Source organism: Solea senegalensis, linkage group LG1 (genome assembly GCF_019176455.1).
Source record: "Solea senegalensis isolate Sse05_10M linkage group LG1, IFAPA_SoseM_1, whole genome shotgun sequence".
Taxonomy (NCBI): domain Eukaryota; kingdom Metazoa; phylum Chordata; class Actinopteri; order Pleuronectiformes; family Soleidae; genus Solea; species Solea senegalensis.
The window spans coordinates 30,330,164-30,386,657 of record NC_058021.1 but is presented as its reverse complement, the minus strand read 5'-3'; the positions used below and the strand labels follow the sequence as shown (position 1 = coordinate 30,386,657).

The following is a 56,494-nucleotide window of genomic DNA, read 5'->3' as shown; positions in this document are numbered from 1 at the left end:
AAGTGTTGCACGTTTGACTCCTTTTGGGGAAAAAGATAGGCTGGCATATGTGGACGCTCGTGTGAAAGGAAGTTAAATATAGCTCCTCGGTGGCATCCACAGTTCTGTGTGCATGTGTGAACACAAATACTTCTCACACCCTTCTTCTACCTTCCTACCATAATCACAGATACTCTCGCTGTAAGTTGGCCTATATTTGGAGGTGCTGGGATGGAGGTGCTATTTGCATGCAAGTGTTCTGCAGTGTTTCGTCATTGTGTGCACACAGGAGCCAGGGAATAATCCCGGAGAAGTGCCCGCCTGTGTCAGACCACTAATAAACAGACCATAATTGCAGTGAAAGAGCTCTGCCCACACTGAGGAAACCTGAACTTGTTAGAAAAGATGCTTTTATCTCCTCATTAACAGCTGCTGCTTCCTATTCTTCACTTGCTTCTTCTGTATGTTCATTGATCGTTCCTCTTTAATTATCCATTTCATTTGTATGTCCCCTTTTAGAATATGATGCAGTATTTACAGATTGAATATTGTGCGACCTTAAAAACAAACAGTGTATTCATGTCTTTCATATCTGTTTGAAAGACACAAACTTCCAAAGCTTCCAAACCTCACTTTCCACATGGAGAATGTTGCTGGTGAGATAAAGTGGCAAACTTTATGTGGCAAGACATTGCAGAATTAGCTGTAAATCAATTTCAGTAAGTGGCAAATATTGTAAGTCCAATCGTGTACCCCAACTGCTGCGTTTGTGCCACTTAAAATGGAACTAAACTAGTGATGTAATCCAGGTGCAAATCTTCACATTTTAGTGTTAAAGTATTGAAATTATATACTCTATGTTGTGATAAAAAACGGCGTATCTACTGTCTCTTTGGTTAAGACACCTGATACTGTACCGCACCTCACACAGCTGCAACTAGGTGTCAGATTTCACTACTGATGTGTTTCCACCGAGTGGAATGATTCAGTCCAGTACATATTTTTTTGCATTTCTATTAGCAATAGTACCAAAATGACCGGCCCAAGCTGTTCCATTTTTCTGTCCCCTTCCAGAGTAATGGTACGGTGCAGTACAGGTGGAGCTAGACCCACGACAGTCAGCTGATTGGGTGACAGGAAACGTCCCTCCCCTGCCACTGCTGTTACTTCAATGCCCGAGGACAAACAGCCACAAACCGAGCAGGAAACCATGAGCTTCTGTCCGTTGTGATGCAACCGGTACAACGTAATGCTATCTCACTGTCACGGACGTCGGGCAGGAAGAGATATGTTTGCACTGTGCAAACCTATCTCCTCCTCTTCCTCACTCAGCCCACAGACCACTTCTTCTTGGGCGTCGTTAGCTTTAGTTACTGTTTGTTTGAGTGTTAGCAGATCCAAGTATATGTCCAACATTCATGAAGAGTTAAAGCACTGAACTATGTTGATGCTAACTTTTAATAGGAACACTTGAGCTGGTTTGCATCATGCTTATGTGTTCAAGTTTGGTTGCTAGGCTGATGATTCACCGTCTTAGTTGTACTCATTAGCATGCTAACCTTTCTACAACTGGAAAGCAAAAGTTTTGTAGATGTAACTTCTGACATGGTTGACAACACAATACCATAGTGAGCGAAACAAAATTGTCCAAAGTAAGCTGCACTGCAATCCTTTTGATGCATGATACGTTCTCCATGTAGGCTAGGTGTTGTGATGGTTCACTGCAGGAAATGTGACAGGATTAGTTCTTAGGTTTTATTGGGTGCCATAAAATTGTTTTAATGTCGCGGCTATAGTCTGGAAAGTGGATGCCTGATCTGCCCACCCTGCTTTACAAAAGCCATGTTGCTGTTATTATCCGTAAAATGCGACTTTATTACCCTCCTTTATCTGGGACCTTAGTCACCTCTCACTCTCTAAAAACTCTCCAAATGAGCCGCAAAACTGCTGAAAACAGAGCAGGAGATGAGGTGGTGAATCCGATGCAGAGGTTAAATGCCCAGTGGCCCCGCTTTATTTCCAATTCTAATTGGCACTCGGCAGGGGTGAGGAGCTCGCCTCACAAGACGGCACACACTCGACTCCCGCAGGGTCATCTTGACACTGTGGGACAATTTGTCCACTCCTCTTTGCTCCTCCTCTCTCTTAACAGATTACTTCAATAATATATATCGACATTATGGATTCACTGATGAGGCATATGCTGTTTTTTACTTTGCTCAGTCATCTGACGAGACAGTAAATCTCGTTGTACAACTTGTATAATGACAATAAAGCCATTCTATTCTATTCTATTCTATTCTGATAGCAAGTTTTCTGCTTCTTTTTGTGGCATCGTTTTGTCAGGTGATCCAGCTTTATAAAGTCTGACATGTTTTTACCTCTGGTTTTCTTACATTTGACTGTGTCTGGCTGGTGAGGACGCCTCATTTGTTGTGGTGAGAAGCAGCCGATGAGACAGGGGGATAAAGGTTTGGCTTAGTCTCTGAGGATGGATACGACTGGATTGAGAAACATGACTCAACACTGATCCTTGATGTTTTCCTGCATATGTGACATATCTGCTGTGATATAAGGCTGGGTTTTGACTGGACGGGGAGTTAACGTGCACTAAATAACCCCAGAAATCATGAGATGCATGAACTTTTTGCAGTCACTGTCAGCCGTCTGCAGTTTAATAATCGCAGCTGCAGTGCAGATTATTTTACCATCTTTTCTAATTTGCACTTAATCTTATTTTTAAAGCCAACTGCTTCACATTCAAATGCCCGAATCATGAAATATAAATATTGGCTGAATACAAATGTTTTGGGTTTTTTTTGCAGGAAAATCCTCCTTCACTTGATTCATCATTAGCTTAACCAGCTACACTTATTTCCAATTGTAGCATCTTCAATCAGCTTTAGCTCAGCTGTGCTTGTGTTGTACTGCATGTGTGTGTGTCTCTTTTAGCTCCTCTCCATTTTGATCCACCCTGGAGCTGAAGACGTGTGTTTCTGCAGGGGTGGCACCGCCAGTATGGCGGAGGGGAGTGAGCCTGTGATAGCTTATCAGAGCAAAATGGAGGAGGCACCGTCTTATGGCACCACAGAGACACAGAGAGGGGATTAGAGGAAGCAGTGACGCAGGGTAGACAAATGTAAAATGTGGCAAAATGAGCCCGTCGAGCTGCTGGAGGTGAGCTGATGTGAGAAACAGGAGGTAGAGCTGAAATAAACACACTTTAAATCACCTGATTTATAATGCAAGTAAACATTTTCTTGAGGAGTTAATGTTCTCAGTCACTAGTTTCAGGTCTTGTGTGAACACCAGTGTGATTGTTAGCTGGTTTAGGCCGATTTGGCCATTGCAAAATGATTTTGGGGGCTTCAAACTGTAGTTTATTTGTCAGGAATCAGGTAATTTGTCATGTTTTAGGCACTTTATAGTAGATTTTTTGTTTCCAGACGTCCAACAGTTCAGCCAAGACAAAATCACATTTACTACAGATGCAAAAAATATGGTGTCAAGGAGAAAAAGTAAAAGTTACTGCCTTCAACTTTTCAAAACTTTTCTAGTTTCAGCTATTGTCTTTCTCCCTCTCACACTGTCTCTGATGTACAACGTTGAGTATTGGCGCCTAACTGAACATACAGAAAAAAAAAATTTAATCTCTCGAGAATAAAGTCTAATATCACGAGAATAAATATATTATTATTATTATTCTTGTTATTAAGTAGTAATCTGTGTGATTCTGTCTTCCAAAAAGGCTCAGTTTCTAGCACAATCTTTTCAGTCTTTTTAAGTCCTGATGCTAAAGGTAAACAAATCAAAATGTAACTTCACGACATGCTCCAAGTTTCTCAGCTGAGATTTTTTTTGAATAATAATTACCACTTTATTCTCAAAAGATTAAAAACTAAAATTCTTAAATTTGGCCCTAACACTCCGTCGTAGGATTTACAAAAAAAAAAATCCAAGCTCTTTCATGAATGTCGATCATAATCAGAGGAACTGCGACTGGATGTGATTGATGGCCAGAGCGCACGGCTGTGAATTCGCCGTCTCAGCTACTCACATTTATAAAAGCAGAGTACATCGCGCAGCTCATTTCGGAGCCACACATGAGTAATGATGCGATGTGGGTGAGCGATGCCAGCGTGAACGTAATCTGAGGGCTGACATGGTTAGGCTTTTTGCTGCTGTGCCCCCCTTATTTTGACAAAAACCTGAGGCCTCAGACGCAGTAATAATATTCAGTCAGAGTTGGTGAGGGGGCAGAATAAGGGCATGGAGAATGATGTGTGTGTGTGGGCTGAGTGTTGAGTGCTGCATGTGTGTGCGAAAGTGAAAATGTGCTGTTATCAGGTTAGTCCAGATCCACATTCCCCAATAACAGCTGAGCCGCACAAACACAGAGCCTCCCCTCGAGATTCCATTTTTTGCGGGGCTTTGCAGGAGTGGGGGCATTTATGTGTGTGTGTGTGTGTTCTTGTTTGGGCATCTTTACAGCGGAGGTGGAAAGAAACAGTACTGAAATATTCTACTCAAGTTAAAGTACTGCTGTTTTGATAACATTTAAAGAGGACATAGCCCGGAAGTGCCAATGAACGCTGCGTTTTTGTGTGTACCTACGTCATGACCTCGTTTATAAAGCCCTAAAAGTCCATAACAATCAGCCACTGCTGAGGGTTTGATTGTTTTCCAGAGCTCTACGAAGCGGAATGGCACTTCCGTTGACTAGTTATGTCACTGGCGAATTTCACCACTCCTCTAAACAGCAGCACCTCCTAGTCCGCGCACATCCGGTACTTTCTACCGTACTTTCTAACCCTTCTACGGTTGAAAGTAGCAATATAAAGCAGGACACAGCACCAAACTTCACCTAAATGAAGGAGCAGTGCCAACAATTCGTATATTACAATTTTTAAAACTGTCTTTGTGTGCTTGTTTTGTCGTTTAGCATTAGCGATAGCCGGCTACAGGCTAAGCTACACGCTACGCTCGTGTTTCATTTGCATGTGTGTTTATCATCTTGGTAACCACAATGTTATCCAAGCTACAGGCGTCCTGCAGCAGTCTTTCACTTGTCACAGTGTCTTCTAACAGGGATTACGGCATTACTCAATGTTTTGATAATTGCTAGCGGTGCATCTGCCTTCCCAGAGGGGGAGCTGCGGGTCTGAGAGCTGACGTGTCAATTACGTCACTTCCAGGTAACTGGCCAATCACAAGACAGTCCGTGTTCTGGGGGTGTGGTTTTGGTCTTAAACAGACGGACAAAATGATGAGACATTTACATCGGCTCGTTTTTTACTATAAAAACGACTTCATGTTTGTAAGTACACCTCCATATCTCACATATGAGTGAGATAGGACCATGCTATGTCCTCTTTAAAGTAAAAGTACTAAAGTAAATGTCTAAAAAGGTACTCAAGTTAAAGTAAAAAAGTAGACACACAATGGATCAGTCAACGTGGGTCAAAGGTCACAGATGCTTCAACTGTCTCACTCACTCACTCAGGGAACTTGATTAACGCCAATTCACAAAACAACATTAATTGCTGCTCATTCATTGAGCTGATGTAAAGCACTCTCTCTCGATGGCGTTTGTCATCCATCATAATTGCAGTGATCGTATGAATGGGCAGACTTTGCACCAGGAGGCAGGAACACCATGTCCACGGGTGGGTGGTGGGTGTGGGGTGGCGGGAGAGGAAGGAACAGAGCTAACACATGAAATGAAGACTTTATTTACCTTGAGTGAGAGGCAAACAGAGACAGGCAGGTGGTGGTGGGGCCCAGTCCACTGCTTCCTCCACCTGTGACGGCGGTGTTTGTGATAAATGGGGGGGGATCAGAACGCTCAGGTGACTCAGAGAGAGGCTTGGCCGATCACTTATCAGGGCCCGGGTGAGTCATCGGTGCTTCTGTCAACACAATTCCATCAAATGCAGGAGTCGGAGGCAGCGGTGCGTATGCGCGCACGCATCTGGACGTGTGTGTGTGTGATGGGTGAGGGGCCTCGACCACGTGTGTGTGGGAGGGTATTGCGGTGCTGATGGCAAGTTTCCACCCTCATCGTCCTCTGACCATGTGCTTCTTCGGTTTTCGCAGCTCTGCCTGCAGACACACACGTGTTACACAACGACGTTGATGAAGCTCGGGACTGACAGACTGAGATCTTAATTTGCCCCTCTGTACACTGCGTTCCCTGCATGTACTTTGTCCACCTCCGTCACATATTGAGGGCTTTACAGCCGGTTAATTTGCATCTTTGCATCTGTATTAGTCGTCACTGTGTCTTGTCATACAGTTTCAGGCAGGAACTCAAACGGTTGCTTCTGTAAAACTTAAAGGAATACGTCACCGATTTGCATTTATCTTTGTGTTACTAGAATAGGGCTAGCATTTTTGAAAAGTTGTGCTTCCCAACCTCAGTTTTCCCTGAGTTGAGAAATATCTTCATTCTTTTCTTTGTTACGTGCTCACCAGTGACACTTGGTCCTAATACAAAGCTAAATGCTAATCAGTATCACCCATATTTTTCCCATTTGGTCAAATGAAGAAAATCATGATGATTCTTCTGTTTTTGTTTAATTCACTTTCTGTCACAGAGTCAGATTGAATTTGACCAGTTTTTATTTATTCATTCATTAGATCTTTTTTCAGATCTTTTCACACGTAAAACATGACAGAAACACAGTAAAGAGCAGTGTAGTGTAGGGCTTTTATTTTTTTAAAGGAGGTGACTTTGATGTCAATTGTATTCATTTACTCTTTAAATCCCAACGTCCTCCTGTTGTTGTGGGAATGAGACAATGATACAGATTGAATAACGCACTCATCTCTAGAAATCAGTAAAAAAAAAACTGTATTTTTGTGTTACATATAAGTGCAGGGCTGAACACGTCATCATTTCCATATCTAAATGGCTATTTGAACTGAACGTTGACTTAAGAAATTGCATCGCAACTCAAATTGAAATATTAATATTAATTGTTCAGCCAAAGTGCAAACAAACATGATAATACTCTGGTTTTTGTCACATTTTCGACCTCAATTCTGTGAACATTTTAATGCAGACCAAGACAGTGTCGCCCTAATTGATTTTATTGTCTCTGTTGCTATGGCAACCGCAAATCACGGTGAAGGAGATAATTACTGGGCACAGCACGTGCTTCAAAAAAATAATGGAATTGCCACTTTTATGTGCCTCTTTTCTTTTTTTGTTTTTTGTCCGTGTAACACTTTGTTACATTGACTTGATCGGTTGATATTTGAGCAGCCGGTTAAAGCAGCTCTAAGTGCACACAGCATTTCGTAAATACCAGCCCTGTCACGGGGGTCAGGAGCTGGATGTGTGTGTTCCTGCAGTGCAGAGACATTTGATTAAACCTTCTGTCTTTCTATTCCCCCCCCCCTGTAACACCATATTACTACTCTGCATGTAGGCATGACTACAGCAGCGTACCCTCAAGTTCTCCAGGCTGTAGCAGCAGCAGCAGATTCTTCTTCTCTTCTCTTTCTCGCTGTCATTTCCTCGAGCCTACATGACATTAGGGGCTGCGTGCCGATCTCGGTGAAGAGATGTGGAAATGAAATCCACAGCTGTGGTTAATACAATCGTGTGTAGCAGTTATCGCACTTTGATCGTGTGTTCTATTTAAATTCTTTTGATGATCCAGCGGTGTGGAACACACTGGCCACAAATCAGATTTTTACATTACATGTCATTTTCCTTCAGATTTCCTTCTATGAGTTGATTAAATAAAATCCATTTCCTCCAAAATCACGGCGCCCTCTCTGTGCCCTCCTGCAAATGTGGGAATCAAATGAAAGACGGTATCCCCTCAAAATACGGTGAAGCGCGCATATATTGCATATGTTATCCAATCCATAACCACGTTTTGTTATCGAACCACTGTCACAGCTCCTCCCCCTCTCCTCTGAGCACGGCCTGCTTTCGGAAGCAATCAATTGATGAAAATAAGGGTTAAGTGAGATTGATTTGCAAGTGATGGCTTCTGGGAAATTGGACTTGTTTTTTTTTACAAATATTTCATCTTTGCATGCAGCCGACGTCTTAAGATCTCTGATCTCTATAAATGAGGTGGTCGCCGCTGTTAATTGTGCCGTGATTGGATCGATCGTCCTCCCGTTAAGTTGCTCTCAGACTGATGCGTTTTATTGAACATAAAATGTAAAGATTTCATATCTTAACCAAATCAAATACATAGAAACCTCATAGATTCTTTTTATATCTCATTTGATTACATTTCACACGTACTCTTCCCCACTTCTCAGCCTCCTTTGCACCAGGTTTTCTTATCTGATGCATGGAAACATGCGCAATAGGAACACGGAAGAGCTGCACGGAGAAGATAACACATTTAACCATAATCTCCAGACTCAGCATTATTAATCATCCACCTCTTATTATCAGTAGCAAAATCATCATCCATATTATTATTATTATTACATTTTATTGTAATTCTTCTCTCAGTGTAGGAGGTCAAAATATTAACATCCAGACGGAGACGTTAATGTGAGTCCATTTTGGAAAATTAAGGATTCTGATTCATCAGTCTTCACAGGGAATTCAATCAATAACTACTTCAGGAACAAGGGGGTTATTACGCTATTTAAGCCTGTGAGTCAGTACATTAAACCTGGGGCATGAGTCAGCTGCAATCAAAGACTTATTTTTACCCATTTCCACTGATTCTACTACCTCTTCACTTTTTCCACGTAATCCTTTTTGTTTTTTGTTTATGGAAAATGAGAAAATGGTTGCAAAAAGATACAGATACAGATGGTTGTTGTGCACTTTATTCCACCACAGGGTTTAGTATCCCGCTCCAACAGCTTCCAATTCAGAATTTTCTCTAGGGATGTCCCGATACCACTTTTTTGTGTCATATCAAAAACTCGAGTATATACCGATATTATTCCGATTATTTATGAGCTTTGAAGCTGTTAACAACACATTTGTGCCAAGTCTGTTCAAAGATATAATTCTCCAATATTGTTCTCCCCAAAAGAAGAAATAAACAGACTCGGCTAAAACGCTTTTGCTGATATTTATTTACGTTTTTACAGTCTGTGCATAGTGAAGCATGCGATATATAGGATTTTTGGACGGTATCGGATTCGACATTTTTATCGGTCCGACATCCGATCCAGTGATTTTGACCAGTATCGGACCAATACCGATACTGACCGATAGTGATTCCCATCCCTAATTTTCTGTCTACTTCGCTGTAAAATGCTCAATTACATTTATAAAAATCATCAACCCCTCTGCTGGTCACATTTCCAACATGACTCACGCCTCGTTCTGTCGTCACCGTCGAGTCCTCCCTCTCTCTCCATCTTTCCCCCCTCTTCTCTCTCGCTGTGTCGCCGTCTCTCTCTCATGAACGCACTTGTAAACACAGTACAGCACACGTCGACACACTCTTCCTCCTCCTCCTCCTCCTATTTATCTTTTTTTTACTGTGTGCATTTGATTGAAGCCGAGCAGAAAAAGAGGAAAATGGTAGAAAATGGATGTCTGTAATGAAAGTATGATCATGGTAATGTTTTTAAGGAGGTAAAAATGGGGCTTGTTTGTGAATGCAACACAGCAGCGTGACCTGATTACAACGTGTTCTCTCCCGAGTTTCATTGCTTTGTGGTATTTTATATTCTACATCCTAGAAATAGCTTTTTTTTTCACGTTTCAGGCTCCTCTGCAGTCTGTCAGCCCCGTCCTGTTGACAGCTGCCTGCTTGCATAAATATAGGCTCTGCCAGGCCAAGCCCGCCGAGAGGGTAAAAGAGACAGGGGAGGATGATAACAGTTGGTAGGGGCGGCGATCTGTCTCAATTCACCATGTTCTCAGGTCAACTCCTCGATACCGAGAGGAGGTGTGACAGGAACGAGGGCAGGCGGTGAATCACACATCTCATCTCTTCAGTAAAAAAAAAAGCTGGTGTGAGGAGAAAAATGTCTCTGCCATGGAGGAATCATCTCTAATGAGGCCATTTTAAATGCAGCGTTGTATAAATCAGCAGATCAGCTCACAGGCAGCAGACAGACACTGGATATAACAATAACTTCAGAGGCGGTGTTTCTGTCTGTGTGAAAGTCCTGAAGCGTCTTGTTTTCTCTGCATCCTCGCATAATTTGAAAAAAAACGGACCCAATGATAACAGTGTCAGACTGTGGGAATCTGTGGGAATAAACGAATCTGTAGGAGAAATATAGGCTATCCTGCTTCACAGCAGATGAGGATGACGTTAAAATGAATCATTTAAGGTTTCAGCGGCAGGAAAGGATGGCTTTCCATCTGTGGCCATCTTCACAAAACATCCCTAAAGCTCCAAGACGTTCCATTCAAGAGAAAAAAAAAAGTCAGAAATCACTGTTTTATAGGTGCATCTATAAGGTTTATGTTGCATTTACACATCAGTAACCACACAAAAGTATTGTTTCTATTGAACACCGTTGTGCGATGTCAGACAACTAATTGGATCTTTTCCTGCCCTTTTACACTTTCAACCATCTCCAACCCTGAGTAGCACACAGCTGTAGTTATAGGACAGTCTCAAGATTGAATGTTGGAATTCTGTTGATATTTCTCTGTTTTTATTTCATAGAACGTTTGTCATATAACTGCAATGGTTTGCGTGACAGGCTTCATAATTGACAGGCGTGTGCCGTGCCGACTATAAGAAATGTGAGCAGTGTCAAAATGTGCACCAGATATAAATCGCTGCTCCCGTCCTGTCTGAGTGAGTGAGACAGACAGACAGACAGACGCACGGCGGCCCTCACCTTCCTTTGATCCTGTATGAGGGTTGCTGCGGCAACCGTGATAGTAAAATGATACACTTGAACGTTCTCTGTGGAACGGACACACCAGTGTGTGCGATGACGGCTTTGGCTTTGTCTGCACGAGAGATGCAAGAGATTGTTTGTCTGTTATTACAGAAAAGGTATTGGAAAAGGTTGTTTTATTTATATATGTATATATATATATATACATAAATAAAACACACTGTATATATTATAACAATAATAATAATAAACAACTTTATTTGTATTGCACCTTTCATACAAGGATTGCAGCTCAAAGGGCTTCACAATAAAAGGAAAATAGAATTTAAAAAGCAAATAAAACACAACACAGGGTGGAATGAAAAGGAAAAGGCTAAAGTCAAAGAGTAAAAACCCTGTTTTAGCTTTGAAATGAAACAAAAGATGCAAATAAAACGGTAAAATACAACACAGGGTGAAATAAAATAGGAAAAGGCTACAGAGTCGAGAATAAAAACGGGACTTATTTGACAAAATACCATTTTTACTTCTCTGAATTTATACTTCCAAGTCCAAATGGTTTGGCACAGGAAGTTAAGTCAGCAAACTGCACAGGGTTTAATATACTTTTCAGGAAAACGTCAACGCTGCGTCAACTCCTTTACTGCAGCACAAGCAAGTCGACGCTCGGTCAAAGCAACAAGATGACGTCGACTCGCCAAATCCTTTTGAACGGTGTGATGTGTGTAGCACCACAGCAGGAGTCGGAAATATTTATTTCTCTTATCTCGTGTCGTGACTCGTGCCTCGTTGTGCGCGCGGTCAGCAAGCCCCGCCCCCTGCAGTACCACCCATCTCCTCACGGTCCATCTGCTTGTGAGCCAGGTCCCACCGGCTGGTAACAATGCAGTAAAGATAATAGCCATGGAGAGAGACAGAGCGAGAGGGAGTGAGGGTCAATAATAGCCATGGCTTGTTCAGTGGGTCGATGAGGGTTTTTTTTCTCTCTCTGCTGCCTCTGAAGCAGAGGTGTGACAGAATACAGTGTGCTGCCGCCGTCACCCCTCAGTGACTCGTATAAGACTGTAGGGAGAAAAGGCATTACTACAGGACTCCTGCGTCAGTTCATTTCACACTGCAAGTTTCAAATTGACTCAGCTAATCCCCGCCCCCCCAGACAATCAGGAAAATAACTTATTAAACTTTCTCAAACATCTCGTGCATGAAACCATCTCCTTACATTTACTTTATATCATTGATATCCTTCCTCACGTGACGTATACGTGGACTGAAGCGCATCGGTGCCCGTGACATGTAGCCTCAATATCACCCCCCCCAGCCCCAGATGTTGCGTGCTTCTGGTCTGGCTCCTGTTATCTCACATCTGTTGCCGTCCTCCATCCTCGTTCTCGTTATCTGATTCTTGTCAACCTTTTCAGCACAAATACATAATTGGCTTAGCAACGGAGTTGAATGTCATGGCAACTGTGTTTGCGGAGGTGAATGTAACGGGTGACCTGACTGACTTGCTCACTGGGTGTGGGTTATCTAGCAACAACAGTGAGTGTTTGAAAAGGCGCTCTTATTGATGGCGTTACAAAGCGACAGAGCGCGTCCATCACCTTGTGCTTGAGGGTAAATGAAAGACTATATTGGATAATGAAGAAATGTCATGCGATACTGTCTTCTTTTGATTGTGTCCTGAAAGACTAGTTGTCTTCAGAATTGGAACTAATAGAGGCATGAGACGAGTTTTCATTGGCATGGATTTATCTGCAACTCTGTCCTTCTGTTGGCAACTTCCTGTCTGCAGTCTCTGACACATCAATCTAACGTTTTAATGATGGGTCGGTGATTCTCCGAGGATGTTCCCATTCAATTTGAGTGAGAATCTAAATTTAAAACAATCCTATCTCTGTCGAGACTCATTGAGATTGGAACATAACGTGGTAGCGGTGTGTGTTTATCTTGGCGACACCTTAACAGATCAGGGTGGATCAAAATGTAAATGTATGCATCGTCTAGACTCATTTATCTGCCATTTCTGAAACTTCTGAAATTTTGAACAGGAAAACCAGATATCTCCAAGAGAGACGTGTGATAAATGAATCAAATGATGAAGCCAACATTTTTAATTGCTTTTTTTTTTCTTTCTTTTTTTCTAGCGACCATGAATATCTGCAGCAAATGTTTGTCTCTTACTGAGGTGTTCAGGGAGTTTTCATAGACACAAGGAGATAAAGGAAAAATCTAATCCTGCATCCAAGGCTTCTTTCCAGAAAGGTTTCACATTCAGACAAAACACATATCTAGTGTTAGGATGTGGCCCTGCTTTCTAATTTAAGACATGTTAGTGGCAGGGATTCTGGGATTATCCAGACTGAAACATCTCACGAGGGACTGTGTTACTTTAGCTGAAATCACCAGATTTATTGTTGTCCGACTTAAATGTTTGGGCCGCAGCGAAACTCAGATGAGTTCATTATTGCCTTTGATTTATTGCTACATCAACATATTGTTTTCATTTTATGGGTGTGCACATAAAGGAATACACAAGCCTCTGTTTCACGCGGGTGAATCTATAATCCTCCCAATAAATCAGCGTGCGCTCTGACCGCCCTCACTCACCGCTCTGCCGTTCGGCAGCGCCGCTACAAGGCAGACGAAGATGAATTCTCCGGGAGATAATGGATCGTGCACATCTGATCATCTGGCCCCTGAATTACACTGTAATTACTGGTGTGCATCGCAGGGCTGTCACTGCAGTGATGAGCCAGTTTGAGGGGAAGAGTCGTCACATGTCATAACATCCATTCTTCATCTTTTATCAATCTCTCTCTCTCTCTCCTCTGCTGTGCAAGTATCGGATACCTGGGCAGCTTGTTTTGCGACTCCACGGAGAACTTTCAAGGACGCGGGTGATCTGAATAACATTCGCTGTGTTGTTTTGAGATTGATTTTATTCAGGGGCTCAGTGGTGAAGCCGCACAGCTCAATGGGCTTCCTGTGAGAACGCCGAGGTGTAAAACAGAAGTCCATTTTCCACTATCATGGCTTTGTGTATTTTGAAGGTTGTCCAGGTGCTCCAGTTTTCCTCCTACAGTCCAAAAATAGCAGATTTGGGAATTGTCCAGGGTGTACCTCACCTTTCGCCCTATGTCGCCTGAGATTGGCACCTGCGACCCTCATGTAGAGGACAAAGCGGTAGAAGATGGATGGATGGCTTTTTACAAGCACCATAAGCCCCTTTTCCACTAGCGCTACTCGACTTGACTCGACTCGGCACGGTTACTTTGCTTTTCCATTAGTGATAGTACCTGATACTTTTTTTAGTACCTGCTCTGGCGTGGTTCCAATCGAGCTGAGCTGATGCTATATTGTACGTGACGTCGTCAGACCGCTGTCCACCGATCAGAGAGCGACGTCTCAGGAAGAGGCACGAGCGCGACGTCCGACGCGAGAATCAAAGTGAAAAATGGCGCACTGTAGAAAAATCCTGAAAAGGTGCGTCAATCTCCAACATTTAGCAAAGTAAATCTGAAGTCTAAAATCTCAATATTTAACAGAGGAGTCTATTTAGCGTGTATTCAGCGTCAGCACTGCCGAAAGCCGGCGATCTGTGCTCCTGTCATGCACGAAATACTGAACGATTCTTTTTTTAATCAACGGATTCTAATGATTCAGTACATCAAAAATAGTAGTTTGTGTGTGTCGAGTGCAAAACAAAGTTTGCGGCAGTTTCAAGCAGCCGTGCTGTGGTGACTCCGTCCACGTTGAAGGAGGTGCTATGTTGTAATGGAGAAAACCAACCCAACCGCGTAGAGGCGAGGCGAGCTGGGACCATGTAGTGGAAACACGACAGTGGTGGCACAGCACACTTACTCCATACTCACTTTCTCGGTCTTCGCGAAAGCTTCTTCCATAGATGTTGCCCACAGTCAGAAAATCATGCCTCATCATGCGTCTTTATGCAAAGTGGCACAAAAGCACCCAGAATAGTAAAAAACCAGCTCCCCAGCCATTGCTCCAGCATTTCTCCTCATTAGGCGTTCTCTCGCTCAGGTCTCTGTGACCTTTGTGAGTGACTCGTGACACTGGAACAAAAGGTTTCATAGCGGTGACAAACGCCAGCAATGTATTAAATGTCAGGACCGGGTCGACATGATTTCGACTGGCGCCTGACGCTGAAATAATTACAGCGTTTAAAGAATCATCTCACGGCACTTTCTCACCAGTATGTCTTCACTGTATCTGTCAAATGTGCGTCTTCCTTCCTTTTGACAACAAAATGGACTAATGGAGTATTAATCATATTTAAAAAGATCTGATATGCTAAAGGGAGTAATCAATTTGCAATTTTTATATCACGGGAGACAAACAATAGCAAATTAAGTCTTTATGGCTTCCCATAAACCTTGTTGTTTTTCATAGTACACGTGTTTCATTTACTGCGTAAAGATGCCCTTTTTTTCTTGAGCCAGGACTGATGTAGCAGGTGTGTGTGTGTGTGTGTGTGTGTGTGTGCGTGGCTGATTTACACCATCACATGACAACAACGTCAGCAGCATCATAAAACACCGCTCATCAGCGCTGTCATTGCTCCCCGTGCTTCTGCAGAGACTCCCAGAGTGTGATTTATGTATCCAGGCAGCGTTTGGCTCATTTTGCACCTCGTAATTTCACTGAAGCATCCTTTGTGCACTCCGTAACAGTGTGATGAATGCACCTCCACTTTCACAAAAGATGCTTTTAGAGCTGCTCCAGTGTTGTTGGCAAGAGCATCTATTAGCTTAAGAAACCGTGCCAGACAACGGGCAGAACTTTCAGTACAACGCCATAATGATCCATTAAGACATTTCCGTCACGGTGAATCCGATAAACGGAGCAGGACGCTTAGTCGTGATTAGGCGTCGGTAGGGGGATGGCGTTTTAATGTGCCAAAATAAGGGGCGTTCTCGCGAGAGGAGACACAGTCACGGGCGTCAGATGCGTTATGGATCAGCACACGCACACACACACACACACACACACACACACAAGCTGCTGGATCAGGCCTCACGGGCTGCTCTGTGACACACAAGCTAATGAAAACCAGAAATGGCCGTGTCTTAATCACAGACTGACGTAAGGTTAAAACCACCCTGGGGCATAATAGCTGTTTCTCTTCCAGGTGATTATTTTAAGATAGGGAGGTTCATTCTTGTATTCCTTGTCTCATTCAGCCCCACGGTTCTCAAACTGTGGTATGCTTCCTCTGGTGGTACTTTGTGGAGCACAATCAGAAATGCTGTTCTACTGTAGATAGCAGCGTATGTGATCGTAGTGGAGTGGAAGGCGTGTCAAATGAAACTCTCTCGCTCCGTTTTATTCTAATTTTGCTGTGTGAAGTATATATGTGCGGAAGAGGAGGATGATGATGAGAGAGTAAAATTATCTTATTGGGAATAAATCTGTCTCCTGTGAAGAGTCCGTAGCTGATTTCGCTCGACCGATTGGCACCACTGTATTTTAACGTTGGCGATAATCGGTGTTACTTTGAAAGCTCAATATTTTCTCAGGTGTTAAGACTTGGTATAGAAACGTTTGAGAACCACTGATGTAGCCTAATTCTCCGTCGATCGTAAGATGTAGCCTTGACAACGGTAAATTTCAACTCTAAACTTTAATAAATTTTACTACATCTAGACGTCTGGATTTCTGGTGTACATTGTAATTATGTCATTAAAAGGCTGTCGGCAGATGACTACGCGAACCAGTAGATCTCAACAGACTAGATGCAAAAATTCAGAGGTAAGAACTCACCCCGCGCAGAGATTGAGCGTCCTCAGTCACATGCTTGACTCGGCTAAAGTGTGTCTGTCCGTGGTGAAGATTGAGAACCCTCGTCCACTCCACCTCAGCGATGCACTCCAAGTTGTAGTGTCGTATTTGTGAGGGCTCGTCTCGCCTTAAGACGCCACTGAACCAGACATATCAGCGGACACCTTTCAACCTAAACCTCTTCAAATAATAAAAAGGTATTACATGCTGCGCGTCTGCTACACAGCAACAAATAACCCACACGTCCACGTATGCCCTCTCACCCGCTTCTCCCCCGAGTACAATGATCCAATCCGTACTATATTTAGCTTGAACGAATGATGCAAACCCACTTGCAGGTATACAACCAATTCCCAGTGCGCCAATAAAAGTAATCCCTGACGCTCTCCAGGGGATGACACTTTACTGGGAAAAAGGACGACAGTTAAAAGCGCTGTATTGGCGGCATGAAACCTGTCAATTAGTATCAGTTTAGTGCACTAAATCCTTTCATTTTAATGTTTTCATGCATTTTCCTTTGGGTAAAAGATGCAAATATTCAACATGTGTATTAGACGGGTCCTTTAAGACTGTATGTACGCCTGTAAATAATGACTGTGAGCTTGCTGGTGGTATAAGTTATTATTTTGAGGTCAGTAGACTATGTTTACAGGCTGTAATGTACAAAATATGCATATTTTCACGTCATTTATTGTTGCATTGCATGGTTTTCACCATAAATGTGCCGCTGGACCACTATTTTATAACCATGTAGAGCTGTGTTTTCTGTGGAAGAGCTCTTATTGCTGTGGATATTGGGTCTTTGCAGCTAAGCAGAGCTTTTACATACAACTATTCCTCACCTAACCCTAACACTTAGCACTAATCCAGAGTCTTAACCATAATTATTAATATTTTACTCAGTAATTTGATCGCATGAAACGGATCCTTACAAAATAAGACAACTCAACAACCTTTGACCTTTCAGGCTCTAAATGACACAACTATCCTCAGGCCAGAAAATGAAAGGAGCACATTAAAAGAGAACCCATCTGCTGCTCTCCCTCAGTCACGCTAATCAAATGTTCTAGGTGCAGCCTGAAGTGTGCGACATAAAAGCAACGACAACCCTGCAAATTCCTCCCCAGTGGTGCGGCAACTCTCATTTCCCTCAGAAACGGTAAGCTGAGTGACTGTTGAGTCACAAAGAGCGCACACATTACTCTCACCACAGCTTTAAAACAAAGAATGAGAGAAATTGCAGCTGCTGGGAGCTTCAGGATGAGATTATGTTCACCCTTAAATGATAATATAGGGGGAAAAAAAGGTGTTAAAATGTTTTATGTGCCGCTTCAATGGGCATGAAAAGTTTGATGCGCTGCTTTCTCACTCTTTCCATTTCATGTCATTTTATGACCAGTTTCTGTGTAATTTTAGTCCAAAAAAACCCCTCAAATTGAGTTTTTACTAAATGAAGGGACACAAATTAAATATTGACGTTATTTTATTAACAATTTATGTATAATTTTAGTCCTGAAACTCACACTGAGTCCATTTATTTTATAGAAAAAGAGTAATTCAGCAATTTTTCAACATAAATGTTATTTTATGAACAGATTATCTTCATTGAGTCAATTAGTCATATGATGTAAATAGAATTTGACCATTTTTCAACAGAGAATGTTATTTAATGAACAATTTCTGTAACTGTTTGGTCCAGTAACTCACATTAACTCCATTTATTATATAAAAACACATTTTTAATATAAATGTTATTTTATGACCAATGTCTATATAATTTTAAGTCCAAAAATTCCATTTATACATCCATTTATTGTATAAAGTCATAACAAATCCAACCACTTCAATATAAATGTTAATTGTGAACTATTTATATATAATTTTAGTCCAGAAACTCACATTGAGTCAATTCTTCAAGTAAAATTTGACCAATTTTCCACAGATAATGTTATTTAAATAACAATTTCTGTATATGTTTGCTCCAGAAACTCAACAAAATGCGAATAAGCATAGCTGTAAAAGTGAGTATTGTATCTGTTTTTGTTGTAAATCAAGTATTCATTAAGGAAACGGCATTGACAAATGTTTTCCAGTCACCGTGTCGAGAGGCAACGGCCGGTATTTGTGCAAGTCAAAATAGTTTTAAAATAAATAACCTGTGTCTTTTGTATCTTAATCTGCAGCGTTTTTGTTGCACACTTGTGCAAGTTATGATAGTCATTAGCAGTGCATTGATATTAATGATCATTTGAAATTTTAGCAGCTGTGTTTAGTAATCAAGCGGTAATGATGCACGAACGGAGCGGAAACACGAGGTAAATAGTGGCTCAGATAAGAAAACGATAATTACATTTAATTATTGTTATCTCTCATTTGATTTTGGTGCACTTTTAAACATCACACACCCAAACACATTCACATGTCTAATGTGATTTCCTCGTAAAACAAAGGTTAGACACCTGCTTGCACTTTGATCACACAGAGGCGTATTGATTTGGCACAAATCCATTCATCCATTGTTTATCGCTTCCTCCTTTCCTCCTTTCCTACATTAGGGTCGCGGGGGGTCGCTGGTGCCAATCCAAGCTGACGTAAGAGTAAAAGGCAGGGTACTGTACACTGTGGACTGGTCACTAGTCCATGACACTCACAGAGTGAACACATAATGACAAAAAAACATTTAATCTTAAATTTACACCTACAGGCAATTTAGGGTGTTCGTTTTACCTCTGCAGAAGGGACCGACTTTGTTTTATTACGCCTCAAAATGTCCGTCTGGACTATTTTTGCTTATTTTAACCATAAAAGAGCCAGAAAATGTCCTGTGATTAAGTGCTTTTGCCCATTTTTCCAGAATAACTTTAAATATCTGGCAGTTATTTGCAATTTACTGCAGGTTAAAGTAGTGTTTTAACAATTTTAAATGCCAAACACCAGATTTTGTGAGTTAAATTTGAAATTTGAACAATATAAAACATATTTAAAGTCACATTTGTTTGAGTCTTTGTCTCAATATGTAAAAACAGGCCCAAAAATGCTAACCAGGCGTTTTTCCAACTCTCGAGAAAGACGCTGTTTCGCCGGCTTCCTGCAACAGTGCAAGTGAAATTACTGTAATAACCACACATGCAACCTCTCAGCTTTCAGAAACCGCTGGAATCTTTCCGACAGCACAAACCGTTGAGTAATTGCAGTAACGCAAATTGCGCTTGTGCGAATGTGTTGTCTGCGATACGCTCGGTGTTAAAGGGTTAAAATCAGTGTCTATGTAGAAGATTCAAGATTCAAGAAGTTTTTATTGTCTTATTAAAATAACGAAGGACTTAACACATAAATAAGACATGACGAAAGGCTTAAACCTTAAATAAGACTCTTAACCCTTAAATAAGACGAAGGAAAACAAAAGTAAAAACCATATTATTTGAGTTCTACACACAGGTTGTTGCACAACTATCGTGTGAGACCAGATACATTCTCACTTGAGAGAGAGGGGGGGGAAACAATTAGGTATCCTCCTGTTTACTTTTTGGGTCAGTGCGGAAGAGGAGGCACCCTCTCCAGTTTATTCATAATTAAAAAGTCTTGACAAAGAGCAAACTTCAACTGAGTCGGCTCATTCATGATTCATGGACATATGCAGCGCTATTTGATTTTGGCTTCAGCAAAAAACCCAGAAAAAAACGAGAGCTGATACTTGCCAGTGGGCAATCTCAGACCTGCCTTAAGCAACGAGCCTCGATTCATCCTGCACGATGTAAAGCATATGTTAATGCTTATACTGTACTTGCAGTGTTATATGTTAAATCATGCATGGCTGCGTAATAATGTCAGAACCTGTTCACTGTGGTGGCTTTTTTCAGTCCCATGGCGATCAAGAATAAAACTTCCATCTTTTTTCTCTACACCTACGAGCAAATAGACCATTAATAAAAGCCACCATTCTCCAATTTATTCCACTTTATTTGCTCTTTGTCAGTGACGAGCCAGGCCTCACCTTCTCTTCTCTCCAAACCCGTAAATTGCTTGTGAGTCCTGCCTGGCAGGCAATTTATCAGCAGAAAGAAGGTGGTAGTTTGTCTGAGATGTCCAATACTAAATGCAGGTGGTGCATATTATTTAAATCCTTTCAGATGTATCTGTGTAATCAATCCCAACCCGATGAGCGGGAGATAAACGAACCATGTGTCCGGTTTCTATGGGGACCGGACAAAAAAACACAGCCGATCAATACAAAATTCCCCTCCAGGCTTTGACGTGATATTACATATTTTTCAGGTGTGAATTGAGTAAAGAAAATGGAGAATGCGGGTAGACACGTACAGTATGAGATAATGACTGGAGTTCAGCTTGTTCTCCTTTAAGTAACTTTAGTCATACTGAAATTTGTGAAATGAAGAAAGCTGAAATGAAAGACATTCTGTCCCTAACATTAAATGTGTTCTCTGTCCGCTGCATCCTCAAATGATCAGGACGGTGTTGTTATTATGTCTTAAATAAAGAGATAATACAGTAAAACTTGCTCCACTGTGGAGCAAAATGACCATTTACATCTGTTTTATATTGACCTTGCATACACATCAAGCTGCTTTTTACAGAACCATAGAGATCAGACAAAAAAAAGAGTTAAGATCTGATCGTGTACAACATATAATGAATCAAGTCAGGGTTACTGTATGGAAACGTACTGTTTTGCCATAATCCTGGACATATTTATGGAGCAGATTCATTCCCTGCTTCCTTTTGAAGCTCCTCTCTGACAGTTTCTCCTTCAGTCGTGAAAACACTCCATAAATTTCTTGTCGTGCGATTATATGGCAAAAATAAGAGGACAAAGGGGCTACTACTCCACACTGGCTGTGTTTATGGTGTTTAATTTTTATATGATAATCCCTTATTTTATTCATTCGCCTCAGACGGTGGATGCGCACATCGCAGCTTCCCCTTGTTCCTGAGTTAAAAATAACTCACAATCCTCTGAATCTACTGAAACCGGCTCTCAAGATTAATGTGGTTACAGGTGAAAGGTTTAAAGAAAAACGCAAATACATACTATAGTATGGGTAAGTAATGTAAGCCTCAAAGATGCCGATATACAGTTCTTGTCAAATAAATGGTTTAATCCTGCTTTTATTTGTAATGCTAAGCTAAAACTTAAGCACAGATACTGTTTTAAAACCTCATTTGAAAACAAGGTTACAGTGAAGGCATTTAGCTTAGCAAAGCTTAGCTTGGCACAAAAAAACAATCAACTTCTTATAGACAAGGGGTAAAATAAGTATATCTATATTAAATAAGTATAATATTGAGTGTCATAAGCCTTAAATGTGCCAGTATGTATGTTTTTTACACATGTTCTTTGCTTTCATGCATTACGCTAACCTAAGACTAACTGTGTCCGGGTTGTGGCTTAATGTGAAATGTGGTTACAGATGAAATGTTTGAAGAAAACTGCATATATTAACGTGTATAATATGGATAAGTAATGAGCCTCAAAGATGCTGATATGCAGTTCTTGTCAAGTAAATTGTTATAATCCTGCTTTTATTCTTAATGCTAAACTAAAACTTAGCACAGATACCATTTTAAAAACTCATTTGAAAACGAGGTTACAGTGAAGACACTTAGCTTAGCTTAGTTTGGCACATAAAACAACTTCTTATAGACAAAAGGTAAAATAAATATATCTATATTAAATAAGTATAATATTGAGTGTCATAAGCCTTAAATGTGCCATATATGTTTTTTTTATACATGAGCTTTGCTTTCATTCTTTTTGCTAAGCTAAGGCTAACTGTGTCCCGGTTGTGGCTTCAAATTTAAAGGAAGCTGTCAACAATCAGGTTAATAAAAGTCTTTCCCCAAGCAACTGTTTTGTAAAGCAGGATATTTGGACAACTACAAGGTATGTCAGCTTTTTTGTATTTCCCTCTAATTCACATATTTCATTCTTTCGTGCCGTATTCAAAAGTTGTTTGTGTTCTCAGCTCTGTATTATATTTGTTCTGCCAAAATAAAAAAGCTTAAAGGTGAGAAACTATGTCGCCTTCAGTTGGCGTCTTTTGTGGGTTGTTGTGAAAAACACGGTTTTCCAAACTGGCTCAGATATAGATATAAAAGGCTCATTCTGGAGTCATGGAACACAACATTGATACAGTCTGGTGATTGTGTGCTGAAATAATTATTCTATCTTCAACTACTGCCAGATTTTACATTATCTCTTTGTCCTATTTAAAGGTGAGTTGCTCACTTTTTATCTGTCCATATAGTGACAATACAGTACAGCCATGATTGTTGCACCAATAATTGGTCGATCGCGGCTCTTTAAAGTTCATTCCTGCCGTCAGAAACGCTGTTGGCTTTAAATGGCTGCGTGTTAATGTTGACACTGGGTTAATTGCCAGCGCATCGCAAATCACCGTCAGTGGTGCTGTTTACCAATTAAGATCGCAGTCACGTTAACACAGGCAGTGGCTGTGAGTGGCAGTGTGATCTATATAACCAGTGGAGGCCTTAGTTGCATGGCCTTAGGGGTAAAGTCAACTCCCCTCCTATCTTGAAGGAGAAGGCTGTAGATTAATTCAATTTATGTCTGCCGTTCATCAACTTGCAGTCACTGCCCCGCCTTCCTTTCTGTTTGGTTCACGTCAATATTGTTGTTGATGCATTTGCTTTCCTTTATGCACAATAAAGATAATTGTGTCTGGGGTATAAACGTGATTTAAAGGAGGAGGGACATTCATTTATGTATTGCTCTTTGGAAAACAAACGGTCAGGGACCATAAGGTATTGAGCAGAGGTTTCAAAGTGGTGGCCCACGGGCCATATCTGGATTGATTACATGTGGCACCGTATATAATACTAAATATGTCTTGTAATAGTAATAAGACATTTGGTTGTAATTATCACATGATCAAATGTATGACATGAGCTTGTTTGGTGTTTCGATAACAGTTGTCCACATTATTATTATTATTATTATTATTATTATTATTAATACATCATTTTTGGTTTATTTTTCAGTTTTTTATTTCACTCTCACTTTGTCACCAGAGAGGAGAGAGTTGTTCATGTTTTCCATTTTTTTGGCTCGTGTTTGCACATTGAGACCTTCAGTTATTGTGAATATGTTTTATACTGTTCATGATTCTGATTTATTCTGTTGTTCCTTCTGGAAAAATGACAATCAATGAAAATCACTTATTTGGAGGACATTTACGGTTACTTTTATGGTTAAAATAAGCAGGACATTTTGAGCCTTAGGTGTTAAAGGGTTAATAGATTGATTTTTGCCTCATAAATATATGATTATTGTCAAGTATACGTCATTCCGTATCAGAACACTCCGCACTTTTATTTTGAAATTCTTTCATGTAATTCATGAAAATCTTGAAAGTGATATCATGATGGAATATTGTGCCGCCACCCCCCACACACACTTTTTTTCTCCAGACCGGCCCCCTCGATCTTGACCAGACTACATGCCCATTGGCCACCAGATCATTTGATTTGACACCCCTGCTCTTGAGGGTCAAATTGGACGATTTCAGAGAGAATTTTAAAACGTGACATAAAACCATAGGTTAAATGTATGGTTCCTTCAAATCAGCATAATTAATTCAAGTAGGAAAATCAAATCTTCCTCTTACAGTGGATGGGTTGTAATCCAATGAACACCATGATGATGATGATGATGATGGTGATGAAGATGATGATGATGATGACTGGCAAATCCATTTTCCCTCCTGAGAGATGACGACGTATGAGGGGGTCTAGGTGGGAAACAGGAGGAGGAGGAGGAGGAGGAGAAACCACTGGCTGTGAAAGTGACAGTTGTTTCTCTCCCTGGCTTCTTCATCATCATCATCATCCTCCTCTTCTTCATCATCTTCACCAGCAGCAGCAGCTTCAGCTTCATGAAGCAGAGGCAGCGTCCATCAACAGCCTGGAGAACAACACAAGCGGCTCACATCTCCAGGAGTCGCTCTGCTCGCGGAGGAGGAGGAGGACGGAGAAGGAGATGATGGGCAAATGGCAGCTGCAGCAGCTGATGATTAGCGAATGTGAGGATCGAGAAATCGAGCATTTATGACACGAACCCGAGTTCATGTGCGTCAATAATAGTAAGGAAATAGTTAAGAAACAAAAAAAGGTAAGACATTTGAACGATTCATCTCGCAAACGCCTCTTTTTTCTTTCTTGTTTTTTTATACCAGATTTACCTCCAGACTGATTTTGAATTCCTTTTTTATGATTGTATAAATTATATTATTGTGAATTATCGCTCTCAAAAAACCCTCTTGCGTGCCTAAAAAAAACCCTGTCATTTCATCTGCTTTTATTTGTTATAAATGTTAAGTGTTAATTCGCAATTATCATTCTCAACGTCTTTCTTTCTTTGACAACAGCGGGATTATTGTTGTTGTTGTTTATGATGAGGGCTCGAGTTATATTAAATATCAAAAAAATGAGGAACAAACGCATGAAAGAGGACATGGAGGCAAGTGAGAGAGTGTCTCTCTGCCCCCTTGTGGTTTTAATACATTCATGTTGTAACTGACTAAACGAACGTGGCAGAGATCATCTTAAAAAATAGAAGAATGCAAGAAGAATAGAAATGTTTATTTCAGAACATGAATCTCTTATTTTAAAATCCCCATTAAAAATGAATGCAACAGAAATCACTCATGACTGAAGGAACCGTTGGAACTTTTCCGTAGGCCTGCAATTATTTTGTTTTTTGCAGGGTGTGATAATTTATGCCATACATTTGCATTTGTTCCTTACATGGCCCACATTCATGTATCACTGTATCATCCCCTTTGTGGGTTTCCGTGGTTGTGTGTTATGTAATTTCATCCCCATCACAATGCATCAGGCTCACAGCGTGTGCTGCTTGGCTTATATGAGCTTGAAGGAGTATATACTGTATATATGTATATAGGCTAAGAGATAGGCATTTGCTTTATCTCTGTGTGTTGGCAGCATGTGTGTACTATATATGTATGGATATTTAGGAAATGTGTGATCACAAAAAGACAAACACTGTAATGATTTTCACTTCCTTTCCCCAGAGTAGACCTTCTGACGCCTAAGGAAACATGGATGTTTCTTCATCCTCGCTCCAGTACGGATCCAAAAAGAGGGTTAAGATTCACCCAAACACAGTGACAGTGAAATATGCTACCCACTTTCCCCAGCCCGGCGATGAAGGCTATGATGACGCGCCCTCCTTCGAGGAGTTTGGCGCCTTTGCGGAGGCCAATGTGGAGAAGAGACTAGTGTCAGACAGCAAAGGTGGCAGGACTTTCTTTGGCACCATGGAGACGCAGCCTAAACAGCCAAGTGTGCAAAGAGACAAGGGGGTCGGGGGCCAGCTGGCTAGCTTCGGTGAGGCCAATGTGTTGGCCTCCAGGGTAACCTGGATGGCCTTGTTTGGGGCAGCGGTGGCTCATGGCTGTGTGGCACTGATTACTCGTTTAGCAGCCGACCGCTCAAAAGTCCCCTCCCTGGAGCTGCTCTTCATCCGCTCCGTGATCCAAGTGCTGTCCATCCTGGTTGTCTTCTACTACCACGAGGCCCCCTTTGGCCCTAAGGGCTACCGCCTTCGTCTCTTCTTCTACGGCATCTGCAACGTAATCTCCATCACCTGCGCCTACACCTCCTTTGCGATAGTACCCCCCAGTAACGGCACCATCATGTGGCGAGCCTCCACCACGGTCTTCAGCGCGATACTGGCCTTCCTGCTCCTGGATGAGAGGCTGGGCTACACAGACGTGGTCACAGTGGTGGGCAGCGTGTTTGGCCTGTGCCTGGTTATGGTGCCAAACGTCGCCGATGAGGAGAAGTCCAGACTGGGCTTCTGGAAGGAGGCGTTTGGCTACACAATGACAGTGATGGCCGGTTTGACAGCTGCCCTCTCCATGATCGTCTACAGAGCCATCAAGGAGCGTGTCAGCATGTGGACCGCGCTCTTTACATTTGGCTGGACGGGCACAGTGTGGGGTGCCTCCACCATGTTCATCATGCAGGAGCCCATCATTCCTCTAGATGGCGAGACCTGGGGCTATTTAATTGGGATCTGTATCTGCTCCACCGTGGCTTTCTTAGGAGTGTACTACGCCCTCAACAAGTTTCATCCAGCCTTAGTTAGCACCGTGCAGCACCTAGAGATCGTAGTGGCCATGTTCCTTCAGCTCATTGTTCTGAGGATGATCCCATCCGTCTATGACGTTATCGGAGGCCTGGTCATCATGATCAGTGTATTCACCCTGACAGGGGTCAAGCTGTACCGGGTGAGCAGGGCCATTCGGCAGGATTATCAGGAGATCCTAGACTCGCCCATCAAATGAGTTTCGACATGTCGGTCTGTTTGTTTACAGTGTCATTTGGTTGTGCAATTTAGAGAATGTCTGATGAAATTTGTATCGTTGTGTTGTTGAAAGAGTGCCAGTATGTTGTGTAAACTAACGTCTTGATATTCGTGTGTGAAATAAAAAGACAAGTGTAATATGGTGACCATTTGCCCCCATAATAATACTGATTTTGATGTCAAATTGTGTCATGGACCAAAAATGTCAGCAACAACAAAAAATCATTTTCATAATTTTTGTGCTTTGTTGAACATTGTTATATCATATAAAGATATGGTCTTGTGAGTGGCAATGTAAGACATAATTTTCATGATTATTCCATCAACAGGGTGCACTGTATGCCAGTGTTGTCACACTGACACGCGTGTAAATGTCAGCCCAGAACTCATACATATGCCATACGAGGTGTGAATGAATAAACATAAATACCACCCATCTTTCATTAAATATCTGGTATTCACTTTGTTATCTGTTATCTATTGTTTGCCTCTTTATCATCTGTGTGCTGAGATCGAGGCTTGAGATTGAGATTAAGAAAAACAATCTGTACTATTTCCTCATTTTATTGTTTCTGGACCCAGTAGCTGGTTGATACTTAACACCCCGAAACCCTGCTTCTGTTTGCTTTCAGGCTGCATTTCAAAGTAATTCCCTGTGGCAGGTGCACTGTATTGAATTAAAGTCTCTTTTAACATCATGAGACCATCTGCCTTCTCTGCAGTGGATGACTCCGTGGCTCTCTGGCAATATTTCCTTTCGCCGTGGCCAATCCTCAGTCCTCGTCTGAAACCGTCCTGCGATGGAATGAAACAAGGACATCATAATAAAGCCGAGTGAATGAAATGGGACATTAAACACAACGTATATGTTGCACTGAGAGCCCAGCAGGTGGCATTCACAAGCCACTTTAATAGAAAACCCACTGGCGTTGGAAGAAGTTAATGCTTTAATACAGTAAATGATATTCAGAATTGTATTGTTCACAAGGAGATTACCTTTTATTTGGTGAGCACGAGCAGATTGTTCTCACACTTAAACAGAAAGAGGAGGTGATTAGGTTTACAGTTATAAACAAACACACATAACAAGAGCCGAAACTGAGTAATCGTGTCTAATGACAGTCTATTATCACTGATGTCACTGTAAATCAACTGGTGAGTAAACTATAAACTCCATTTATTTATATTGAAAAGCTACAACAAAATAGTCCAGTGTGTCAGTAGGCAAAGCTTATGTTTTCAGTGTATAAAGGTGAACACACAGAGATAAAGTGATGCGTTGCATTGTTTTGTTTTGAAATTGGGGGGTTTTAGGTGCAGAAAGCGGCGATGTAATGCTGAGGCCCATCTGTTTGAGCAGGAAACAGACAGCATCCTGCAGAGAGCTGCACAGCCGTCCAAATTACTCTGCAACTCTCCTCACCACAGACACGTTTATTGGCCATATCATCATTTCCCAGGAATGAAATGTGACAATTGGTTGTTGTGTGTGTGCGTGTGACAGGGCATTTTTACGAAATACTCATGAACACCACAAGACTCTCCATTTGTTGTGCATATTTAACCTATTCAGGATTATTCATTTAAGCAAAGACACAGAAAGGTGTCAGACTGCAGACAACATTCATCATGAAGTGACTAAGTGGTGCTTTTTTTTTATACATTGTTGTACATGTTAGTCCACACCTGTCTTCAATCTAATAAGTTTGTTGTTGAGGCATTGGGGATTGTTTCATTTTTTGTTATTTATGTATTAAAATGTACACTCGCCTGCCATTTTATTTTTAGGAACTCACATTTAAGCAAGACTTTTCATGTATTTTACCAATTTACGTCTTCACTAACAATGATTTCTTCTTCTTCTTCAAATAATTTCCAGCAGGTTGGCCCTAAGAGGTGTAATGCTGCCCTCCACAGTCCAAAGTTGTGAATCACAGTTCCTCTCATCTCCTCAGTCTCACCATCTTCTCATTCTTCTTCATCGCAGTACAAATTTCTTAAACACAGCTCAAAGTTCTCCACCCCAGCTACTTTCTCATCTCCTCGGTCTCTTCATCACAGGTCGAGGTTCTCTTTCATACTCATCCTTATTATTTAATCCTTTGGGATTTTTCCTCTCTCTCTCTGGAAAGTATTTTTCTTCTGCCATTATATAAGGGTTGCAACTAATCTCGTTGATTATTTTCTTGATTAATCAAGCACGCGTTTGGGCTGTAAAATGTCAGAAAATGTTGATCGATGTTTAGCAAACCTGGATATGAAGAAGTTCTCAAATGTCTTGTTTTGTCCGCAAACCAAAATGATTCAGTTTGAATATATTCACATTTACGTAGCTGAAAATTCAGAAAACTTGTTTTAATTATTGAAAAAACACTTAAAACAAATGGATGTATCGATTATCAAAATAGTTGACGATTAATTTAGTAATCAATTAGTCCAGGGGTCTAATTTGGTCAGTAGGTCAAAACGAAATGAAACGTAATTTCATTTCATAATGTTCTTTTGATAAAGAACAATAAATAGTTAACCATATAAATCTATTATGATGCAAAATGGATCTATTGATTAAAAAAACATACAGAAACAACTCATTATAACTGTATTAAGTGGGGCCACATGAAATTGACTGGGGGGCCGCATATGGCCCATGGGCTGCAAATTTGAGGCCTCTAGATTAATTGAATAATTGTTGCAGCTCTACATTATGTATGATAATATATGATTATTATGTGTTCCGATTAATTTTTTTTTGCAAAACTGTGGCCTACAGCACGGGCTTTGAAAACAACTTTTACTTTGAACAACTGTCTCTCAAACAAATATAGTAATATACTGTAATACAATAAAAATAAATAAAACATAATTATAAAATAGGAAGTGAATAACAACATAAATGTCCCAGTCTTTCTCCACATACACACGTTTCTATCCTGGTGGTCAGTGAGTTGATTCTCAATCTCCAGCCTCTCATCTAATTTCATCACATCACAACATGAAACATCAGCAGCTGCAGTGTGATTGACTGACAGCACCGTTGGCCAATGGGAAGAGAGACATTTCCTGCGCAGCCAATAGAATGCAGTGGGGGCGGGGCATTGAGTCGGAACAGCTTGTGTAGCTGGTGCTAGCCTAGCCTAGCCGTGCTGCTGAGCAATGACATGCTTTGGCGTAGAAATGCTATTCCACCGGGGCACAGCGTCTCATCGGCTAGGCTAGCTTGTGGGAATGGAAAAAATAACTGGCCACTAGCCACACTGGAGTCTAGATACCACTCGCGTGCTTTAACTCTCACTTTTGTATGCCGCTTTCCATACGTTACATCTTTTTTCTCTCAAAGGAAATAAGTGAGGTTGGCCGTCAGAAATCAGGTAAGACTGTGTGTGACTGTATGAATCTGAGCTGCCACTGATGGTGGAGCTATCCGAGCCAGAGCTACAGGCTAGCTCCCGCTATCCTTAAATTCGCCAAATAACGTTAAAACTCACACCAGCTACTGGTCAAGAGTGAGCCCAGACAAAAAACTGTCTGTCTTTGTGCCAACAAGGCCAACATTACCGTTACCCAGCTGGCCAAATACTTTATTCAACATTTGTCAGCATTGAAAGCCAATTTTCCCCCAGTTTTCGTGTAAGGCACGTTAACGTTAGCTAAGTAAGGTTGTGTGACACGCTGTCAAGCTTGAGTCACAAGATAAAAGCTGAACTAAAACTGTTATTTCTTTTAAATGTGGCTTCATTTCGTGCTGACAGTGCACCACGGTAACGCTGTGATTTCTGAGGCTGGAAATGGAGAAGCCACTGCAAATGTATCCAGGTTTTACAGCGCAAACATCATCATCCAATTGTACTGCATTCACAATGCCTTGTTGTATTTTTAGTTGTTGTGTGCACAGATTGGAGTTGTGTCGTGATGCAGGCATTCCATCACGTTAACTTAGTATTTCCTGTGCTTGGGTGAAAGAACTGTAAATGTTGTTGTCTCTTCCTGTCTGTCCTTTTTAATATGGCCATTTTATAGATGGACTGGCATTAGGGATTGTTTCATTATTGATTTTCTGTGTCTTGTGTTATACAATGAATTGAGTGTGTCATGTAGTCCATTAAATGTCAGCAGAGGATGTGTGGTCTGACAGAGGCAAAGACATTTTGCATATGGTTATTTAAGATAAAATAAGATTTCATCAATCCCATGATGGGAAATTCAGTTGATGCATCAGCATGGAGGCAGTAACGGTTTACTGTCGGTACATGTCGGTACACATATATATTAACTGAACAGAAGATGGCACACGAAAAGCAAACTGTGTTGATGTAGAGACTACTACCCTCTGCCTTAGTTCACCAGAGTGTCAATACGGTCCAAAGGATACAGAAAACTCTAATCATCGCTGACTTTAGCCTTAACCTGCATCCCTGGGGGAAATTGCATCAAAATCCATCTATAGGTTTTTGAGCTATACCACTCACAAACAGACAAATGCCAGAAAAGACATAACCTTTTTGGTGCAGCACAACTGTCTTTCCCTGGAACTGTTGGTGATTTTCTTTCAGCTGTAACTAAAGTAGATAAACTAATAATTGTACAGAAGTAGGGAAATGTCTCATCATTCTAGAGTAACCAGTAGTAGGTAGGGATATGTGCTTTGAAACTGAGATTATTTCTGTTTCTGTGACTGGTATTTACATGTTTGCAACCTCCAGTTTAACGCCCAACATTGTTTCTACCTTACACAACTAAAGCCTGACTCAAATGTTGTGCTTCAGAAGCACAGTGGGTGGCAAAGTCGTGTACTTGTGGCTTATGTTTGTTTGACTTGTTACAATACGTGAATAAACTGTAAGATTAATGTGATATTGTGCAGCATTGTGTCAAATATGTGTGGTTGGTTGGCTCTGAATGATGTCAGGAGGGTAGCACATGTGTGTCATCAAAGAGGAAGGGTGTCTCGCAGCTGCTGAATAGTACAGTTTCTGTAATTATTGTCACACTGACAAACCTCTTCACAGTCTCTCATTAAGGTTTCAGGGAGGTGAGAGGGGAAGAGGAACATTTGGTTCGCTGTAGCATTACTCTCAGTAGGAGTCAGAGGGAGGGTGGCCACAGTTTGCAGGGAGGGAAATGGTGGAAACGTGCTTACCAGCAGTAATTGCTCGAAGGCTGATATTATATTTCTCTTGAGCTTTCAGGCTAGAGATGTGGAAACGGCCCTTAGGAGACCTATGGAGAATGTTTACACAAGCTCAAACTCATTTTAAGGATTGTCAACTCCCCCTGATTCAAAGCTTGTGCACAGTGATATTGCAGTAGTATAGCTATATTTCCACCTGGCTCGCAACCTTGTTTTGAATGTTGTGTCAGTACAGTCTTGCAGTGATGAGCCCTTTTTGTAGAAGATGGTGCCTGCCTGCGAACACATTGGCCTCCAGCAGCCAAATCTGTCCCTGCAGCCTGGAGGAAAATACCAACTGAGTATTTTCATGATGGCCAAAAAAACTAATGTGGCTGAAGATTTTCCTGGTAAAGTGACAAGCGTGGTGCGAGGAATCTAGACTATTGTGTGCATTAGATTAAAATTAAAAATGGGGAATTTTGCATTTGTCCTTTCTGCATTTTGTTTCACTTCTCTCTTTTCTCCCTCATCTCGTAAATTTCTCAAGATGTTTTCCATTTCCTCATTTTCCTTTTATGATTTGTTTTCTTTTTCTGTCTGACAGATTTAGCTTTGACAGCCAGTGCATGTTGGCATATGTCACTGAATTTAGTACCTTTTTAAGTTAACGTAAATCACCTGTTGGAAAAGGAACCAAGCCCTTTACACTTATTTAAGTTCACTTGCCACCAGAAGCAAGTAGACCTAGTGAGGCTGTGTTACAACTGCATGGGGACATTAAGTGGGATGATATTCCTCCTCACTTCTGTAAAACATCGTAATTTTGGCTGCGTGTGGTCCAATATATTTGTTCTCATTTCCCATTAAGAGTGAGAGAGTTGGATGTGCAGTTTCGATGGTGTTTTTTCTTTTTAGCTTATCATCATTATGGTGCATGGTTTTGTTCTGTGGGTTTGGCAGAGATGAAAAAGAGGATGTGTGCAATCACAGCTGTCATTGTGATTGCAGAAGCTGTTGTGTATCCATAACTAGATTGAGCATTATTGTCAAAATATGGTCTTGGTTCTTGAGGAAAGTGTACTTTTTAAGACTACTATGATTCAGTATATTTAGTCTGCTCAATGAAATGACATCATGAAATTGTTGGTCTGTAGGGTAATTTATTCCTCCAGGCTTTTTTTGTCATATTTGATGTTCTTTTGTTCTGCCCAATTGACTTCTCTTGTCTGATCTCTGCCTGTTTCTCTTGATAGTTCTAATGTAAACTGTATGTAAATCAAAACTTCATATAGTGGCTACGTATTGTATTATGAGAAAGTACACCAATAAAACCCTTGACTGTTATTTTTGGTACATTATTTTGACCACACAGTAAAACAGCACTCTTTAAATAGTTGCATTCGGTTGTTAGATGTTAGATCCTGGTTCCTGTGTACTCTTATTTTGTATATTGTGTTAACATACACTGCACAGTTCTGTTGGCCTTTATGCACGCCCAGAATCTGCAATTTTTAAGCTCAAACGATGATTCATGCATTTTGACAAAAGAGAGAATGAAGAGTAGACCAGAGCGGAACATGCAGATCATTATGGTTCCCATCATTCAGTAAAGATCAGTTACATGACAACATTCACAGTCAAGACTGTTGGTTTAGCCACAACATGTTAAAACAAGCATATTCATTTTATTTTTTTAAATTACAGCTCCATTAAATCAGATTGATCACACACATTTTTTTTACAGACCAGAAATCCAGTAGGCCAGCCAGATGATGAGACGGCACATAAAATGATGTAAACTCTGTCTGTCAGCACTAGTTTCAAAATATTCTCAGATTAATTCTTACATTATGTTTTTAATGTGACTTAAGAAATTGTAACAGAAAACTGCAATTATATTTGAATAGTGAAACCTCCAAATCATTTGTGTATTGGGTTATAAGTCAAGAACCTTTTTAGCTACACACATGGGGCTTTAAGTTAAATGGGATGAAAACACAGTACATTCTTGAAATCAATAATTTCTTGTTTCTTGAAAAACACAGTCCTGTGTGCCGTCTCACTCAGGCCTCATGAGGTTTAGAGTTTCTGTGGAAAGTGTTTGCTCTTTTTGTTGCTAATTTGCACAGATCTCAAGATTTTTGTGGCATCACCATGCAATCTGGAATGCCTTGTGCTTTCACGACGCTCATAGACATGTTCCAACACGTGGCTCTTGCAAGACTTATGTCCCAAGTGGCTGCTTCAGTCCTAATGTGACAGCACCCTAGGGCTCATATTTGCCAGGATGTACGGATTCTGAGAGGAAGTCAGTGTATCCATTTCATCTCTCCAACACAGGCTGTCTGGGATTATTATCTTAGGGTTTACAAATGATTTGCTATTTTGACAGCAACAATAGCTTTTTCCAGAACACTGCATTTGCAATGAGGTATGCAGCTACCAGTGTATTTTGCCTCATCTGTTTTATTCACTCCTTAATGCTACTAATAGTTTTAAGTAGCCCGACAGCACACAAGACCAAACAGACCACTAATAGCTTTATCGTACTGTAGTACTGGATGTTAGGAATCTTTCTGCTTTGTAAACTTGGATTAGTCATTGGGAAATCCCCTGGAGTTCCCAGAGTTGATGAGGTAGCATGAAGGTTTATTATGTTGCTGCACTGAACCCAGATCTCTTAGATGTGGCCATCGTTGGACCTGGTACATATAAACAAATAGGCCACACGGAGCAACCGCTGGCAACAGCAGGGTGTGGATGTGTAGGCTCTGCTCGTGTAGGTGGGGTCTGAGGAAATGGATCCTTTCTTTTACAGAGGTTTAATGTTCTGGTTGGTATCTGTTTACAGAGACGGAGAGAGATTGCAAGTATTTTCATACTAGAAGGCCTCCTGCTAAGACCAGCTGTACACCCTTCATTGAGTGTGAATAATTCATGTTTGTTTTGCTAATTTTCTTTGTTCTTTGAAGTAGGTATGCTGTAATATTTCAATATTAGTTTTGTTCTATAATTCTGTGGCTTCTCCCATACACTTGAGTTATGTATGGCTGTGATCAGACTTTTCAGGGCTGATACATATTCTGATAATACACTTTCACACCCTCTAAATGTTTATATATTGGGTCCTAATGCATAGCAAGACAGTGGCAGAGTGTTCCCGCATGTTAAAAACAAATTAAAAACGTCGCCTTTTACAGAGAACGAGGTGACTGAATTAGACATTTATAGTCACAGATGTTTTACTAAAATTGGATTACTGTCAGCCGCTTCAGGCCATGTGGTTCAGCCCATTCTGTTTTTCAGCCACAAATATGGCCAGTCAGTTCACCAACACTATCTCTGTGTGTGCCTGACTTAAACATTCTGCTTCGGGCTTGTGAAATTAAGAATATAGAGCCGTTATGAACTGGGAAGTGACTAAGCCAGTGTGAAAGATTTTCATATTGTTTATTTGCCTTCTCTTACAATCACTTACTCACAATGATTTGTACTCACTCGTGAGTATCCTGTGATTTGTGTGAGTGCTTGGTCAAAAATACAGAGTCTGGTAAAATGTTTCTCCTGCAGATTTATTTGTGTAATAGTGAGTGAGGAAAGTTGTGTACACTTAAGTCTAGTAACTAAAAGATGTAAGCATAAAGTTTTTTTTGGATGAGATTCCCATAAGCTTAATAAATTCTACATTTGTCCTTTTTAAATGGACTTCATCTGGACAGTGAGTTAAAGTGGCTTGGCTTGAAACTTTGCATGTTGCGTCTAAATTGCTTTGCAGCATATTTCAAGTGGTGACACTTGTGTACTTTTTTCACAAATTTGTTGTGTGTGGAGAGGGAGCCATATGATGGGAAGTTGGCCTGAAAGCTTGAAGTTTTTGGTGTTTGTTGCTATGAGAGAAAATCTCCAGCAATTCTCAGAGGACATGAGCCGTGGTATATTTTAAGCTATTCTGAAAAACCAAGGGTGATCCCGAGGGGTGGATAACCAACTGCTTTCACACAGCTATGAGTCAATATGCATCACCCAAAACACCGAGGGCCTCTCTGTCCCTAATTAGGTTTTAATTTGATTTAGAAATAATGTTGTTCTCTAATGTAGAAAAGCATTGGTTCTCCCATTAAAAGCAATGTTTATTCTAGTCCTTGACTTGATGTTTCATCTTTTTAATGATATTAACTGCATGCATCAATGCTAAGCAGTGATAGGTTATCTAAATTCTCTTTCAGATTGCATCACTTTCCCATCATCCGGTCACCTTTGTGTCCACATTTCCTGTCTCACAGCTGGCCTGCCAAGTATCCCATGACCCTTTGCTGCTATGCTGCTGTTTTGTTTTGAGAGAATCTAGGACAGCTGGGGTGAGATGCAGTCTCATGGTTTTTAGTTACCACAGTTCAATTTAAATAAAAAATAAAAAATAACACAAGCATGTGTTTGTTGGTTCGAAGCTGTTCTGTTATGCTCTGTCGTTTGTGAATCGGACCTGCCCTGAGGTTAAAATGTAAGTGGCTATAAGTTGGAGGAAGCGAGACAGTACTAGAGAGGCTGAGTGAGTAGTGTGCACACAGAGCACATTCCAGAAAGCAGCAGAGCCCTGTGATTTTAGCAGGCTGTCACAGGGATTAGGTTACTCTGTCTGCCTCTGTGAGCTCATGCTGTTGCTGTCCTAGTGCCTCAGCAATCCTGCTGAGCATTGGTACATTATTTTCTCTCACAGTGAAGACATAGTATCCACTTGTGGTGACTTGAGTCTCTCAAAAAACCTCTCATGTCTGTAGAGTAAAGTTGGGGCCGTTTACAAGCATCTTTGCTGAACACCATATTCACAATATTTCAAACCTGTCGACTTCCTGCTCCTAGTACAGTCTTCCTGTATCATCATGCATTACCAAATAGGCCACTGGGCGTGCTATTGGCTGATATACTTTCCCTGCACATACACAAGGGATTGTGGCAGCAGCTGTAGACTGCAGGATGTGGTGAACTCCTGTCACTGTTGGTTCATAGTAACATTAGAACTTGCAAGTTGCACTCTGCATCGCTGTGACACCATGTTGTGCAGTTGTTGTGGTTTGTGGCCTTCATTTTTGAAGTGTTGCCTATGTATATATTACTATTAATGTGTAGTCTACCTGCTCATGCCCCAACCTATTGTACAGCAATGCCACATTTGGAAGATTGATCTTCTGCTTATGAGAAACAGTTGTGATCAGTGTTGACACTTAAGAACATGAGTGGGTTGCTGATTGTAACACTGGTTCTGTCACTGACTCACAGCGGCCGCTGCTATGGCAGCAGATAAGGTGGACATGCTTTATCAGCTTGGTATTTAGTAGTTCATAGTCCTATGTATTTATAAATAGGTGCTTTTTTTTGTTCTTCTTGCACTCTCCCCCATGCATAAACCTTGTGTTATGAGTATATTAAATGTTTTGTAGCACTATGGCAGGTCATTCTCTAAATTAAAGCTTAAAATATTAAGTTCAGGTGGCCATTTCATCTGTTGAAATTGAACCTCCAGCAAATTGGTTATCAATAAATCTTTGTAAGCAGAAGTAAAAAATAATTGGTTTCAGCCCTAAACAAATGTTCTGTACAGAATTCAGCTGCTGTCACTCACAACAGTATCATTGCAATTGGAAAGATATCATTATGGAGCGGCTACAGGATGTCTCACATTTATTGTCCACTGCTTTATCCTCCACATTAGTGTCTGGCGTGGAAAGGCCCTCTGTCGCACTGGGTTGTGAACCCAGGTCCCAGGAATGTGCTTTCATTATATTGTTTAATCATAAACAAAGTGGAGGAACGAACAGTCCACTGTTGCTGTTCTGTCAGCAGATCAGTTTGAAATATAGCAAGGACGAAAGGGATGCAGAAGCATCAGCAAGCTGGGAAAACCCTGCCGTAACCACTGGCCACTGGACCCAACCACCTGTCTACTGCTCAGTGCAATTTGGTCGCCCTTGTTGACAACCACAAAGCTCATGCATACTGATCTTGTTTTTGCTTTATGTCTGGTAGCCGTGCTATTTCAGAGTTTGTGTCTTCTTCAAAACATCTGAGCAGTTAATCATTGTATGAAAAAATTATTCATGACATCATTAGATCTGACACTATTACACAAAAGAGGCTTGCCTACCTTAAATTCTTCATAGCCACCAAGTTTTCCATATTTCTTGAAATAATTCTGAAAGAAATCATAGTGTAGACGAATTGAGGCACAAATCAGTCAAGGACCAGTTCAGACTTGCTAATCTGTTCTCTGAATGAGACCATAATATGCCGTGGCAGTGGTGATGGATTACACTACCTGTTAATTCTCCTCGGCAGCAGAATAAACGGAGACCCATGGTGGACGTGAATGTGACACCATTTGAGCTGTTTGACCTGTCTGACCTTGAGTTTAGTGCTTTAGAGTGACGAGTGGCCTTGGCTCAGTCTGCAGCTGCGCGATTAGCTCGGAGCATCTGTTGCCGAACTTTTTGATCCTCCCTCACATCTGCACCGTCGTAAGTCACTGTAGTGTTAATGTGCACTTTAGTGGCGAGCCACCCTAGACACGGGGGGTGGTGGCAGTTACAAAAGGTGAGACTGGGGATGCAATGTGTTTGAGAACGAGAGATAGCTGGGAAAGGGACAATCCTTCCCTGATGATTCTGTCATGCATTGCTGGGGAAAGTAGAAAATGGGGGGAAAAGAAAAAGTCAAGTGGATGTTGTAAATGGAAATGGAGCTAACATTTCTCAGCCTCTTTGGCAGACAGTCACTCTGCCCAGCCCAGGGAGTGAGATTGTTGCCTTTGTCTTGGTGTAAGAGGCAGCACACAAGGAGAGTAAACCACCTCTTTTGTTTTTGTGTGCCGCTCCCTAACATGGCTCCTAGTGTTCACTAATTTGATCAGCTGGAAAAATAGCAGGCGATGACATGCCATTAGATGAAACCACAGTATACAGTGTTCATCCCAGTGAATTCTGGTAATGGGAAACTACAGTTAAACTTTAAAGCCCAAAACTCGTCACAGTCTTATTCATAAACATAGTGTTGTGTGATGTTGTGCTGTTACACCCCATTTCCACTGGTTTTAAAGACCCATTTAAACCCGGGTTTAAAGGGATTTTGACCATTAGGAATGTGTTTAATCAGCGTACACTCCCGGGTAAAATGACTGCAATGCACGCAGGGTTTTATTGGCTTTGGCTCCAGTCGACAATGTTGGGAACGCAAGACTTTGAACACACTAATTTATTCTTCATCATCTGGTCTACATGGGACATTCTATCTCTCAACCTCTGCTTATTTACTTCTTATTCTACTCCTCTTGGTCCCATTGAGAAGTTAACATTGCCTTGAGATCAGGTTGTGGTGGTGGTCTTATCTCAAGGCCAGCTGCAGCTGAAACTTAGACACCCCTGCTTAAATTAAAAACCAGGCTCTCAATCAATAAGGTCAGTGTCTGGTCCCTGAAGTCATTCAGGGGGGAAAGGTGAAACTCCATCCACTCCCATGACGTCAGAGCAGCTTATTGGCAGCTCCAGTGCCTCTCTCCCTCAGCGCTGACCTGAGAATCAGCAGTATTAACCAAACCGTGTCGATAGCTTCATTGGTCATAAGACCAGTTGTTGTGAATGTGCTCATTGTCAACCGCCAAGAATTTTTGCTTGTGGATCATAGCACTCCCAAGTCATAATTTTAGAAAGCCTAGAGAATGTGAAATGTGTGCAAATTAAATGCAGTTTATGCAATCAGAACAGTTGCATAGGTAATGACGCACACTGCCCCTTTTCTTTCCTTCCCTTTTACAGCAATCTCTGGCATCTTCCTCTCTCCCAGGTTCATGTTTGATGCCTAAAACAATAGACAATCATTGGAGCACTGCTGAGAGGAAATCATCTCCTCTGTAAATTTATGAAGAATTCAGATTCTGGGAGATTAGCACTATATTATTCCTCTGGCAGCCTTCAGTGTTGAAGCCTGGAAAGAATAGACAATTATATCTGTTGTTTAAGAATACAATTAGTCTGGTGGAGTTTATGTCTGAAGAGACTAAACTGTGGAAGTAAAACTTGGCATGTCATCGGAGTTCTGGCCTGGCTCTATTATATTAGACACTTTATGTATCTTGGCATGAAGATTGATATTTTCTATAGTGAAGTGTGTATATTTGTCACCATCTTGTATTTGTCTACCTCTGGGAATCGCGCAGTATCGGTCCGACACTGGTCAAAATCACTGGATAGAATTTAAATAAAAATGAATCTGATACAGTCCAAAAACCTATATATTGCATGCTTCATTAGCACAGACTATAAAAAAGTTAAATAAAAATTAGCAAAAGCATTTAGCTGAGTCATGTTTGGGCTGTCAATGTCAAAGCAATATTTGTTACACAGTTGGACAATTATGTTTTTGAAATGATTCGGTACAAATGTGTTAACTGCATCGGTAGATACTCGAGTTTGTGATATCGGTAGCAAACACAATAAAGTGGCATCGTCCCATCTCTACCTCTGACTTTTTGCTGCTGTTACAAGTGAATTTCCCCTTGTTTGGAAGTCTAGACACAAAAATAACAATAATATTCAGAAATATGCATCGGTAGTAACAGATGATTGAGAACAAATTTTGAACTGAATCCAATTTTAATTCCCTTCCTTTTTCTGTGTACAGGTCAACAGTGACGTCTCAGAGCCCTTGAAGTTCTAAGCTTTGATGCAGTACAGGTATATAGCTATACATTTCCATACACTGTTTTTTAAATGTACTGCATGTGTGTCTCATGCTGTATCGTTGAGTCTTGAGCAAATGGCACAGTTAAGACTAAATATTGTGAAATCAGCACACCACCCATACTACACTTAAGTATTGTACTACCTACTTCTGCAACTTCATCAACAATGGTTATGGCCATTATTAATGAGAAATATCAACCATGTTCTTCCTTTTTCTTTCCACCAGTGTACCTCGTGCAAGATGACGGAAGAGGTGATTGTCATCGCCAAGTTCGACTACATGGCCCAGCAGGACCAGGAGCTGGACATCAAGAAAAACGAGCGCCTTTGGCTCCTCGACGACTCCAAGTCCTGGTGGAGGGTCCGAAATGCCACCAACAAAACGGGCTTTGTGCCGTCCAACTATGTGGAGAGGAAAAACAGTGCCAGGAAAGCTTCTATTGTCAAGAACCTCAAAGATACACTAGGTAAAAAACAACTTCTACATTTAATCATTGTCCAGAAACATGTTTACTTTTAATCTCTCTCAAATCCTTGTTTGTTTTTATTACAGAAGATATCAGTGATTATTCATGTTCAGTCACTCAGAAAGTCTTGTTTTGGTGTCGGCAGACTTGAATTGTTTTATGCTCATGCACAGAAACAATAGTGTAACCTTTCATCAGGAAGTGCTATTTTGTTTTCTGCCCACATTATTGTGGTATCACATGTATAAGAACATCTACAGGAAGATGGTCTCAGGCTGATGTCTGATTGGTTGAAATACAGTGAGCTACTGTCTTTTTTTCAGTTACAGTGATTGAAAATTTAGTGTTTGACAATCGTGTGTGTGTGTGTGTATCCTTTTCCTTGATACTCGGGTAAGGCATTAATATATTTTCTTTATTTTAAGTGTTCATTTAAAGGGTAAATATAAATTGGATTTTAGTTTCACAACTATGTGGTTTGTGTGAACAGAAAATCTGAATATTTCCACTCTTTCACAACATAGAATGTCCTCCTACTCATTGTAACACGACCAGCGTGAATGCTGCACAGGTGTTGTTATCTTAACCGTCAACACAGCAGTCATATTTCTGGGTACTATCATTCGCCAAAAGGGCTTTGTGGTGCCCGTAGCAAGCCACACATAACTATGGAGTATGGAAGCCAGAGTAACTGTTTGCCTTAGCTTAATTCTTTGTGGTGACAGATATTTGTGATAATTTGGGTTACACTCTCTGACCACTGGCATCCAGCCTGGATCACTGCCAGATGGCTTGAATTTTGTTTTGGGGGAGTTCTCACTTTGGTCACTTCTTTTTCATGCCTATGTAACATGTGAAAATCTTTTTATCCTCATCATCAAGTCTTAAGGCAGACTGAAATGGGTTGTGTGATATTGGCAGTAAACTTGATTGACCTGTATTCTAAAGTGTATGGGTTTGTTGTGGTTGTGATGTAAATGTAGTGCGTCATTTTTTATCAAATTCATTGAAGCTTTATTATCAACTTAGTGCTGGGGATTATGACCAAACATTTACAGATATATATCACGGTACCATGTAGCTGTTGAGTTCTGCTTAGCGCTACTATCAACCTGACAAGCCTGACAGCATGTGGTGTTTAGTGTTTGTAGTCCTATTATATCATATGACTATAACAAGAGATACCCTCTTCTCCTCTGCTCATCTTTGATGTTGCAATAACCACACACACCTGCACAGCGCGGCCTCAGCAAGGGGCCCCAGATGTGGCTTTTTCCCTTCAGAGAGACCTGAAGAATAGCAGTGTTCCAGGAACTGCTAAGCTAAAACCATATCACATAAATGCTGTGTTTGCAAAACACTTATCTGTTGGCCACGGGATCTGCGTCTTCCTGTTAGCTGTGTGTGTGTGTTTTGTTTTTTTGAAAGTGTTTGTAGTGTTGTAAGAGGAGATGGTGTCGTGTGCTAAACTGATGCACTGATAAAAAAAGGAAGTGGTCTCTTGAATTTCACACACAGCTCATTAATGTTTGTTACATACAGTACTGTGCAAAAGTTTCAGGCACCACCAGCTCTGTTGTTTTTTCTGTCTGTCAAATTCTGTGATCATTGGAATTTGGAATGAAGTGAGGCGACTTAAAGCTGGTCTTCTATATTAGCGAGCTGTCAATGAGATTTACTCATGCAACATGTGTATGTAATGCTCAAGCATGTCTTGAATAAACCTGGCGTAATAGACGTTTCTTACAGCAGATATTTCTTTAAATGAAATGGTAGGACAAACACAGGGTTTACCAGTAACTAATTAACTTAATTAAGGTTCCACTCCAGTATTAACAGAGCTGTGTTATTGTTCAAGTGTAAGGGTAGATCATGCTAAATACTTGTTCACCTGTAGATGGTGTGGTTTTTTTTGTTTTTTTTCTTTTAAACAACAAAAAACTGCATACATATTGTGTTCCAGTAAAGTGAAATAGAAATAATTATCCTCTATTGTCGTTGCATTGCTAAAACAACACATCTGATGGTGGCCTAAGACTTCTGCACAGTACTGTAGAGCTGAAACAATTAATCGGCAACTATTTTGATAATCGGTTTGAAGCTTTTTTTCATGATTGAAACAATATTTACGATTGTTTCAGCTTCATAAATGTGAACGTTTTCTTAATTTCTTTGCTCTGGATAACAAAGAAATTATTAAAAGTTAATCATTTTGGTTTGTGGACAAAACAAGACATTTGTGAACATCATCATTGAGGTTTGACAAACACCGAACAACATTTTTTAACGTTTTCTGATATTTTATGGACCAAACGATTCATCGAGAAAATAATCAACAGGTTAATCGATTATGAAAATAATCTTTAGCTGCAGCTCTACAGTACTGTATCTCTGATAAAAATTACATTTACTCACAGGGTGCCTCCACCTTAAAGCTTTTTTCACCCCTGTAGCGTGCAGGTTTACATGTGCTAAATATATGTATGTGTGTGTGGTTGTGGTTGTGGTTGTGTGGAAGTGTGTGGTCATGCACCACCACGGCCATGAACTGCCCAATAACTTCCCACCTGTCTCTAAATTCATCGATTGAATGTCCCCAGGTGAACAGCTGCAAGAATCACACACACAGGCTTAATAACACACACCGGCTCAGGTCTCACTCACACATATCCAGTAAAGCACGGGTCTAATGTAAAACATTAGTTACAGCGAAACTAAGCCTTGTTAAACACTAATGCAGCCCTGTAGCTTGTAAATACTTCACCTTCATGTCTTCGAGTTTATGATCTGTAAGTAGACTTTGGACATTTTAACGGGGGATATTGTGGGAGGCTATGTTTTGTACATAAAGGTAAAAAGGGAAAAACATCCCCATGACCACACTGACATGTGTTATGTGGGAGGGAAAAAAAATCGATCTTTTTTTTTTTCTCTTTTAAACAAGCCTGTTTCTGGGTGTGGAGTGCTGTCATCGTTCGAAAGAATGTGTGAGAGTATGATGCGTCCGCTGCAGATGGTTGTGCGGTTGTGCGTTTGTGTCGTGTGAGTGTGTGCTGTGTTTGAGGTCTCATGTTCCTGGGTTTGTTGTAAAGTTATGAGTGTGTGTCTACAAACAACTGCAGTCATGTGACACTGAGCTCTCACTGACTCACTCCGCTTTTGCTGCTTCCTCGCAGATCTCTGTAGTTTTTCTTGTGCCTTTTTAAGACCAGTAACTTCTTACACACATCAATCTCACTCTGTTGAAAGCTGTTCCTTTGCTTTCTCTATTTCTCACTTCTTTCATTTGTCTTTCTCTATTTCTGTCAGTCTAAGCTTCAACTCCCCCCTCCCTCCCTTCTTCTTTCCCTCTCCATGAGGCCTCTATACTGTGCCTTCCAGAATTGCACTGGAGGCCTCCCTATCCTGCTCTCTCATTGGCTAAGCATGACCACATGGTCAAAGGAGTGGGCTGCCCTGCTCCGCTGTCCGCCCAGCTCTCTGGGTGTTCCAATGGAATAACTCTACAGCTGCAGTGGGAAGAGAGCAGGGGCCGGGAAAGACACAGAGAGAGGGAGAGCGAGCCCAAAATGGACATGGCTAACCTATTCAAACATTTCTTTCGTGAGTTTTCAACTTTCCTAGTCTTCTGTTGTGAGCTACACTTGTTGGGATTCCTTGTGTTGTTTTACAAGTGGTAAAAAGAGCTTTTGTTTGAAGTTCGAGCGTTTCTTTTTTCTCTCTCTGTCTCTAGCTGTGCTGAAGCCATTCTCCGGGGGGTGGGGGTGTTTTTATCTTCCTTTTCTAAACTCTCCGCTTTGGTCTTTGCTTAGTTTCAGTTGTAGATTAGTCAAATGATGTGTCATGTTTGGTGTGGGAGGAAAGTTGGGTTTTTGTGCTAACATGTTGTGCTGGCAGAGACATGGAGAGGTTGTCTTAACAGCTTTTGAGGCAGTGTCTGTTAGCGGCAGCAAAGACTGGGTGGATATGCTTTTGAAAAGCCTTCTCCTGAGCTGAAGCCTGTAATTGACTCAGCAATCCTCCTCCTCTGTCTTTCTTTTTACACACACGCACAGGTTTGAGCAGCTATCCTTTTAAGGACTTTACATTTACTTCCATTCATTTGGACTGCCCAATCAAAGCGTTATCCCTAACCTTAACAATAGCCATAACCAGTTAATGCTTCACTCTAACCTTGACCTAACAATTTAAATCTGAGGCCTAAACTTAACCGGTTCCTCAGAAATGAGGTTCTGCCTCATTAGGACCACTGGTCCCGACAAGATGTAAGAGGTAATAGAGGTAATAAATACAAGTCCACTCACATGCACGGTAATCCTTAATTTCTTTTCTCGCACTTTGTCCCATTGTGTGGGCTGTAACCCAGCAGATTACATTATCATGCTTGAAGACCCCGTCTCCACACCCTGTTTGGGAATATCTCAAGACATAGCCAAAGTCTGTTTTCCTTTATTCTACCCTGAGGGCGAGCTTGCTCAGTCTGGGAAGTGACAACTCGACCCCCCCCCTTCCCTTCCTCCCTACACACCGCCAGTCATGAGCTACAGTTGAAGGGACATGGGGTGCCCATGTAGAACACTGTAGTTATTGTGCTGAGAGGAGGAAGGGGGTCTCTGCTGATTGATGGGACCTAGACTCCCATCTCCTGCACCTCGCTCACTTATCAGAGGAATGAAATTTCCCAGGCAACTCTGTGGACTGTGGATACTTTACAGTGACACACACCACACTTTTTATCAACAGGCCCTGGCGCACACCAGTGCTGTAATATCACCTTGTAGCCATTGAGTGTTATCTTCTGGCAATGTCTGTCTCCCCTATCCCTTTTGTGTGTCAACTGACTGGTCTGTTTACAGAGCCAAGGATCCAGAGAGTGACAAAAACACAGAGCTGATGTGTATAATGAGAAGCAGTTAGCCTCCTCTATCCCTTTCCCCTCCCTCTGTTTTCCTGTTTCTCAGCATCCCCAGTGAGCGGAAACTCTAATTTGAGACACATTTCTCCCTGAGCTGTGGAGGAGTGCAGGCCAGAGAGGAAGTCAGAAGTTGGGAGGAAGTTGAATCATTGTGCAGGGTTTGTCTGCTGGACCTTCCGGTAGTCCCTGTCCATCACTCCTCCTTTTCATCTCCAGCTTCTTTCCTCCAAACTACTGCTTACTATTCTCTGTCCAGAAATGATCATAATTGAGAGACTGGCAGGGGAGTTGTCAAAGGGGAAAACATTTGCTGAATGGTTTTTGGAGCTGCAATCAATTATATTATTTATTATGATATACAGTCGATTATTTTCTTCCCCCACAATAAATATATTGTGTTGTTTGTTTTAGTTTTGGCAGAGTGACGATCAAAAGGATATTCAGTTTGCCAGTAAACCATAAAATAATAATGTGATGAGCTGGAATCACTCAAGTTTTGCTTTTATTACTATAATAGTCTCATTTTAATTTGAATGGTTTTAATGGCCCTCTAAAAATAGTAGATTTGTAGTTTGTGTTGGCTTCGGTAACACTGTTATGTTGCTTGCTGCATTTATGTCATAAAAACAGTAATAAGTAAATCATGTGGTTTGAGCTGAGGTATTTTCTAGTTTTATTCATTTAAGGTGGATCTGAGGTATATACAGGTGTAATTTGAAGTGAATATGTTCAATTTGCACTCTGAAGACTAGAGGTTAAGAAAAATAGGTCAGCCAGAAATGTGAAATTAGTAGTGTGTTGGACCTTTATACTAACAATTGAGTGTTTTATGATCAGGACGTGTTCTTCTTGGTGTAGTGTCTGACAGTAACCCTGCACTGTCCAGAACTCTTAATCTCTGCTCCTGTCCATCATAAAAATGGATGACTGCTGCGCTTGATGACTCGGAAAGCTTTAGTTGAAAGCGCACAGGACGTTGCCTGCTCACCTGTCAGTCAGCCACGTTAGCAGCTTGATTGAAGCCCACAGGTTAAAAAGCACTCCTAACCTTATCCCCCCTCTGAAGATCTGAAGAACACGGCAGCTCACCTTTTTGCGTTTGTTCCCTTTTAGTTTGTTTGACTCGGTCTCTCTGATGCCATGTGGTGCTATTACATTTAATGTGCAAGTCTCGCACTGAAATGTACGGCTGAACGTTGCTTCACGGTGTCACATGTCTGGTAAAACACGAGTTGCACTCGCACTTGAGGCGATACTTTCAGAAGTGATGGCAGAAATTGATAAACATTTCTCCATTTTAGGGACCAAACAACACATGTAGTGTATTAATGAGGAAAATAATACACATAATATATATTAGAATATTTTTTTTAGTATGTAGGCAACTTGGTTAGATTTAAACCATGGTGATACAATATGTAATACATGAGGTTTTGTCAGTCGGATAACAAGCCACTGTTGCTCTTGTTCTGTTCCAAGTTTTGGGATGTTCAGGCGCTGTCAGACAGTCTGACGCGGGGTGTTGTCATCCACAGAGGAAGAGTCCTGAAATGGAGGGAAGCCGAGGGGTCGCAAGGGTCCTGGCAGACAATGGGCAGCCAGGCACTGTGGGGAAGCCAGTGTTAAAAAAAAAAAAAAGAAAAGAAAAAATAACTATTCCTATTTGTCATAGTAGTGATAAACTCCCCACCACTTTCTACTTCTCCTCCTCCTCCTGTGCCTCATCTGTAAACAACATAGTTATTTTTTTCATGTTGGGGGGGTTTAACATGTGTGTCTTAAGGTCTTTGTCATTATTCGCAGTGATTTACTCGCATCTGAAGCCACACGGTTTCCTCCCTCCACATCCTGCACACGGGAAATGCACAGGAAAAAGCTTATGATGTAAAATGAGAGAAGAATTTCCAGTACACCGTACAGAAACTGTTTAGTTTCTTTTCCTGTCCTGTAACTTTTAAGAGCAGGCATTGTTTGTGTGATTCAGAGGAAACACTAATGCCAGCTTTTCCACTACATGGTCCAGGCACAACTCGACCCGCCTGATACCTGCTATTTTTTTTTTAGCTCTGCAAGTCAATACTATGCGTGACGTCGTCGGACTGCCAGCCACTGATTGGTCAGAGAGTGACGTCACAGGAAGAGTCATGAGCGTGACGTCCGACACGAGAATCAAAGCGAACAATGCTGATCTGTAGCTCAATTAACAATAAATAATTAAAACGAGCGTTAATCTCCAACATATAGCAAGGGAATGTCTAAAATCTCAATATTTAACAGAGGAGTCTGGTGTATTTAGCGACAGCACTGCCAACCAAACTTTGTTGAGTTGAGCCCAAACGAGCCGAGGCGAAGCGGTACTGTGTAGTGGAAAAGCGCCATAAGGTGCCACATATACACTCATGTAAACCTCGCGCAGTTGATAGTATTTAGGGTTAACATCAGGTGGATGGAGCACATGTGTGCAATGAGGTGAAAATGTCTTCTCTCCGTGAGGGAGGAGTTTAGGGAGCTATTGGGGGCTAAATGGTGTGTATCTTTGTTGTTTTTGCCCTCGACTATTAAACAATTTCTTCTCTTTCCAGTCTGATATTAAAGGACAAATATAGTTAATTCTCCTAGATACTGACATAATCTCAGGTTAATCCAGGTCTGCTTTTCCTCACGATTGTTGGCGGGTCTGAATATTGCTGCTTGGTCCCAAGAAGACCACCTCCAGTCCTCAGAACAACCAGTGATGTCTCTGGCAGAACAGCTATTTACCGTCTGAGGTGCTCAACTGTGAAAGTGCTTTGTGGCCTTTCTCAAACAGCTGATCTGCTGTGCTACACAGCTTTGGGCTTGTTTTTTAAAAAATATGTTTAGAGCAGAGGTCTCAAACCCACGGCCCCCCAGTAAATATCATGCGGCCCTCCACTATCTATAGAGTTATAATGAAGTTATAATCTGTTTTTGTCATTTATAGGATCATTTTCTAACTATATATATCATTCCATATCAAAACAGTCTTTTTATTTTGAAATTGTGTACAATATTATCATGAACGATTGATTCCCCCCCAAAACCGTTGGCCATTTTATTTTACATGATTTACTCTCCTGACCAGACTAGAGGTTCACTGGCCCCCAGGTCATTTGAGTTTGAGGCCCCTGGGTTAGAGAATATAGTGCCAAATGAAAAGGTTGTCCGACAGTGTTGTAAATTTCTGAACATAACTAAAATACAGCGTATACGTTGAATGATATTGATTTGTTTTATGTGGCATGGGTATATTAAAGGCTGAACGATTAGTATAATGATTATTATTATTATTATTGTTATTATTATCATTATTAATAATAAATATTCCTTCTTTCGGCATCTCCCTTTAGGGGTCACCACAGCAGATCATCTGTCTCCATCTTGTTCTGTCCCTTGTGTCCTCTTCTGTTACACCAGCTGTCTTCATGTCCTCCTCAACAACATCCATCCATCTCTGTGGTCTTTTCCTCCCACCAAGCAGCTCAATTTTTAACATCCTTTGTCCAATATAATCACTGTCCCTCCTTTGCATGTGACCAAACCACCTCAACCAAACTGTTTAAACTGTGCTGTCCCTTTTTTAAAATAACAGATTTAAGTTAATGACAGCATGTTTAAGGGTTCAAAGACTCCCCACTAAAGTTCAACGTCCCTGAACTGACAAACCTTGACAGAATATAAAGGACAGCGACCTCGGCTCTTAAGCAGTGTCTTGTTGCGCGTGTCTTTGGTGTCTTTTGGTCTAGTCTATTAGATCCTTTGCTGAATTGAGAACGGAAGCACTAACTCACAGTTCTCACAAATGAACTCTATGCAATTGACTGACACCGACTTGAAAGACGGATGTCAATGTGTCTACAATTGCACAGGCAAATCACACACTTGCTTTGATTGGGTTTTATTTAGTCAAAGCAGCAGTCATGGACTCTGCGCTTGTTTTTAATGCAAAGCTTTCGTACAGCTGAAGCAGGAAGCAGCAATAAAAAGTCCTGATGGTGACACTGATAAGTGATGAGTTATATGCTTGGTGTGATAAAATGGAACCTGTTGCCTCTCTGTTCCCCAGCTTGAACTAAAGGAAACTGTATTCATGCAGGGTTGAACTCTAACCTTTGTGTCGAGTTAACTAGGTCATTTTCCAACTGTACATGAGACACATCCTGGGGGCTTGCACCTGCATGAACATGTTTGTTTTTTTCCCCCTGCAACACGCTCATATGATGAGCGTGTCCACTGTTGTGGACCTCAAGTTTTTGTCATGGAAGGTTTTGTTTTAGGTTTTGTGAGATTTTATACACACTATACACACATTTTGATGTCTTCTTTTTAGGGCAGTGTTATTTGATTTGTTTTGGGATTCTGATTTATTGTGATTCCCTAGTATCAACAGTTGTGATTTGCTTTTCCACCTTGAAATCAAAATGAGTAGATGCATTTTCTTGAATGAGTCCTGTTTATAAAATCAATACATATGGCATTTATCTAAACTGAATCAGACGGTGGACATAACATTTACAACAGAAAAAGCTATGTTTTGCTGCCCCTCCTAAGAATAAAATAAATACAATCAGGAAAAGTGGAAAATAATGTGTTTACTGAGCTACTGTTGCAAGAAAAGAAAAGAAAATGCTGGCCCAAAATGAAAAGAGCCTCTCAAAACAGGACACAAATGTGAACCTTCAAATGAAACGCTGTTAAGCAGAACTTCTAATTGTACCTTTTAAGGTAAATTGGCAGCTGCTACTTTTAGCTGTTTGTGTCCATCAAACGCTTATAAATATCAAGATTCTCTGGGAGAAAACAATTTTACAATTGTCTAAACAAACAAACAGATTTTACGGCAGTTATCTTTTCGAATTATTTAAGACGAATTTGAGTCATGACTAGACCTTACCTGGACCCGACAGACAGACATCAGCTCTTAACACCCTGTCTGTACTCTGTAGTTATGTACAGTGGTGTGTCTAATAACAGGTTCTACCTGGAAGCAATTTTGATGTCGGACTCCAGCTCTACCATGAAATTTGTCTGCGCTCCCTGAGTCTCAGTAACAATCTATCTGTGGCGCAAACACATTCGGTGTGGCGTTGTGACACATTAGTCATAATCCACAGCGGGAAAACAAACACCGGCCTCCCAGCAGTGTCCCGAGGGCTACACCCTGCCTTCGGGTATAATTTAACTCTGCTGACTTTTCGATTATTCGAGTGGAAGCCTTTCAAACGTAATCAGGAATAGAATCACTAGTTTCCCCACGCTCTCCGTGTCTGGTATGGGTGTCTGTCTGGTCCCACCTGTAGTCTGGTTTGCCTGCATCGTCATTAAGATGCTAGCGTTTGCAAGTGTGACGTCATTTTATCTTTGCGTGACGTCACAAAATTGTTGACTGTTCTTGTTGCCACGGAGGAAAGTTGTGTATAGTTGTGTATAGACTGCCCGGCCTGTGAGTGTTAGAGCTGCTCTCTGGAGAGTAGGGAGAAGGCGTGATCTCAGCATTTGCATAGTGTGGTAGCTACATGTGTTTCATACAACTGTTTGCATGCCAGGCTGCCAAGTGGAAATTCTTGTCCAGAAGGACGATGACCGCAGGCCTGGCGTGGCTCAGCCTCAGGGCATATGGTAATATCCCCTCACTTTGGAGAGATGGTGTCACCGAGTGCACGTTTTACACTGAGTCAAGAACCTGATAAAATTCACTGTATGGCTCCTTGTCATCCCTGATAAATTCTTTTAGTCATTTACATCAAGTGGCAACTCACTGTGGTGTCACCCACTGGCTTGTAAACTGCCATTTCAAAGCCTCTAAAGTTGCCATGTTTGGGAAAAGTGGGAGATGAGGATGGGTCAAATATTGTCGTCCTTCCACCCGCATTATCAGAATCAATATGCTAAGGCAAATATTGCTATTTTAATTAACAAGTTAAGGTGCTCTACATAAAACACTCCCTGCCAGTTGCCACAAAATCCCACATCTGACACAAACTTCCTTTACGGCAGCCTGTGGCCAAGTGGAGAGGGAACTTGGCTTGTAACTGGAAGGTTGCTCCGCCCGCTGCTCCCAGTTCTAGGAAAGTTTCTAGTAGAGGATGGGTTAAATGCAGAGAAAGAATTTCCGCCTGTGGGACTGATAATCGACTGATTTATTTGTTTTGTTTATTTATTTATTTTTCACTTGCCAGGCGTTACTACTTGATGTCTTGGGCAGAAGTTACCTGGAGGGAGTTTACAGCAGAATAATGGCAGAGAAACCTACTTTAAGAGACGCTCCATCCATGTTCAATCCATAGACTTTACAAAGAGAGACATCCTGCACTCCTACACGGACGTTTTGTTTTCGTCAATATATCGGAATCGTTGTATCGTGATGTCATTGTGCACAATGTATTGCATACGTGAGGCACCCTGTGATTCCCACGCCTAATGTCCACCTACACCTGCAATCATGGACGGCATTAGCTGTCAAACTCAGGTTTCAACGCCACAAATACAAGCCGTTATCCGTTTGACTCAAAATGAGAAGATAATGTACAACATGGACATTATGCTGTATTTAAGAAGACCTGAAACTAATGAATTTAAAAAAGGTTTACTGATGTTATTACTGCAAAGTCCATTATGTTGGCATTTTGTTTCCCAAACGCATCGAGGAATTACAGTGGCCTTTACAGACCAAAAAAAGGATGTTGTTCTTTACCATTTGGCACCGTAACCTCGGCCTCAAAACGTGAAACACAATGAAATGAATGGCCCTTGCCTAAAGCACATAAACAAGGCTTAATCTAAGGCTACGAAAATGTATAGACTTAAACAAACATCTGCTAGTAAACCCCACTAAATGTGACCTTTCATTGGGAAGTAGGGTCATTTTCTCAGACAGTTGCCCCCTGGTGGCTGTTCAAGGGAATATAGGTTTCAGACACTCCATTTTTTTCATATACTGAAGTCCACTTCTAGGCTCACTTGGCCGGTTGAAGGAATGAGGGAGTGGAGAGTTTGCTGAGACAGAGCAGAGGAATGAAAGCACAAATGAAATAAGAGTTTGGTGTCCAGCTGTAGTGCAGGCACGGCAGCAGGTGTCGGGGAAGCCGAGTTGATTACTGCAACGGGATTAGCCGCTATCAGATGTGACTTTACCTTTTTTTTTCTTTGCCCACAAAGTTCAAGTGTAGGTTGTAATTAATTTCGACCCGGTGTGACCTTAAAGGACAATGCCAAAACGAGTTTTCTTTAAAACCAGACATTGTGTTTTTTCTGGTTTCCCTCAGCAGCCCTGTCCTAATCCAAAAGAATGTATTTGGATTAGGAATGTGGGGGGTTAGGGCACTGTAATGTGGAAAAGAAATGATATTCGGCTTCTGCTTACCCACCCTGCCTGTACTTCTGCACAGAACCTAATGCTTATTATCACAGCCTGGTATTTGTCTGGGATTTTTTCACCCCCACTTACATTTTTTTTTTGATGGTGTGGTTTTAGTTTTTCTGCTGGGACTTGTTCCACTTGAAAATAGGAATTCTGGGCACTTGTGTTATAGTGAAATGATGACTTTAAAGTTTTAATTTACACCAAAAAAGACCTGACCTTTTCCACTAAGTTCACTCTGTTCTTTTTGTTAACTTTACACCGTGTTCTCATTCTTTCTTTTTTCTTTTTCTTTTTCTTTCTTTTGTGTCCAGGAATTGGGAAGGTGAAGAGCAGAAAGGGAGGGATGAGAGACACGGCGTCCAACGCCGACACAGACATGTATGCAGATAACGGGGAGCGGCTGTACGACCTCAACCTGCCCGCCCTGGTGAAGTTCAACTACACGGCGGAGCGCGAGGACGAGCTCACTCTGGTGAAAGGCACGCGGGTGGTGGTGATGGAGAAGTGCAGCGACGGCTGGTGGCGCGGCAGCTACAACGGACGGTCGGGCTGGTTTCCGTCCAACTACGTGACGGAGGACGTGGACGGGACGGCGGGGGGCGGGGGAATGGGCGGCCTCGGCGAGCAGGGCGGGTCGCTCACGGAGAAGCTGGCGGCCGTGATGAACAGTACCACAAACGGGAACCGGGTGCTGCACACGGTGCAGGCGCTCTACCCCTTCAGCTCGGGCAACGACGAGGAGCTGAACTTTGAGCGCGGCGAGGTGATGGAGGTCGTGGAGAAGCCAGAGAACGACCCCGAGTGGTGGAAGTGCCGCAAAGCGGACGGACAGCTGGGCCTGGTGCCCAAGAACTACGTCACGGTGCTGGACTCCGCCTCCCACAAATCCTCGGCGGCGCTCGCCGGGCCGCCCACGCCCGACTGTGACTACATCTCGCCTTCAGGCAGCGGACGCTTCGCAGGGAAGGAGTGGTACTACGGGAAGGTGACGCGCCACCAAGCGGAGGTGGCCCTCAACCAGAGAGGCACAGAAGGAGACTTCCTCATCCGAGACAGCGAGTCATCAGTCAGTGATGTTTGAAACAGATAATTGTGTAGTTATACGGAGCTGGACTTGCTTGAGTCTTTTTTTTAAAAAAAAAAGGCTTCTTCTCTTTTAAAGAGAACTGATGGAGCCTCTTGAATGTCTTGAAAATATCTTTATGAAAACTCAAGCAAGTCCAGTTCCCCGTGACCTGGACGACTCAGACCTATGCAGATAATTAACCTTGCGTCTCTTTCCCCTTTCTCTCCTCTTCGCAGCCAAACGACTTCTCCATCTCCCTGAAGGCGCAGAGCAAGAATAAGCATTTCAAAGTGCAGCTGAAGGAAAGCCTTTACTGCATCGGACAGCGCAAGTTCAACTCTATGGAAGAGCTTGTGGAACACTACAAAAAAGCCCCCATCTTCACCAGTGAGCAGGGCGACAAACTGTACCTGGTCAAGGCCTTGGCAGCTTCCTGATCCCTCTCTGTCTCACGCACACACACACACACACACACACACACACACACACACACACACACACACACACACACACCTCTACACAACTGCATCCATACAGTATATAAACATACCGGAACACACACTAACATATTAAACTCCAAGCCTGAGGACTTAACACATCATCAGGACTTTTTAATGCCCGATTTGTGAGCATTCCAAGAGGAGGAAGCAAAGGCACGGGAGAGACTCAGAGGAACAGAGAGAGAGAGGGGGGGGAGAGAGGGAGACAAAGAGGAAAAAGACTATGGACTCCTGAGAGTTGACTACAGACCTCTTGGTCGCCCTATTTTAAATTATCCAGATGTGTTAGGTCATAGGCAAACAAACGCCATGTATTTCCATCTTGATATCTATTAGTTACATTTAGTTTCTTTTCTTTTTTTGTTTTGTTTTTGTCAATAATATATAATCCTTTTAACAGTTTCTTTTTTTAAAAAAATGTGATTTTTTTTTTTTTTTTTTTTAACTGTATCGAACACACGACATCCACCGCGAGGCATTCTCTCTCTTTTCTTTTTCTTTTGTTGTTTTCCAGACTCTATCCCCATGGAGGTCTGCATTTCAAACGTTCTGTTTTTGTGTTGGCTGTCTTAACGGTTGTGGACGACGCACCGGGTTCACAACTTCCTGCTAAATGCTAATCATGAATAAAAATTAAGTGACCAAAATATATTTATTGAAACAGTTCTATTAGGATTCACCGTTTGTGTTTTTTTTTTAGAGATATCGGGACATCCGCACGGGGTGTGTGGCGAAAATGGAAGATGAATCATCTTCTCGTGCAAGGTCGTGTTATTTTTTTTTTTTTCATACCGCGGAACTGCTTGTCTCACGTATTGCTGTATCCTTATCATGTGAATGTTACAAAGGCCGAGTTGGCGGGAGGTCACACATGTGTCGGGTCGTGTGAGGAGTTAAGTGTTTTCCCATAAACTCCTAAACCTCCTCCTCCTCCTCCTGCTGCTGCTGCTCCTTTTCCTCCAGTTCTGTGGAAACGGGAGGGGGAAATCCAGGCAGGATGATGTCACCGATCCTGAATTAGTGATCACTTGAGGGAATGAGGGAGTTAAAGGGTCACCCGGAGGTCACGTTTGTGCGGTTGTCGAGCGTATACATATACATCAAACTAAAAGCAGCAGGCGCACAAAGGACTTAAAGGAGAATACAGTTCCTTAAGGGGAAGTCGTGCCATTTCTTTTAAGTGTGAGCTTGGAAGTGAAGTGTCCTCGTCTTGTGCAGCCTGTGTGAAGTCACAATACATGTCTCTTAACGCAACACATGGTTTGTATTTACAGCGCAGTGTTTAGCGGAAAGAATGGACAAAGTAGAAGTTTGAGCGTTGGAAGATCAGCAATCAGAGCCACGGCGGCACCGACAGGGACGGCGACGATGGT

The 56,494-nt window shown here is 41.5% G+C and overlaps 2 protein-coding genes across 4 annotated transcripts; both read left to right on the top strand.

The window, feature by feature from the left end:
- Positions 1 to 23,684: 23,684 nt before the first annotated feature.
- Positions 23,685 to 27,398, top strand: slc35g2b (solute carrier family 35 member G2b). 2 transcript variants are annotated; one of them, XM_044040438.1, is made up of 2 exons: positions 23,685 to 24,730; positions 25,658 to 27,398. In XM_044040438.1, exon 2 carries the CDS (start codon positions 25,680 to 25,682, stop codon positions 26,928 to 26,930), a length of 1,251 nt encoding a protein of 416 aa, XP_043896373.1. In that variant the 5' UTR covers positions 23,685 to 24,730; positions 25,658 to 25,679; the 3' UTR covers positions 26,931 to 27,398. The 2 variants fall into 2 exon arrangements, with proteins under 2 accessions (XP_043896373.1, XP_043896288.1); XM_044040353.1 differs by having other exon boundaries at positions 25,653 to 27,398.
- Positions 27,399 to 30,089: 2,691 nt separating this feature from the next.
- Positions 30,090 to 55,411, top strand: nck1b (NCK adaptor protein 1b). 2 transcript variants are annotated; one of them, XM_044045969.1, is made up of 5 exons: positions 30,090 to 30,318; positions 40,731 to 40,783; positions 41,019 to 41,259; positions 53,867 to 54,621; positions 54,858 to 55,411. In XM_044045969.1, exons 3-5 carry the CDS (start codon positions 41,034 to 41,036, stop codon positions 55,056 to 55,058), a joined length of 1,182 nt encoding a protein of 393 aa, XP_043901904.1. In that variant the 5' UTR covers positions 30,090 to 30,318; positions 40,731 to 40,783; positions 41,019 to 41,033; the 3' UTR covers positions 55,059 to 55,411. The 2 variants fall into 2 exon arrangements, with proteins under 2 accessions (XP_043901904.1, XP_043901913.1); XM_044045978.1 differs by lacking the exons at positions 30,090 to 30,318; positions 40,731 to 40,783; positions 41,019 to 41,259 and adding an exon at positions 44,749 to 44,862.
- The last annotated feature ends 1,083 nt before the right edge of the window (positions 55,412 to 56,494 follow it).

Bases quoted from the DNA above. Each gene is read 5' to 3' on its own strand.
- slc35g2b (XM_044040438.1), top strand. From the start codon at position 25,680: ATGGATGTTTCTTCATCCTCGCTCCAGTACGGATCCAAAAAGAGGGTT.
- nck1b (XM_044045969.1), top strand. From the start codon at position 41,034: ATGACGGAAGAGGTGATTGTCATCGCCAAGTTCGACTACATGGCCCAG. The intron at 41,260-53,866 runs GTAAAAAACAAC...TTTTGTGTCCAG, and splicing joins GAACCTCAAAGATACACTAG to GAATTGGGAAGGTGAAGAGC. The intron at 54,622-54,857 runs GTCAGTGATGTT...TCCTCTTCGCAG, and splicing joins TCCGAGACAGCGAGTCATCA to CCAAACGACTTCTCCATCTC.